The 72,089-nt window shown below is 34.1% G+C and overlaps 1 protein-coding gene, 1 long non-coding RNA gene and 2 pseudogenes across 3 annotated transcripts; all 4 read right to left on the bottom strand.

Moving 5' to 3' along the window:
* Window positions 1-15,736: 15,736 nt before the first annotated feature.
* LOC149204514 (anamorsin homolog 1-like) lies at window positions 15,737-19,056 on the bottom strand. 2 transcript variants are annotated; one of them, XM_089394737.1, is made up of 5 exons: window positions 18,067-19,056; window positions 17,206-17,401; window positions 16,895-17,039; window positions 16,375-16,457; window positions 15,737-16,260 (listed from the first exon to the last, which is right to left on the bottom strand). In XM_089394737.1, exons 1-5 carry the CDS (start codon window positions 18,193-18,195, stop codon window positions 16,229-16,231), a joined length of 585 nt encoding a protein of 194 aa, XP_089250863.1. In that variant the 5' UTR covers window positions 18,196-19,056; the 3' UTR covers window positions 15,737-16,228. The 2 variants fall into 2 exon arrangements, with proteins under 2 accessions (XP_089250863.1, XP_089250865.1); XM_089394739.1 differs by having other exon boundaries at window positions 16,903-17,039; window positions 18,067-19,046.
* A 309-nt stretch (window positions 19,057-19,365) lies between these two features.
* LOC149204513 (uncharacterized) lies at window positions 19,366-21,001 on the bottom strand. The gene is made up of 4 exons (XR_016252374.1): window positions 20,478-21,001; window positions 20,259-20,291; window positions 20,076-20,155; window positions 19,366-19,896 (listed from the first exon to the last, which is right to left on the bottom strand). It is a non-coding gene; the product is annotated as an uncharacterized LOC149204513 (long non-coding RNA).
* Window positions 20,940-31,159, bottom strand: LOC149204512 (putative E3 ubiquitin-protein ligase RHC1A; annotated as a pseudogene).
* Window positions 31,160-32,646: 1,487 nt separating this feature from the next.
* On the bottom strand, window positions 32,647-33,128 carry LOC149204511 (uncharacterized; annotated as a pseudogene).
* Between the last annotated feature and the right edge of the window lie 38,961 nt (window positions 33,129-72,089).

Below are 72,089 nucleotides of genomic sequence, written 5' to 3'. Positions count from 1 at the left end.
ATGAATTTCAACACCTAGATATTTGTATGAAGGAACTTTCTCCAAGTAGTTATTATCATAGTTGATATTTTTGGATTTAATTATCACAACTTTAGTCTTGTCAGTATTAATAGTCATAACCATCTTAGAGGAGTAATATTGGAGAATTCTACGCTACTTGTTGAGATCATCATGGCTCATGGCTAGAAGAATGATATTGTCAGCATAAAGGAGAAGAGTAATGACCTTTCCAGTGAGCCTGTGTCCATCAGATCCTGTAGCTTCCAAACACTCTTCTAGCTTATCAATGCAAATACCAAAAAGGGTAGGGGATAGGGGACACCCTTACTTAACTCTGATATTACATTTAATTTCTTTTGACCAACCTTTGGTGGTCCTAAGCTTGAAAATAACATTCTCATATAGCCTAGTCACAACAACCCTCAACTTGAGAGGAACCATTATCTCTTATAGTCTCTTCCATAGCTTATCTTGAGGAACTATGTCAAAATCTTTTCTAAAGTCAATAAAACAATAAAATATATTAGTTTTATTATTGAAACATTCCTCAACAATGATCCTAAGAGTAACAAGATAGTCTATAGTTGAGTGATGTTTTGTAAATCTATCTTTCCCTTTATCTCTTTTACCATGGATTTCAATCTAAAGGCTAATCTTCATTTCCAAAATGAGCCCATACAATTTAGCTAAAATTTGGCTAATCATAATGGTCTTGTAGTTAGAGGGAGTGTTTTTATCCCCACTTCTAAACATAGACACAACAAGGCTTTGTGTCCAAGGCTAAGGGAAGCCTTGTTTTATTACCAAATTGAGGATTTTGTGTAAATGATGAATGAGGACAAATCTTCCCATTTTGAAAATTTCAACTTGGTAGCCTTCAATATCGCTAGCTTTCTAATTAGCGAGTTACTTAATCCCGAACTCCACCTCCTCCAAATAGAAGATATCCCCTTCTATAGGAGTGTTCAAGATGGTGCTCATGGTGTCAAGGGAATCATAAAGATTCTTAAGATAGATATCTCAGTTCTTTAAGGGGATCAAATTATTTTATTTTGTTATACGGACAAGAATTTTCCTATAAAAATTTTTAGGCTCAAATTTAGAAGGAATAAGATGCGCTTGCCTCCTATTTATATAAGATTTTTCTTCCTTTTGATATCAGATTTATACATATTTATTTTTGCAAGCTTTACAGTTTCGTTAAAATCATTTCTAATCGTTGTCCTAACAATTTTACACTCATTATCATACCAAGGGTTGGAAGTTGTATTATTCTTTTTATAATACACCTCGATAGAGAACTTATGAATGGTAGTGGAAAGGGTTGTAGTAAAACTATGGTAGATGTGATCAATGTTATCATTATACGTTAAGAAATCTAAATCCATTTTAAAATCCTTTAAGAAGAGATTCATTTTACTTCTGTTAAAACAATTGTGCCTCTCTTGCATGTCGTTGTTGTGTATGTCAAGGATTAGAGTTAAGGTTAGAGGTATTTGGTTAGAATCAAGCTCATGGTAATTTAGGAGGTCAAAATTTACAATATAATTGAGAACATGGGTATAGGATATCGCATAGTCCATAACACTACTTCTAAGCTCATGAATACAAGTCACCTAGCCAGAGGTTGTCTTATTAATTCCATTACAAATTATTAAGTCTTGGGAACTACAGATCTTGAGTAGCTCGGTACCAAATAAATTCTCAGTTATGTCTTCAGATTTTCTTTTGAATCTACTAGCTAATTCAAAGTCCTCATCTAGCCAGAGGGGATTAGGGTGAGAGTTATTGTTTAGGAGAGTAGCTTGTTTAGTAGCATTTATAGCATTGAAGTCCCCAAGAAAAAGGATATTACCTTCATTCCTTAGACTGTGAATTTCTTATTCTAAGGTATTGAAGGGATGGTTCTTATCCAAATTATTTTTCTTATATGAGGTAGAGTTGATAGGAGAAAAATAATAAATTGTGAGATAAATCGTATAGCATTAGAGTCAGAGATTTTAATCGAAATGTATTGACTGAGGGGGTCAATCTTATGAAGTCGAAGGTGAGAAAAAATATTTTTTTTATAAAACAAGTTATTCCACCAAAACCTCTACACGGTGATTTCTTATTCCAGGTCAACCAAAGAATGAATCCATCTATTTGGGGGACCTTATATTCATCATGTTCCCAAGTTTCAACAAGGAAAATAATATTAATATCACTCGAGATCTAACTTAACAGAGGAATTTTATGCTAAGGAAAACCACAATAGTTCCAAAAGAGGATCTAGAGTGTTCCAAAAATCCTATTTATCACTCTTGTTTCAGTCTCTATATCTAACAATAGCTTTCCTATGTCTAATGATTTCCCATTTTCCTTCCTCTCTTTCCTCCTTTACGTTTTGAACCTCTTTCCTTAGTTCAACTTGGCCTCCTGGAATAAAATCCTCATTTATAAAGATCCCTGACCCTTTTAGGATGGGAGATTTACTAAGTATATCTAATTTATGATCATTACAACTTACCTTAACACATATCAATCTATGTTTATGCTCAAGTATCTTTCCCACCCTTTTCTCTTTTGTTTGATAAGTTGTTTGAATTTGTGACTTAGTTTTCAGTTGTTCTTTTGCTAATCCTAATGTGTTCTCATCATTATGTTCTTTTATACCAACGATTATAAGGTTAAAGGCTCTTATATGGCACCCATGATCTAGTTCAATTAGTTTGTACATTTCCTCTTTTATGGGTTTGATGTCTAGCTTATTCTCTGTGCCACTTAGCTCTGAATAATTATTTGATTTTTCTTTTAATTCTTTAATCTCATCTCTCAAGGTGCAATTTTATTCAACCATTGATTGTTTTTTTTTATCTATTTCTTGCACATTATCCTTCATTTCTTGGAGTTCAATCTCAAGTGTTATCATTTTTTTCTAATGATTTGTAGTTGTTCTCAAGCCTTATGGATATTTCTAGCTTATGTTCCATAAACATTGTAGATAATTTGAGTGTATGCTCCATAAGCATTGTAGATAATTCTAGTTTATGTTCCCTTTCTCTTTCTTCTCTTCGATTTTCTAAGGAGTCGATATGATCATAAAGAATCTCTAGGGTGATTTTTCTTGACCTCCCTTTACTATATGGAGGGTTAGACACATGAGGAGAAGTACTTAAATTTTAACAAATTGAACTTAACAAGAAAAATAAAGAAAAAGTAAAAAAAACTTATGCAACTAAGATGTTTGTGGAAGAGAGTTCACCCTAAACCCAAATATTTTCTGAGGATCTCTAGATTAAATTCACCAAAAAGTCACAGATATATCAAATTCACCCACGCCACAAAGATATAGAGGAGCTACAGAGCCTTGAAGAGTATTGAACTATAATGGTTATTAGGATTCATACATATACATATCTAAGCAAAATCATATGGTTCACAATAAAGTACTTATGGTTCACAATACTAAACTATCAATTGCCCCAAAAGGTGCAAAAAGATGCCGATAGGAATGCTGAATTGAAAGAATTGTGTTTTGATTTAAAATAATAAATGTTATAATAACTCAATCGTTCAAAATAAACCCAATCAATAAATTGCCCAAAATAAAATAAATATGTAATCAAAATTGTACAAATTATTATTCCTCGTTCCTCTTGATTATTTATAGAATAAAATCCAATCAAACATTCAAAATAAACACAATCAATAAATTTCCCAAATTAAATCCTAACTAATCAAAATAACTTGGAAATATATATATGTATAACCGAATCAAAAATTTATAGTTATATGTTATAAAAAAAAGAAGTAAAAATTGTTATGCATCCAACTCACAAAATAGAAGAAAAGATAGATAAACGACTTCAAAATCAGCCTCTTCGAGGGGGAAACCTCCTTTACATTACACAAATGAATAATTCTTGGATGATACAAATGACAAAACCTCATTTCTATATATAGGAGTCTAAAGGGTCACAATATAATCAAAACCGACATAACAATAATAATATAAGGGTACAACAATAACAATAGTGGGCTTTTATGGGGCACAATAATAACAATATGGGGACAATAGGGGCACAACAATAACAATAAGGGCTACAATAACAATAGTAATGGGGGAATCACTAGTATTATAGGGACCTAACATGCCCCTCTCCTTCAAAAATGTGTTGTCCTCAACGCTTGAGTAGTTCTAGATGTTTCTGTATAAAATTCTCATCCTCCTATGTGAAATCTTCAGCAGGTAAGTTCTTCCACTTGATGAGATACTATGAAATTAATCAATTTCATAGTTGTTGAATTGAGGCTTCTGTGATCCATAACATTTATTAAGTAGAGTTTCGGCGTAAAACTCTACTTATCTAAGTCAACTAGCCGTTTCTTGGTCAATTCTAGCTGTTATGATCCATTTCGTATTTTAATGAGAATATTAACTTATTTAATAAAGTTTTTAACCCTTATCTAAGTCAACTAGCCGTTTCTTGGTCAATTCTAGCCGTTGTCATTATAGCCGTTACCTGGTCTAGAATGCTTTGCTATCTATTTAAGATGAAAAGTGAGATCGGTTCATTCAACTTGTCCTGACGATGAACCACACTAGTTGGTTCAAAACGCGTCGACAAAGGTTTTCTTCATGTGATTTATGCCGAAACTCTACTTAATAGATTTCATAGTTGTCGAGTTCTTATTTCTGTGACTGCTTCATGTTCCAATATGTTTTTTCCTTCCTCGTTAAGTTCTGGCAATATTGTTTGAACTGGGAGCTTGTCACCTATAACCTTCTTTAAGCATTAAACATGGAAAATTGGGTGCATTCGTGAAGTTGTAGGAAGCTCCAATTTGTATGCCATAGTACCAATCTTTTGCAACACCTTGTATGGACCATAATAATTTGGTGATAATTTATTATCCTTCTTAGCTTTCTTGAGGGACATTTGTTTATATGGTTGTAGCCGTAGAAATACCCAGTCACCTACATCAAAAATTATTTCGTTGTGATGCTGATTTGCCTGTTGTTTCATTATATTCTGTGCCAAAGTGAGGTTATCCTTTAAGAGTTGGAGAACTTGTCGTTGATGCTCGATGTGATCTTCCATTGCTTGAACCTTAGAATTTTCTCTTAAATATGATGTAATGGATGGTGGATGATATCCATAAAGTGTGATAAATGGGGTCATTTTTACTACAGTATGGAAGGAAGTGTTATACGACCATTCAGCCAGAGGCAACCATTTGACCCATCGTGTCTGTTTATCAGATACAAAGCAACGAAGATATCCTTTCAAACATTTGTTTGCTATCTCAGTTTGCTTATCAGATTGAGGATGATAAGATTAGCAATGAGCTAACTGAGTACCAAGATAAGAAAATAATTCTGTCCAAAAATTTCCAGTGAAAATGGGATCTTTGTCGCTTACAATAATCTTTGGGTTTCCATGTAGCTTTTGAATTGTTTCCATAAATGCAGTAGAAATTGTACTGGATTTAAATGGATGAGATGATGCATAAAAGTGTGCATACTTTGTAAGTCTGTCAACTACCACCATGATGACACTCTTTCCTTCGGACTTGGGTAAACCTGTGATAAAATCCATTGAAACCTCCTAACAACATTGACTTGGAATGGATAATGGTTGTAATAGACCTCGGGTCTTAATTGCTTCAACTTTATTTTGTTGGCAAACCAAGCATTCCACCACACAATTTTGAATATCATATTTAAGGACGTCCAAAAAAAATTCCTTCTTAACCCTGTGGTAAGTTTTTAAAAATCCTGAGTGCCCCCCTAAGGGAGAGGTGTGCAATTCCATAAAAATATTTTTTTGAGTTGATAGAAATGGCACAAAGCAATGTTTCCACATCCTCATCCTTTCTTAAGAGTGCATCTGCCACAACATTTTGCTTCCCTTTTTTGTAGATGATTTCAAAGTCATAACCCAACATCTTTGTGACCCATTTTGCTGCCCTTCTAAAGATAATCTTTGTTGTAAAAAGTATTTAGACTATCATGAACCATTTTTACCTTAAAGTGTCTTCCCATTAGGTAGGGTCATAATTTCTTAAGTGCATGTAGTATTGCCAACATTTCCTTCTCATAAATAACTTTGTGTAAATACTTTCCTTTGATTGGATGAATTTCGAAAACGATGGGTCTTTCTTCTTGCATAAAAACAACACCAATTCCATTTCCTGAGGCATCACATTCCACAATAAAGGTTTTTGTGAAGTCCGACGTAGCTAAGACCCGTGCTTGGTACATTGCCTCTTTAAGATGTTCAAAGGCCTTTGTTGCTTCTGGAGTCCATGAAAATGCATATTTCCTCAATAATGTTGTTATAGGTGTTGCTATTCTCCCATAATTATTAACAAACTTGTGATAATACCCTGTCAACCCGAGAAATCCTCATAGATGCTTTATGGATGTGAGGATTTTCCATTCCTTAATGGCTTTAATTGTTCTAGGGTCTACCTTACCACCTTCATGAGATACGATATGACCCAGATATTCCACCTCTTGTACTCCAAAGAAACATTTGGATCTTTTTGCATATAATTGCTTCTCCTCCAATAGTTTGAGCACCCTATCAACATGTTGAACATGATGCTTCCAAGACTTGTTGTAGATTAGTATATCATTAAAAAATACTAACACAATTTTTCTAAGGAAGGGTTTCAAAATGGAATTCATTAAACCTTGAAATGTAGAAGGTGCATGGGTAAGGCCAAAAGGAATGACCAAAAATTCATAATGACCCTCATGAGATCTAAATGTTGTTTTCAGAATGTCTTCAATCTTCATTTTGATTTGATGACATCTTGAATGAATATCCAACTTGGTGAAGTAAATTGATCCATGCAATTCATACAATAATTCATTAATGATAAGAATGGGAAATTTATCTTTAATAATAAGCTTGTTGAGCTCCCTATAATCCGGACACATGTGCCATGATCCATCCGTCTTATGCACCAATACTACTGGAGCAGAGAAAGAACTTTGATTAGGTTGAATTATACCAACCTCTAACATTTCTACAACCATATGTTCAATTTCATTCTTTTGGGCGTAGGGATATCTGTAAGGCTTCATGTTTGGAGGAACACTTCTTGGAATCAAATGAATAGCATGATCATGATCATGAATAGGTGGGATGCATTTGGGAGTCTCAAATACCTTGGAATGATCATCCAAGACTTTTTGGAGATCTGGAACCTCTAGCGAACATAATTGTGCAATTACGCCTCATTGTTCTTTCTTTAGAAGCTTTGTCATTCTATTAGAGCTTATTATCTTTCCCGGTTTCCCTGGGATACCCATTAATTCAACTTCCTTTCCTTCTGAAGAAAATTTCAAGAAAATTTCTTGAAAATGAAAAGCTATCGTACCCAAATATTGTAGCCATTAGACTCCTAGTACAACATCAACACCACCCATTGGAATGGAAAACATTGGGCTATTCAATACATATTCTCCCATGGATAGCTTGATATTATGGCACTTTCCAGAGAAATTTATGATTCCTCCACTTGCAACCATCAGTAGAAACTCTGGTTCTAGATATAGGAAGAAATTCAATTCCTTGGCGATCTTACAATGAATAAAATTATGGGTATCGCCTGAATCAATCAATACTATTACATTTTTCTTCTTGATATGTTCTTCTATATTGATAGTTTGAGGAGTGGTTATTCCAACCAATGCATTACAAGATATGGTCATATTCATTTCTTCTTTCTCTAGGCTTTGTTCCTGGTGTGTATGCTCTTCTTTTGATGTTTCTTATTCATTTTCTTTGTCCTCTTCACAATCTATGTAAAATAATTTATTCTTAGCACACTTATGACATTTAGTGTATTTGCTATCACAACTGTAACAAAGCCCTTTTGCTCTTTTTTCTTCCAATTTTTGTGGTGTCAACCTTGTGGGTTGTTGAAGGCTAGGGTAAACAACACTTCCATCTTTATAGTTGTGAGTGGTAGGCTTCCTTGTTTGCCATAATTTTGCTTTCCATTTTTCTTGCCAACTTGAATTCCTTCTCCAATGAATCAGGTTCCCAAAGGCAAACCTCATGTTGAATGTTATCCTTTAAAGTCCCTATGAACACATCAATCCTATGCTCCTCTGGAATATCTTTTACCCTTATATTCAATTTTTGGAAGTCCTCAATGTGCTCCATCATTGAACCCTTTTGTTTGAGATTTATCTATTGGTTAGAAAAAATGTTTCTTTTTGTATCCTCAAAATGTGTTATCATTTCTTCTATAAAAATTGCCCAAGTGACAATTTGTTTACGAGAGAAAAGCCACTGATAACATACAAATTGATTTGGTTACAAATATAGAGTTTCAATGCATACCTTTTGTGCGTTTTGCACATTACGGAGATTGAAATATTGCTCCATTTGAAGTATCCATGTTACAGGATCCTTGTCATCAAACTTCTTCATATCGATATTTGGAACATGGTGGGTCTTCAATCCAATGTTAGAGTCTATGAAATCATGATTAACATTTCTTTTATTCTCATCATGAGTTTCCTTTACTACTCTTTCGCCATTAGTAATCATTTCTTGTAGCAACTTTGTCAAATCTATCTTCAAATCTTCCCTGTTTCCTTTCAGTTTTTCTTCTATACCATCCATCTTAGCATCATTTCCATTCATATTAACTTCCATGCCATCCATCTTAGCTTCATTTCCATTCATATTAACTTCCATGCCATCCATCTTAGCTTCCATGTCATTCATCTTAGCTTCCATGCCTTTCTTTAAACCATCCATCTTAGCTTCTGTTACCTTTTGTGAGAGTGAAATTTGTTGCACTTGGTCTCATAATTTTGATATATCATGTTGCATTTCTTCCTCTTCTTGATGAGTCATGCTAGAGATTTCAGGTTGCTTACTAGGTGTTTCCATTTTTTCTTCTTCAGGGCATCAATTAATAATAATTGTGCTTCACTATGCCCTTTGAATCACTTCAAACTAATTTTTCAACCCAAATTTATGAAAAATTTTAAAAAGACTAAACATCTTTTTTCACTTTGTAGGAGCTTGATATTGAATATGTTGTATCTCTATAATTGAGGATCCCCAATGTCTACAATTTCTTCCTACGATTTCCCTATGAGTCTTCTTTCCAATGCCACCGGTCTTATTGAAATTGGATTCTTCGAGAAAGATTTATTCCCAATCTCCCAAGATGACCTGGTTGTATACTTTCTCAGTAGAGCGAACTTGTAGAAAGTGCCATGTGTCACTATTTCAACCTTCAGATCTGAAAGCGATACATAGAAAACTACAATCTGTACTCTTTCTGTAACTTCTTACAAAATTTCCATCCGATGATCAAAGTGAATGTTATGATTATTTTACCAAGGTCACCTGTTTTGAATGTAATTCGAGACCCTGCAAAAACACTAACATCCTTGGATCATATCTCCAAAAATATAGTGAGAAAATATATGAAATTTGGACCCAAGTTTCATCACGATTTCGGCTCAAATGGGTTTTAATATCAGCTTCCGAAATGTCGTACAAGAAACGTTATAGCAAAAATTCCTCGATGACCTGTTTGGAGTAGCGAAACCCTAAAATCCAAAGCTCTGATACCAAATGTTATGCAACATGCTCACAAAATAGAAGAAAAGATAGATAAACAACTTCAAAATCAGCCTCTTCGAGGGGGAAACCTCCTTTACATTACACAAATGAATAATTCTTGGATGATACAAATGACAAAACCTCATTTCTATATGTAGGAGTCTAAGGGGTCACAATATAATCAAAGCCGGCATAACAATAATGATATAAGGGCACAACAATAACAATAGTGGGCTTTTATGGGGTACAATAATAACAATATGGGGACAATAGGGGCACAACAATAACAATAAGGGCTACAATGACAATAGTAATGGGGGAATCACTAGTATTGTAGGGACCTAACAAAAATTCTAATTGATTTAAAAAATCCAAAACCACTGACATTAAAAATTATCTAGAACCAATTCAAATCCAACTAATCAAACCCAGTCAATCAAAATACAACAAAATAATAAACCAAATTTATTAAAAATAAACTCTGTATTTAGTTTAAAATGTGTATTTCCCTAGCAATATTTTTGTATTCTTTTACGTTTTAAATTCATAATTCGACAATTCAAATGTGTATTTAGTTTAAAATCTGTATTTCCCAACAACATAATTTTTTATTTTTTTTGGTTAAATCGAAATTTTGACAAAATCTTATATATATATATATATATGTGTGTGTGTTAAATCCATAATTCAACAATCCAAAATCAGTTTTTAAATCTATATTTAGTTTAAAATTTGTATTTCCCAGCAACATATGTCCTCATCTGTCCTCAGTAGAGTTGCTCTTGTTTCTCTTTCTAACAATCACTTGTAAAAGAAAAAAATAACTTGTAAAAAAAAAATTACACAAGCATCATTCCATTCCTTTAGAGTATCATAATAATAACAATATAAGTTATTTCCTTAGCTTGATAATACCAATTGGTCTACACAGTAAACAAGCAATTGCTCCCCAACATCCATCGAGAAGAAGATGGGTCATGCATGCTCTGTATCTAAACAAGAAACAACTAAACTTAGTCTGACAATTGTGATTACCAACTTCTACATAACAATACAGATTTACTACATATCGGTACAAAAACTAAGCTATTCTATTATCTATTGGAGTAATTATAGAAATCACTTCCATAAATCTGCAAAAATTCATGAAAGCACATCATAGTCAAAATAATATCGAGTTGTCTTTAGTGTGACTTTTTGGAAGCTTTTCTGGTCTATTTTCTCTAAAATCTGGTAGGAATTTATTGAAATCACAAGTTTGATGGGTAACCCTTGCACAATCGAAGTGCCCTAGGGTTTTTTGAGGTGTTGAATCCATATATACAGTTAAAAAACCAGTTTAAATAACACAAATCAAGATTTCACCTCAAATTTTTCCGCGGGGTTCAGGCACCAGAAAGTCTAAAAAGTCGCACTAAAGACAACTCCAAATAATATAGGCTATATGAATCATTTAGGGAGATTGTGACTTAGATTTATCACCGCTCATCAAGAGCACACCAATGCTACAGAAACCGAAGGAGACTTCGGGAACTATAGAGAATTTGAAAATGCAAAAGGTTATTTAAAAGGCAAAATGGTAAATACTAGAACATGAGAAAATAACTCTTTAAATAAAGCAGGATATTCAACAACTTACAGTAGAAAATGATGCCCATTGAATATTTTAAGTGCAAGTAAACATGTGTAGCTCCATCTTTGACTAAGAACCCAGGTCCATTTCCTCACTTATTGTTGGCATTAAAACATAATAGACCACAGAGGTACACGTTACGTTTATTACAGTTCGCTTTCAGTAGTCAGTGTTAAATTCAATCTCCAAAAAAATAGATCAATTTGATCTCCTTCAAATTACACAACTGCTATTATACAAAAAGGGGACCATGTATGTGAAGCTCTTATGTATTGTCGAGTGGAATGCAATTTGCATTGGCATTGACTTTTACACCTATTATTTGTTAGAAAGTTGAAATATTTCAGAAGCTATTAATCTGAGAAGTTGTTTCCCAGGGGTAGGGAAACGTGTTTTAGGGACACTAAATGTTTCCAGGCACAGGAAGCCCTCTTAGAAAATTCAGAAAGCTATGCACTCTTTACTCCATAATTTGTTATCCATTCCACCCATTAGTTCAAACTCAAAAGCAAGGACATATTTCACCTTACCATTAAAAGAACACAGTAGGATTGAAATTCTTTGCTCAAATTTTGGGCCTTTTTCTCACCTAAAAGAGCACTCAACAATATTAGGGTTTTATCTGGCAGAGTTAACTAGGTGTTAATGATAAATCAAGTTACTTATGAACCCCTTGTGTAGCTAATTTATTATTTTGTTTTCTGGATCATTAAAAAATTTGATATTTTGGTCTCCTGAGTCCTTAAATACGTGTAAGGATCCTTTTCCCCTGTTTCTGATGATTCCACATTATTCATTCATATTTGTTGGAGAATTGTACCTAGAAATGCAAGGTCCTTACATCCTGAGTAAGGGATATCTCCTCACTCTCTGTATTATCTTCCCTCTGTGTATTATGCAACACTTCCAAATGTGTGAGACCTATGTATTATATTACACTTCCAGACAGGGGAGATTTGTGTATCTGTGTATTATGTAACGCTTCAAGGGAGATCTTCATTACTCTGTGTAACACTGAAAATACCAAAACATAGAGTATCTCTTTTGTTTCTTTACTCAGTCATCTGTGATTTGTAACCGGAGGAGGATGTAATGAACAAAGTTCATATCTGCAGTAAAATACCCTTTTGTTTCTTTAATCAATCATGTGATTTACAACGAGGAGAGGATGTAATAAATAAAGTTGGTATATGTAGTAAAATACTTCAAAAAAAAACTAGTATAGTATATATAAATATTCATTGTAGGACAAATATATTATATAAAAATTGTATTGAAAATATCAAAGTAAAAAATAAAAAATAAAAATTCTTCAATCTTTTCTAATAGAAGAAAAAAATCCACCATTTTAAAATGGATCATCTTAAACTCACCTATTAAGGAATGTTATCCAAAACTAAGTAAATCCAAATTTATCTAAATTTTAGATAAATCTATCTTAAATCAAATCTAACTTCAAACCTATCCATAACCAAGTAAATCATGCTAAACCTCAAAATAATTTAAATAAATCTATCTTAAATAAGGTCTATTAAAATTTAAACCTCATTTAAATAAATCCATCTTAATGCCGATCTATTGAAATTTTTTATTAGCACCGATGCGTTTTCTTAAATCGAGAATTTATGCTTTCTTGAATCCAAAATTTATGCCAGATCACATCCATGTTATAAAATTCGATCTACTAAATCCGATTTTTGAAGAAAATCTTCATTAAATAGCATAAAAGGTCATGGAGATTAACTATATACCTAATCTAAATACACATGTTGATTAATCTCAAAGCCCTCGAATATTTTTTGGCCCTGCCATGGTAGAGTTACACCAATTGCTACCAACTTTGAAAAAAGATCGACAGAGTTACACCAAGAGCTACTAACTTTGAAAAAATTAAGTTGTATTATTGAGTACATATACGTGTCAAATAGTAATTCACTATGTTTGTAGAGATGGGAATTATGTCAATAGAGTGATTTAATATCTAAATTATTTTCCATAGATATATAAAAAATCAGTCACTATAAATATGTCATTAATGGTCAGAAGCAATTGTATTTTTCATTTAAATCTTGAATAAATGAAGTCGCATCTCAGAGTGAAGAGTTAGAAGAGTGTAGTTTACTAGAGTTTAGAAGGGGATAAAATGCCCATAAAAACCAGACCAGAAAAAGATCAAAGTCCAAAGTGGATAAAATGCCCATAAAAACTAGACCAAACAGAGATCAAAGTCCAAATATCTGTGTCAGACAAAAATATTAAAATCCCATAAAAATATTTTTAAGTTTAATCTTTGTTTGTTGTGACCTTCGTCAAAATTTCTGTCCACTTCATCAACATTTCTATCCACTTTTAAATGGTCATACAATACTCAACCATTTCCATTTCATTAATGGTTGATCGAAGATACAATTATTTCTATGACAATTCTGACCTACTTAAAATAAATGATTTAAATATTGAATCATATGTCATCTCTCAACACATAGTAACTACTATTTTGAGAGCTATAAACATAACTAGCAATTGTCCCAAAAGGTACAAAGAGAGGCCGATAGGATTATTAAATCGGAATTGTTGAATTTTATAGAAGAGATGTTGGTTCAAGCCTAACGAATGAGCAATTTGAGTTGGCTAAAGGCTTTCTAATTGTTTTTTATTATGTTAAAATTATATTGATAATTCATTGGTTTTACTTTACTTTCAAAAGCTTGAAGGAATTTGAAAAGCAAGTATAGGATTGCTTTGTGGGATTTGATCCCAAAATCATTGCTTTGTAAATACATACTCAATGAAATGTTAATTGGTTGAAACCTGCAAATGTTTGATATAAGAAAATAAGCCGAAAAGGTTGAAAGGGGCCTGGATCATTGTGAAATTACTTTTCTTTAGATGTTTTATTTATATCTATATTACAAAGAACACATTGAATGTCTTATTTCATTTTAGAGTAAATTAATTACCCAAAATCAAAAAAACTCTATAGATGGCCAAGCATATACGAAGCTTGCTAGTGACCAAGGCAATAACCACCATGACTATCCCCTACCAATATATTTCCAAACTGCTTAGGTTTCCAATATCCTAACAATTCTTTTTATGTAATTCTGAATTTTCTAATTGTTCCAAACTGCTTAGGTTTCCAATATCCTAACAAGTCTTTTTATGTAATTCTGAATTTTCTAATTTTTTTAATATAATTATTTGATCATTAACTTGCAATTTCTAAATATGTTCACATAATTTTCAATTACTAAAATGATTAATTTGTCAATCAAGTGAATTACAAAAATCTACTTTTTAATCTAAAAGGGTTTCTTTCCTTTTATTGATATTGAAAAGTTTTAAAACAAAATTAATGCATTGCTTATTATGCCCTTTGGTTATTAACTTATTCTTATAAAACCAAAATGATCATTGATAACCCTACCCCTACTAATAAATTTGAGAAGTACTAATAAATTTGAGAAGATTGGTTATGTTTTGTATGACCAAAATGATAACCCTACTAATAAATTTGAGAAGATAGGTTATGCTTTGTAAGACCAAAATGATAACTCATCATTCCACTAATAAATTTGAGAAGGATGAGCAGCGGAACATTGAAACGAGTCATCCGTAAGTTGTAACAAAAGGATTTAGGATTTCCAACCTGCCTAAAACGCTGGGAAGCCTAAACAAAGTTCAACCAGGTTAAGAGGCTGGAAGCCTAGACAAGTTTAGTCAAACCAGTCTCCAGGTCCTCCCTCATGACACATGATGTAATCTACTTACTTTGCAAAGTAATATAAGATGTATTCTCTTTCTAGAAATGGAAAATAAACAGATCAAAAGAACAAATCCGGTTGAGAAGATTGGTTATGATTTGTATGACCAAAATGATAACCCTACTTATAAATTTGAGAAGATAGGTTATGCTTTGTAAGACCAAAATGATAACTCCACTAATAAATTTGAGAAGGACGAGCAGCAGAACATTTAAACGAGTCATCCATAAGTTGTAACAAAAGGATTTAGGATTTCCAACCTACCTAAAACGTTGGAAAGCCTAAACAAAGTTCAACCCGGTTAAGAGGCTGGAAGCCTAGACAAGTTTAGTCAAACCCATAAGGGTAAAATGACCCTATACACCGAACAAGGGTGTTAACACCCATGCTGGGGAAGAGGCAAAATGAAGCATTCTCCAGGTCCTCCCTCATGACACATGATGTAATCTACTTATTTTGCAAAGTAATATAAGATGTATTCTCTTGCTACAAATGGAAAATAAACCGATCAAAAGAACAAATCCGGTCTAACTTCATTTGTAAAAGCTACAGTCCTTAAAGGTGTCTCTGCAAGAAAGATATCATGGGATACAATTCACATTTAGGGCAGGGAGAGTCAATTTGTGATTCTATTCAACTTCAACCAAATGGAAGGCAAAAGAAAACCGATCTGGAAACCAATTTATCATCCTTTTGAGAGCTTTCCCCAAATGAATGGTCATGAAAGATTTGCCCAAATGAATGGTTGGGAATGTCTTCAATTAGGTCGATTACTTCTTAACAAATCGTGCGTATAGTTAATACAATAGCCCTTACGTGACTGTTGTAATTGAAAAATCAGCATAAGAAAAGAGCTGGCCAAGCAAATCAAACTTATCCTAAATTTGATAAACAAATATTAAGTACTTTACTCATTTCCTTCAAGGAAGCAATGTTGGGATGCTATAAACATTCCTTCCCTGGCCAGATTCATCATTTCATATGTCATATATAACAGATACAAAAGTAGATAGGTAACACTAACAGTCCTAATAACGCCAGCAATAGTTGTGATTCTCATACACTATATTATAATTTATACCTAGAAATAAGGCTGCACCATTGCTTAATTTAAGCACTCAATGGTTGAAGGGAAATTACATTAGAAATGCTTAAAGGTAAGCAACCCATCACTTGGATGGCACGGAATGATTGAGGGTTTATGACTAATTGTTAACTCTTCAAAGCACTACTTTGCTCACATATCAACAGTCAAGAGTGTGCCAGGAAGAGATACCTGCAATTTTTGTAAAAGCATTTTAGTCAAATGGAGGAATTGATATGTCAGAACAAACTTGTTAAAAATAGAAGGCGCAATAGATGGAAAACAATATGTATGTGGTATATATACCTTTTAAGTTTTCCCCAAGTTTGAAAGGAGATAAGTCCTTTGTAGGGGCAACTACTGCACCTGAATGCATCCCCGAGTCCACACTAACAAAATCAAGACATCCATTATATCAGAAAAATGAGCAAATATTATATTACATTTTGATTCCTACAGTATGTGACCTTGTTCACAGTTTGGAATATAAAATAGGGTAACTGTAATATAGTATACGCTGCAGATCCCAGCAGCCAAGATTCTCCTTCAAAAATGGAGATGGAAACTCAAGTTTTCATTAAAAAACACAGCTGTGTATATTAAGAGAGACACCTAAAGGAAGTTTGACAGATATCAACGCAGCATTCTGTTCTTTTATACATAACAATTATACTCGTAAACAGTAACTAAAAGAACAAACTAGAAATACCATAATGGTGAAAAGGTTATATAAATTGGCAACCTTTCTCCACAAAATAGGGATGGCAATTTGCAAATACTTCTTCCCGAGAAAGAAATGAAATAAGAGCAAAAGATTAAAAAGAACCAGCATACATTTCCACACGCAGATTGTGGGTTATTCAACTGTTCTGCAGTCAGGCCCAACTTCGTCTGTTTCTCTTCCAACTCAGCTCGGCCACAGGTACAATTTTTGCAGGCTTTTCTTTTCGTACTAACTTCATAGTCATTGGCTGCACAACAAAACAAATTACAAAATATGGATTGAAAGAATAGATGGGAAAAGTGACCAAGCTGATCAAGTTTGTAACGTTATTAAAGAGGATTCTATCATATATATTCCTTTCCAATGGATAAACTGCAAACCAACATTAACAGCCACCAGCCCCTGTTACTAACCAGAGGGCAATGAAGATCTTTTCGAATCCTCTTCAGAAAGAAGGCTTTCTTCATCTATCAGATCCTCCAAATCATCATTCATGTCTAGCTTTACGCCCAACGGGTCAGATTTAGGCAAACGCTCTTGTTTCTGCACAGCTTTATTTTTTAGGGAAAACGATGATCCAGTTTCCCAAGTGGGCTTTTGTGCTCTCAACTGCAATGAGGAATGCATGAAAGGGAACAACTGTCAAAGATATGGCTATAACTATCACAAATTCCAAATGCACACAAAATCATGCAAGGATATTCTGGATCTAACTGTTCCAATGTTTGTCTTAATAACAGGAAAAACTAAAACTCATAAATGAGATAGACTACCCAGCAGACCGATTTTACTCTACAGAAGAAGTATTTATCAGAAATTGTTAAACTAAAGGAAAAAGTAAACCACCCCTTAGGGATTATCAACTAAAGAACCTTCTAATTGCAGGACTGTTTCAAACCAAGTGTTTAGCCATAAAATACCAAAATGCATACTTGTATCCTACAAGTAACCTGTGCAACCAACAGTACAGGAAAAGGATAACGTCAAACCTATTTACTAATTACATTCTCGGCAATAGAAAACTCAGTGGAGAATATAACCACTGTAAATTATGAAGAGAAATTTTAACACTGTAATTCCATGAATTACATAAATGGATCTTAACAAAAACGAAAACAAAACAACTGACTTTGGTTCCGGCTAGAGCTAAAATGCTCAACATCCATAATAATTTTAAAACCCTCAAGTCGACAGAGAAAAGACGCTCTTCTCGAACAACCATAACATAATTTAATAATAAGTAAGCTTAGAGGAAACATAGCCACAAGAATGACCTGGTTCACTTCCGGGGTAAGGAGAAATTGTTGCCGCCACGGTTGCACTGTGGAAGCCATCGACAGTATAGACCTGTAGCTTTCCCCTGCAAAGAAGGGGAAAAGTAAGTTGTATACGATGATGAGCATGCAAAACAAAAGACCTATGATAACAGAAACATCATATATTCAACAAGGGCCTTACCTGCGAGGGTTACCGTATAGTGGGCGATAATGTTGAAAAACTTTCCAGGAAGACCTTACGGTTCTGTTGACTGAACCTAAGATCCAAGTGAAATTGGGAAAGATTTATCCAATGATTGTCGACAGGTCAGGACAGTCACAAATTGGGGAAAGAGAAACATGAACACTTCAATAGGTGTGGGGGCTTAAACCCATTTTTTTTCTTGTGTTCTATCCTTTTTCCCCATTACCCCATCTCAAAAAAGAAAGTATTGTTAATGTCCACTATTTTGTTAATCTCCTCTGTTTATTAAACAGGTCACTGCACCATTTCTCAAGGAAAAATAGCTATTGTTAATGTCCACTGTTTGTCAATCTCCTCTGTTTATTAACAAGCCACTATGCCATTTCTCAAGAAAAATAATGTCTATTGCTAATGTTAGGTATTTGTTGATCTCCTCCGTTTATTAACAGGTAACTATATCTTTTCTCAAAAAAAAAAAATAATGGCTATTGTTAATGTCCACTGATTATTCACAGGTCACTGTAGCCACAAAATGGGAAAAAAAACCTGAACTAAAACAAATGCAACTATAACCATGAAAATATATATATACATTTCTTTTGTCAATTGACATGAGTGCATCCAAGAAGGTTTAAAAACAAGGGGCAATTTTCAACCTGAAGAAAAGATCAAGATCTACATGCACATCCTTCAATGTTAGTCATTTCTGTCATTTTCTCGTGAATAAAAAAAAAAAAAAATGTTTTAAATCCACAAATTCCAAAAACAATTTCAACATTACACATTCTACTTCTCTTTTTTTCAGAAAAGAAAAAACGTTGATTTCATTATATAATAGTAAAACCAGTATAGAAAAAGACACAGCCCATATAGAGAAACAGTAGCCCAGTGTATCATATCAATACAAAACTGGTCTAGTGATCTGCAAATTGTGCCCATGTCCGCATATATCATCCTGCCAGAAAAATACAACGCTGTAGAAAAAAACATATAACAAAGAAAAAGCCATCCAAAATGCAAGCCAAATGCAGATGTGAGAAAACCTTATACAGAAGTAGAGTTAGCTGGGAGCGTATTCCATATAAGAAGCCAAATGCAGATGTGGGAAAAACTTATACAGAAGTAGAGTTAGATGGGAGCGTATTCCATATAAGAATCAATATGATGTGGACATAGCAAAATACCATTGGCAAAAATAGTGAAACCGAAACTCAGAGGAAGGGCATAAAACAAGCATTTATCGAGTTCCCATCCACATCCAATGTGATATGAAGACAACATTCTACTTCTCCTTACACACATTGCACGGTTAAAAGCAATGCAATGGCTAGAATTTTCATTTTCCACAGATCCAAATTGGATTTACAAAGCTAGGAGAAAGAGAGCCAAAAACACAAAACACAATTACCACAACCAGTAATGTGTTCTCGTCTTCTTGAAACTGTATGCTACAAATTCTCTTCAGAAAGCTTTACCCATTAAGGAGGCCGTGATGCGTCAGATGGGGTGGTTGGATAAGTTGTTGCCTCGTCATAATCAACGCGATAAATCAATTTTCTGCGCTCCATTTCCATGTATTTGCTGCTGTGAGAGCCGGAAGAGTAAACCTTATAGTTGTCTCTAGTACTTTGTTTCACTTCAGTCTGTCCAGAAGTGGCAAGCAACATAAGTTGAGTATAAGACCATGTCAACGACTCTTCCTCAGAAACATTAACCCTAAGCTTCAAGAAAATCAAAACCACTTTCTTCTGTTATCATAAGTACAATCAAATTAAATATACAAAACCATATTAATGAGAATAGCGGGAACAAGTGAAAATACTTTATCTGTTAAGATCGTTCCATCTCTGGCAGCCTCGTTATTCTGTGAACTTAGATGATCAATGGTCTGCGCAAAGATACCTAAAAGGGGAAAAGGTGAGATTGAAGCGTAGGTCGTGATATAACAAAATGCTCCAACTGGGGAACCTGAATGAAAAAATTGAAATCAACGGTAGGAAAAAACCTTTGGTATGAAACTTTGGAGAAGAACGTACAGCTGCACAAGTGTTTTGCTGTAAAACTATTAGACCGCAGAGCACCCAAATATAGATAATAGCAAAAAATGACTTCATCTCTGTTAAAGCCTAATTCCAACGGAAAATCGAAAACGAAAATCGCAATACAAAGTCTCGCAATTCACAGCTTTTAGGGTTCGTATTTAAAGAAGAGTTGCAGTCGTTACCTAATGAAGAAGGGAGTAGTTAGATTAAGAGAAGGCCTGGATCGGCCTCATGCTCGCCGAGTCGCCGTCAATAGCTCGAATAACAAAGCATGGATTTCGGGATACTCGAGAGCAGGGCCTGCCCTTGAGTTTTGTCTGTCACAAGACTGTCTGATTCAAAGTCCCCAGTCACGGACCCTTAAAAACAGAAGCGATCACAATCCAAGATACCTGTGGTGTGCTAGTGTAGGTTTCACCTCGAGCACCAGAAGAGCGAGGTTGCAGAACGCCAACGGCCAAGGAAGAAATGAGAGGCATGTTTCGTAGTTGGGGAGAGGTGCAGGGATCTCTTGAAAGGTGCAGGGATCGACCCTGGCAAGCGTAACAGGAAGAGCGAAATGCCAAAACTGAGAGTTCATATGCGCCATTACTACTGGAGCTTATGAACGCTGAAGCTTCCGAACAAAACGTCTCAAACTCCAACTAAAAATTAGGTAACCGCAGAACCGCCTTCATGAATATCCATGAATACACGACGAGCGACGAGCAAGGAGGGCATATTCCCCGCATAGCCAACATATGACCGCTCGCTTTCAGAATTCTGCGGATAAAGGTTTGGGTGGTTAGAGGGTTTATGCCCGCTCTATGCCAGACGCCAGGTGTCAGCCTGGGAAACAAAGGGACGACGAAAGTCCCTTTCAAAGGAAGGCCTATCGGCCTAATTAAACCATGTGATATGTTATAGACTATAAACATAATTAAACCATGTGATGGGTTCTTTTCACACTATAAACATAATTAAACGAATGATATGTCATAACACAGAAAAACATCAAGAGACACCAGGTTAATTTAATTCTTCATCATATAATTTTTTTGATAAAGTATAATTTTATGAATAAAATAAATATAACGTAAGCTGCACACATTCTAATTATGTGTTAGTCGTTGGTGCTCTTTCAGTCGGTGGTGATCTTTGACTCAAAATGTAAGCCTACCAATCAAAATGTATCAACTGATGACTAGCCTTTGTCTCTGTTGCCAGGTTTGTTGTGGTGGTGAGAGTTATGTGTTTTGACAAATTTTAGTTTTATTATTGAGGTCTAGAAATAGTTAATTAGGAAGAACGTGTGGATCAAAAGACTATTTTTTGTTTTTTGGGTGTTTTTGATTTTCTTTCTGAAAAAAAAAAAGCTTTTAGTGCGTTTTGAGTCTCTTGCACTAAGATACAATTTGAGTGTATAAGTCTTTTGGGTCTGTATACTAAGATACAATTTGATTGTATCAGTGTTTGTGTATGATTGAATGTTATTATTTCGAACTCTGTACTACGAAGATATTTTTGGAATTGAATAGATATTTTAAAAGGGTTGGTTGTGGTCTAACACAAGTTCTATTAACAAAAGCAAGATATTTCAGGACCTAATTTGGTAAAAAATATAGTTACCGATCAAACGAGTAAATAATCAAGTATTCATTTTTTTGAGGTAGCAAAAAATCACTTGATTTTGAAAAATGGTGATTGAGAATACACATTTTTTTTTTAGGAGCATATTTTTGCCACTTTAATTTTTTTTATATATCAAGTATGAACAATTTTTTTAAATGTTAATGATTTTCATGCTGATTTTGAGAAGTGTTGATGTGGCATCAACACATTTTCTTAAAGAGCTTATTTTTGACACTTTAATTTTTTTATGTATAAGTGTCAACATTTTTTTCTTTGTTAGATTCATTTTGATTTTGAAAAAGTGTTGATAAGTATCAACCCTTTTTGTTTAGAAGGCTTAGTTTTTACATTTTAAATTTTCTAATGAATTAAGTGTGGATATTTTGTTTTAAATATTAGTCATTTTCATGTTAATAATAAAACATAAAAATAAAATTAAAAGAACATGACAAAAGAAATCAAATACAAAAAAATATAAAAAAAGGAAAAACAAAAACAAAAAACTAGAAAAATGTTAAAAAAAAATTAACAGGGAAAAAAAAAAACAGAAAAAAAAAATATAAAAAAAAAAAAAGATTTTTTTTCAAAAATATATTTATAATTTAAAGAAAAACAAATTAAACAAAAAAAACTCTAAGAACGTTTTTTAAGTTAAAACACACAAATAAAAAATAAAAGCTTCATTTGACCCAAAAAATACTTGAAATAATTACCAAAAAAAATTTAAGAAAAAAAATATTAAAAAAATAAAATAATTCAAATAAATAAAATAAAAAATTTAAGATTTTTATTTTTATTTTAATTAAAATTATAAAAATAAAGAAATAAGATAAAAAATAATAATAAATAAATAAAATTAAAAACAAAAACAATTAAAAAACAAAATTTCAAAAAAAATCAAAACCATTAAAAAATATTCAAATTTAATATATATATATATATAAAAGATGAAAAAAAAAAAAAAAAAAAAACATAAAAGAAAATAAACCCCCTCCCCCCTCGCTCCTCATCCCTCCGCACCCCCTCTTCCTTGCCCCCTCCTCCACTCCTCACTTGACGCCCTCCCTCCCCCCAGTCGTCCCTGTCCCTCCCCGCACCTTGCCTCCCGCCCCCCCCCCCCACCCCCCAAACTTGTCCCCTCCTAACCTGGCCCTCCCTGCCCGCCCTGGCCCCCAGCTAGCGGCCAAGAGGCCACAGGCTGATTCCGAGAATTGGCTTACAGCCTCTTGGCTGTTGCTTGGAGACCCGAGCGGGTAGGGTGGTGCCGATCGTAGCCTTCCCCCAACCCACCTAGGCACAAGAGCCGCAGGCTGGGGTCCCAGGCGGGGGTGGAGAGCGGATGGGGGATGAGGGAGGTGGGTAGGTGAGGGTCAGGGAGAGGGGAAGGCTGGGGGTCGCGAGAGCGGAGGGACAGGGGGGAGGGTGGTATTTGGAGTGGAGGATGGGGAGGGGAGAGGGGAGATGGAGGGTTACGGTGGGGGAGTGAGGGGGTGGGAAAGGAGGAGGAGCGAGGGGGTTATGTTAATAAATAAAACAATTTAATTGCTTTTTTTAATATATATATATATATATATATATATATATATATATATATATATATATATATCAATTTTAATTTTAATTTTATTTATTTATTTTAATTTTTTTAATATTGTATATTTTATTTTTTAATTTTTAAAATTATATATATCTATATATATATATATAGTAATTATTTAACCCTATTTTTAAATGATGTTTTTATTTTTTATTTTTAACTTAAAAAGATGGTTTTTATTTTTATTATTTTTTCTTAAATTAATTTATATATATATATATATATATATATATATATATATTTTGTTTTATTTATTTAAATTTTTCATTTTCTTATATTTTTTTTAAATATGATATTTAATTTATTTTTTGTCATTAATCCCCTTGCCACCCCTGGCCGGGTGTGCCTAGAGTGGCCAGGGAACCTTTTTTTTTTAAGTTGTATTTTATTTTTGTAATTTTTGTTTATTTTTATTTTTTAATTTTTTATTTGATTTTACTATTTATTTATTTATTTTAGTTGTACATGGCATGATTAATTTTTTTTACATTTTATAATTTTTTTATGTTATTGCTATATATTTTTTATATTTGATTTTGTTGTGATGTTATTTTATGTTTTATTACTTGTTATTAATTTTTTTCAATATTTGAATTTTTGTACTTCTATATATTTTTTATATTTGATTTTTTTGGTCATGTTTTTTTTTTTTTTTTTTTTTAATATTTGAACTTTGTATTTTCTTTTGTATTTTTGTGTTTTTTTAATTTTTTTTTTTTTTTAATATCAGAAATTTTTGTTTTCTTATGTATATTTCATATATATATATATATATATATATATAGAGGGTCTGTGTCAATGCCTGTCTAGCAACTTGATCCCATTATGTGCAATTTGATAGTTGATTTTTAATTTTTTTTTTTTTGCAATGTATCAAGTTGTTTTAGGTTAAGATTTTAAAATTGTTATACATTTAACATTTAGAAAAAATTACTCTTAGTATAATAACTCGTTCATTCAAGGGTTCATTTTTAAAGTTTTTTTAGTCATAATTTTTTTATTTTTTTTTATTTTTATTTTTTTTTCCATAATGTCATGCTTGAAATATTTTGAAAACTTAAGATTGTTTTGCAGTGATAGTTTTTTATTTTAATTCCATGGTTGAAAAATTGTCAAAATTTTAATGTTTTTCTAAGTCGTGATATTTTGTCGTTAATGTCATGCTTGAAAATCGTTGGAAATTTAAAGTTTTTCAGAGTCATAATATTTTATTTTTAACGTCACTATTAAAAAATGTTGAAAATGTACCCTAATATATATATATATATATATATCTGACATTAACACTTTTCGATTTCAAGGTGTTTTTTGCACCAAACAAAATGGCTTTTATTGTTTTTTACTGTTATTTTTAAAAAAATGGAGAATTTACTCTGGAAAAATGGTAATGCAAAATCAACACCTTTTAATTTTGGATTGTGTTTTCATGTGTTTTTGAGATTTTTAGGCTCGATACCTGTTTTGAGGTAATAGTTGCCGTTTGATCGATAACTATGTTAAGACCTTTTGCAGTACATTAACACACCATCTTCGAAGCTCACTGGAATACAACGCCCCAACTAGCCAACAGAGAGAGTCGTTATTTTACCTGATATGAAACATTTAATCAAAAATAAATGCATAACTCTTGGTGCTCTAAATAGATGGAAAGTTCATAAGAAAAAACATCAACACTTGGAAGTAGGGTGCGACACTCTTGGTGCTCTAAACCACTGGAAAGTTCATTGGCCTTGAGGTTGGGAGGCACCGCTGCCCTCTCGCGATCGGGTGAAGCTATGTAACTAGTGCAGGTCGGCTTCTGTCCTTCTCGACAGTTTTGTTTCTAGGCGGCTCTGCTTCTTGGCTCTAATGCAAATCGAATAGAACTTACAACATTTTGTTGAAAAGAAATTTTACTAAAAAGATAACTGAATTAAACGGTGACTACATTCAATATGACACTGCAACATTTTTGCTGAAAATAAATCTTACTGAAAAAATAACTGAATTAAGCAGTGACTGCATTCATTATGAAAGTGCAACATTTTGCTGAAAAGATAACTGAATTAAGCAGCGGCTGCATTCATTAGGAAATTGCATCGAGAGCCACATAGGAAGTTGTCTGTAATCCGCTAGTCCGAAGCCACATGCACATTCCCACGAGACATTACATGCAACAAACATTTGATATTAACTAAATACATAATTCTAACTCTATTTCATTAAGCAAATTTTTGTTCAGAATATGCATTTTAACCGTAAGCTTTCTTGCCCCGGGCCTCAGGAAGAGGCCAAATAAGACCTCAAATTTTTTCATTTGCTAACAGAAAACGTTGTCAATTTTTAATAAGCTGCAAAAAGGTGAACTGAAATATGTGAAACCAAAACTTTGGATTTGGTCATTTGATTTATAAATATTGATGCGCATATCGATGCAAATCGATTCTTATATTCCCTACTGCCCCCTTTAGGCAGGGACTAATAACCGTGTCGAATCCTCTGTGTAGATACAGAAGAGCTTATGGGCTTCAAACATGGGTTGATTTTATTTGATAAATGTCATCTTAGTGCAATACTATATAACATTAATAACACTCACGAATCTTAGATATGGAAGAGCTCATGGGCTTTAAATGTGGGTTGATTTCATCTCATAAATTCCATGTTAGTGTCACATTGTTTTAATTGAATAGGTACCAGCCAATCTCATGGACCATGGTTCTATGGCTCCCAGAGAAACTTTAGCAAACTTATATAGGCCAACACAAAACTACGCTAATCTAATCTAATTTTACTCATGCAAGCACACATCTATGCTAATCTAATCTACTCTCGCTAATGAAGATGAATGTCATAGGTTTGACATATTTATGGGCATGGCTCCTCCCTTGAGGGAGTTACACTTGGAACTTTCAAAATGGAAAAATAATGAAACATAAGTTCTAATTCCGAAATTTAAAAATTAAATAAATAAAATGAAATACAACACATTTAAGTAGTGTGAGATTCAACTTATTGCCACGGGCCTTTCCCGAGGGATTTACATTTAGAACTTTCAAAATGAAAAATACAATATTTTGAGCCCCAACCAAACATAAATTCCAAATTTCTAAATTAAATACATTAAATACAATATAATTCCAAATTTCTAAATTAAATACATTAAATACAATACAATTAGGTATTGTATTGTGAGATACATAGCAACTCTATTTCGTAAACTACAAAACACTAAAAATATAGTTACTAATCAAACTGTAACTATTACCTCAAAACAGGTATTGTAATCGAAAAAACATGAAAACACTGACTGAAAACAAAATGTGTTGATGCTAGAATAACATTTTTTTTCAGGGCACAATTTCAACATTCTAAAAAAAATGGCCATAAAAACCAATTTTTTTTGTGCAAAAGACACCTTGAAAACGAAGAGTGTTGATACTAGAATAACGTCTTTTTTCAGGGTAAATTTTCAACATTTTTTTAATAATGACGTTAAAAATAAAATATCATAACTTCTAAAAACTTTAAATTTCCAACAATTTTCAAGCATGAGATTAAAAATAAAATATCATGTCTTTGAAAAGCCTTGAAATTCCAAGATTTTTAAGCATGACATTAAATTTAAAATATCACATCTTTGAAAAACCTTAAAATTTCAACAATTTTCAGGCATGGTGTTAGAGAAAAAATACTTATAATTGTTTTCAATCACAACATTAGAGATAAAATATCATGACTTAGAGAAACATTAAAATCTTGAGCATTTTTCAACTATGGTATTAAAACCAAAGATTATGACTACGGAAAAATCTTAAGTTTCCAAAATATTTCAAGCATGACATTATGGAAAAAAATTATAACTAAAAATCTTTAAAATGAACACCTGAATGGACGAGTTATTATACCAAGAATAATTTATTTTTTAAATGTTAAATGTAGATGAATTTTAAAATGTTAGCCTAAGACAACTTAATATATTGTAACAAAAATTTAAAAATCAACCATCAAATTGACACGCAGTATAGGGGAACTCAACCCATTGTAATGAAAACTTAAAGACTAACTATGAAATTGACACATTGCGGAGGCAGACTCAATTCATTATGACAAAAAATTTAAAATCAACTATCAAATTACACATAATGAAATCGGGTAGCTAGACGAGCATTGACACAAACTCTACATAAAATAATAATAATAATAATAATAAATATATAAACAAATAAAAATACAAAATACAAAAAAAAAAACAAAAGTTCAAATATTGGAAAAAAAAATAAATCAATAAATAAAAAATAAAAATAAAAAATGTAAAAAAATCAAAATTAACTTGTAAAATTTAAAAATTAAAAAAAATAAAATAAAAAATTGGGAAAATATTTCAAAATACATATAATTTAAGAAAAAAATTAAAAATTAACAAAAAAAAATCAAAAACATTTTTTTTAAAGTTAAAAAAAATAAAATAAAACATTAAAAACAAATTAAACATTAAAATTAAAATTAAAAATTAAAAATATTAAAAAAATAAAATAAAAACAATTTAAAAAAAAAATAAAATTAAAAAATCCGAAAACGACAGGCCTAAGTTGGTAGGGGTTGATTCCCGGAATTGACACTTGCCACCCCGGCGCTGTTAAGACGTGGGGTTGGTGAAAAGGGAGCCGCACGCAACTGCCTCCACCACTCACCCCCAGGCCGGGAATTGGCCCCTACCACCCCTGGGCTGGTTGGCGGGGTATTTTTTTTGTAATTATATTTTTTTTATTATTATTATTACTAGCAATTGTCCCAAAAGGTACAAAGAGAGGCCGATAGGATTATTAAATTGGAATTGTTGAATTTTTCTAGAAGAATTAATTGATTCGTGGAAAACGTTGTTTTCTCGGACTAGATCATTGTGCAATTACTTTTCTTTAGATGTTTTGTTTATATCTATATTATAAAGAACACATTGAATGTCTTATTTCATTTTTGCTATCCTTACTAATATCTTTTCGGTGCTTTTTCTTGATCAATTTGATGAAATATTCCATTATCCTTTGGTCAAAGTCCTCACCTGCATATTAGTGTACATCTCGGTAAGTTCAAAGCACGAAAGTCAACCAAAAAAGTCAATGGCAAGAAAATACTCATTTGAAAGATAGATAACGAAAGGGAATTGATAGTTTTCCAGGTGGTCCAAACTATATATATTTTTAATTTTATTTTATATTGAATAATTATCTTATGGTTTTATGTTGTTACTTTTTGAGTTCACTCATTAAATTTAATTTGTGATTTCAATGCATTCTCGTTAAGTTTTAGATAAATTAGATTGGAAAATAAATCAGAATTTTTTTAAAAAATCAACCTTAAAAACAAATATATATATATAATTTTAAAATACATAATAAATTAATTTAATTTCTTTATTCATAAATTTTAAAATATTTAATTATTTAAGTTAATTTAATATATTATTATGTATGTATTATAATAATATATATATATATATAATTCTAAAATACATAATAAATTAATTTAATTTCTTTATTTATAAATTTTAAAATATTTAATTATTTAAGTTAATTTAATATATTATTATGTATGTATTATAATAATAATTAATATTAATATAATTAATTTTTGTTGTGATGATAAATCATATTAGTTTGGAAGAAATTAATAACTTGAAATGTGATTTATCAAAAATACATTATAAAAATTAATATAATTATCATTATTATTATTAAATATTTTACTAAATAACCTAATTATTTAATAAATAATATTATTATTATTAATATTAACATTAATATACTTATCATTATTATTATTAAATATTTAACTACCTAACTTAATTATTTAAGGCCAGGTCTAATGAGTAATTGTGTGAATGGTCAAAAGTGATTGCCCAAAAGAAAATTCAAAAAAGTGTAGTGTTTGAATCATATTTTTGATGGTGAAAATAAATTCAACCCCATCAAAAACTTCCAAAGCATCTAAAATCTTGAAATTTGACACATGTAATCTAAATTTACGAAAATCCTAAAAAACTTTACAAATTTTTATCAAAATCCAGACAAATTTACAAACTATATGCAGTAAGTGAATATCAATAGATATATGTCGCTCTGTGCTTGAACGGTTCAATTCGAGCAAGATGTGTGACGTTTAGTCCGAAAAATATTATGCTTTATCTGCTATTATCTTGCACAGGGAAAAATGATTCCTCCAATTTGCTTGTCGAGATGAGTTCATCTAGGCTCCCAGTGTCAACTCAGCTTTCAATGAGGGGGTGTTAATCTTAAATTAGATATCTTAATAATCAGAAAAATCCATTAAGCTGTCATGCGTGATAGAAGATTAAAAAAGAAAATAATGATGGAATATATTTTTATCATAGTTAATTAGGGTTATTTTGAGGTTTTTTTTAAAGATAGATATAAATTAAAATCTAAAATAATTTATTTAATAAGTAATTAATTAATTTATATATATATATAAGAGGAACAAAAAAAATTGAAATTGAAATGGTTTATGTATAGTACTTTATTAAAATATAGTACTCCATGTAACCAGTATTTACAGTCTACATTCACCATACTGGAGTACTGAGTGACTCAGCTTGATCCTCCAAGGAGAACCATTGCCTTCCTCAAAGGGCCACCACGGCTGCCTCCGGATAACGTTATCATTTGTATTTGAAGCATATTGACCACGATGAGAACAATGATTTGCAGTGGAAGAATGTACAGACGACATTAAATTCCGTTGGTCGAACCTCGTCCATGGTCTCTGCTTCTTGAATTATTATTAGTATTAACGTTGGTATTCTTTCCACTTGAAACATAATTCCTAGAATTACTGTTTTGCGCAGCATAAAACAAGGGGCATCCTGAGATCCCCGGACATTACCTTGGCAGCCGGGGGTTATGACGCGGCACTTCTGGGCCTGGATGAAGATCTAGCCTGTGATGTAGCTGGAAAGTCGCCCGGCAATCCAAGGCGACAGATGGGACACGAATTGTGCTGAGCCAGCCAGGGAAGTATACAATCTGAATGATAAATGTGCTTGCAGGGCATCTCCCTGGCTTCGCCTCCGACTTCGAACCGGTCATTGCAGACAGGGCAGTGCGAATTGTTAATCAGATGTCGGGAATTGATCCTAATCGTGGGCATTGCATCCACGGCGGCCCTCGGGGCAGGAGGAGAGCCCAACCTATCGTTCTGAGACAGCTGTTCTATTAGCTGTTCTAACCCAGGACCCATGAAATAATCCCCAATATTTGCAGGCAAGGTCCTGGGTTCGATTCCTGTATCACTGCCCAAAATTAACACCATGGGGCCATTACCCCCAATCGCGCCCCGTCTGAGACTCCTGTCAGGGACATGACCGCGGCCTTCTCTATTTTCTTGGTTACTCATCAAGTTGAGCAGGTCAGCCATGAGGTCAGCCACAGAAAGCCTTTCTCCGCCCTCCATTAAGAAGCCCTCGAAGGGGTTTGTTCGGGAGCTCGAAATGCCATCGCTTGCTTCCTCTACAAACCCTCCGCCACAAGTGGGACAAACAGTGGGCTCTCCTGTCAATAATCTTAACATACGATTGCAAGCATGACACCAGTAGGGAGAACTACTTCTAGAACCCATCTCGATAAACCCTGAAAATTCAGGAAGACGACCTTCGAAACCCTTACGACGACCGCTATTCAAATCCAAATGTTAAAAAGCCCGATGAAGCTCAAATATATTGATCGCGCTGCGCTACGAGCAGAATTCAGCCCAAAATCCTCGAAGTTATCGCCCAGGAATGGCAGTTACAGCTCCAAACTCAAGGCATGCAAGGAATCATGCAATTATTTATGGGAATGTTGCCCGTGGGAGACTTTTGGGAGATCAAAGCTGAGAATTTACAAGTTACACGGTTGGGATTTCGTGGACTGTATCGAGATGAGTTCATCTAGGCTCCCAGTGTCAACTCAGCTTTCAATGAGGGGGTGTTAATCTTAAATTAGATATCTTAATAATCAGAAATCCATTAAGCTGTCATGCGTGATAGAAGATTAGAAAAGAAAATAATGATGGAATATATTTTTTCTAACTTAAAATAAAATTGCTTTAGAATTTTTTTTTGGTTAATTTTTTTTTTTTTTTTTTTAAATTATGTGTTTTTTAGAAATATTTTATTTATTGTTATTTTTTATTTCTTTTTTGTTTTTTTTTTTTTTTACAGGTTAATTTTATTTATTTATTTATTTTACATTTTTATGGTGGTTTTTTAATATATATATTTGATTTATTTTTTGTCTTTTTATTTTTTATGCTTTATTATCAACATGAAAATCACCAACATTTAAAAAATATATATCCACACTTAATAAATTAGAAAATTTAAAGTGTAAAAAATAAGCCCTCTAAACAAAAAGGGTTGATATTGCATCAATACTTTTCAAAATCAAGATGAAAATCACTAACAAAAAAAATGATTATAGTTGATACATAAAAAAATTTAAAGTGTTAAAAATAAACCCTCTAAAAAAATGTGTTGTTGTTGCATGACACTTTTCAAAATCAACATGAAGATCATTAACATTTAAAAAAATGTTCATACTTGATACATAAAAAAAAATTAAAGTGCCAAAAATATACTAAAAAAATGTATTCTAAATCACCACTTTTCAAAATTTGGTGATTTTTTTCCACCTCAAAAAAATGAGCACTATGTAATTTCTTGTTTGATCACTAACTATATTTAGACCTCAGGTAGAAAACAGGCTTGTTTTGCCATCCATAAAACTTCCCCAAACCTTATTTCGTGATGCACGGTTGTTATATGTTGTTGCCAATAGCTTGATATCGCTTAATATTTGCAGTGACTTCTCATTAACATGCCATCGAACTTGAGAGATTCAATAATAGTCACGTAGAAATAGAGTGCTCATGGCAGATCCGAACGCTGGCCATTCTTTCGAAACCATCCCTACCACCCCCTGGAAAAGCTGCTGGTAGGGCCCTTCTTAGCCCCCGCGAGATTCGTCGAATGGAAATGGGGAACAAGCGGTCATTTCATTTGTTTACTAATAAGTTAGCTCATCAAATACTTATTATCCACAAAAAAATGGGACAATTATTACAATATGTTATTTCTATTCTAAAGTCTTAGAATAGCACGACAGTCCTCATTTGTTCTGTTCACCTGCATTTCCACCAAAGGGGCTCTTTACAATGTCCATGAAGCTATGTGTAGTGCCCTTCGCCTTGTCCCATGCATGCATTAACATCATCCAAATTCAGTTAAATCCAATACATTTTCAGATTAATAATTAATTGTTTGGTCATAAAATCAACTAACAACTTGTTGGAAGGAAGAGCCAGTTTGTTCTTTGCCCTCCTGGGCTTTTCCCATGGTAGACTGATCCATCCCTTGCTCGCGTCAGCGGCCCGAGAAGCCTTCTCCTCAGTCATATTCTTCACCCCCTTCATGATGCAAAATATAAAATACCATCACCAACAACAATAACATCAATAACAATGAAATTACTAATTGATACGTTGCAGTCTAAAAAATATAAGAGAATGAAACAAGACCAGTAAACACATAAAGTATTACTTGAGTTGTTTGTTGAGCTTGTGCAGCCTTCTCCTAGCACTGCTCCGCCATCGCTGAGAATAAGAGAGTAGAGATTAGAGATTGATCGACCTCTTTAATGCTAATTCATTATGCTGATTGATGCAAAGTCCCTAATGATTATATATCATATACCAACCACAAAGATTATTTAAAAAAACATTTATTCAATATTTAATATGTATTATTTTATTATATTTTTATTATCAAAATTTAGTTTATTTATTAAAAATTTTGAAAATAGAAATTCACTTTTTATAAAATGTAATTAGTTCAGAGAAAGTAAATTAATGCAAATTCATGATTCTAAATTCGTTTGAATATTTCGATTCAATTCTAGTTTATTTGTAAGAGATAAAAGTATTTTTAAATTTGAAATTTAAGTTTTATGTAAGATATTTGAAAATGACAATGTAAAGCTTTTAAATAGATTTTGAAAAGAACCCACTTTAAAAATCAGAACCAACTTCAAAAATCAATTATGGAAGACAAGAGTGCTCTTGTTTGAACATAATTTCATCAATTTTGAGTAAAAGTCTTATCTAACTCGCAGTTATTAATTTATTATATTGACATTCTTTTTCAAATCAAATTCATTAATCCACAAGTTTTTTAGCTCCAAATTTCATGTAACCTCATACATCAATCTCCACAATCTCTCAATCATCTCTTTAGAATTGAGATATGAATTACCCCTATAAAATCCTTGTCCCTATCATTATACCAATATAGATCCATCTTAACCACATATCTAGCAAGAGTCAAGAGCGATCAAATCTCTTGAGGTGCAAATCCTTTTTACAATGCAAAACTTAGAAAAATTGCACCCCAAATATTGCATCCCTCTAGGGACTTGACAGATGATGGTTAAGATGAAAATCTTTCTCTTTCTCTCTCTCTCTCTCTCGATATATATATATATATATATATATATATATATTCATTTTTAAATTGTATTTTTGAATGCATAAATGGATTCAACCCCTTGAAAATCTCTTGAATACATGGAATAAAAAACCTTAAATGTACAATTCCAACAAATATTTACTCCATTCAAAATTAACCCTTAATAAAAGGGTCAAAATGCAAAATAATGATACTTGAAATGCTATAACAATAAAAATTTAATTTTTCAATTACTTTATATAATATATAGATATTTTATTATTATTATTTGAAACCATATATAACATGTAAATCGTTAACATTAAAATAATTTAGTTAACATGAACATTGAGATTTTTTTTTTGTAGATTACATTATTGTAGAGCTTTGAAATTACACATCTCCTACACACTTTCCTAGAACTTTTCCCACTCACCTGGACTTCCTAAGCTATCAAAATCATTGCATATTGATTCTAAAAGAGCATTTAACGTGGTTTTTTAACTATGTTTTGTGTTCGCTGTTTGAACTAGATTTTGCTCATTAGCTGCGGAATCAAGTCACTTTTTGCAGCTGATTCAACTTTCTACAGTTGTTTTTGTTAAATTCTATGTTGCAGGTGTCACCAGGCAAAACAAGCCACATGGGCAAGTTAGAAATGACCTGGACATGGATCAGGTCCTATTGGTTCAGCCGAATTCATCAAGGGAAACTGTGGTCAACGGTGGTCAAATGGTGGTCATACATAAGAGTCCTACGACACCCAGACTCTGTTTTCCAACACGTGAAGGATTCTGAAGGATGCGTGGTTGTTCCTAACTCTTTGGGGTCTGTTGCCACCTGTAGACTGACCCATGACGAGAATCTAACAGCCACAATTGATAGATTTAATATTTTCGACAACCAGTATGCTAAATCCATGGACATTGTCTTTTACGTGTCCCCTGTTCATGCAGTTCTACAAGAAAACAGTTATGTAAACATTGTTATAAATAACACGTTTCTATAACGCATAGTCTTAGTCTTTATGAATGTAATTTTTGTTGTTCAAGCCCACTGTGCCGTGACACTAGTTTTATTGTTGTAACTGTGTTATGAAATATATGAGAAGACTCTGTTTCTACATGATTGCATGAACATAATCTTGGATTGATAGCCTGTTGACCGAGGCTGTGCAGAGGGCCCCTGTACGCTGAGGTTTTGTTTCTCTTGTTGCTGTAAAGTTTCCTGCATTGTTTTTTATTTCCATTGCATATATTTCGCTTGTGTATATTTCAATTGTCTTGGTATTAACATTCCACTTCTGTTCATGATTTTACAGCTTTGTATAACACTGATCAGTGCATGTATGTTTCAGGATAGAGTAGGTAGCCCGAGCATCTGCATATAATTTTCACAATGACTAATGACATGGGATTAATTCTCTGTTGACTTTGATTTTCGTAATTTTTAATTCCAGTTCTATTTTGTTGATTTCAGTTTTGTTTCCTTGCTTTATTAGTTAGCTTAGATATTAAATTTCTCATATCATTGACGGTTACCTCCAAAAGCCATAGCTAGACTACTAGCGAGGGATCGAATTATGAATGTGTAATTTGATTTTAGTTTTACTTTTCTGCAATTAGATATTAAATTGCTCATATCATTGACGGTTACCTCCAAAAGCCATAGCTAGACTATTGGCAAAGGATCGAATTATGAATGTGTAATTTGAATTTAGTTTCGCTTTTCTGCAATTAGATATTAAATTGCTCATATCATTGACGGTTACTTCCGAAAGCCATAGCTAGACTACTGGCGAGGGATCGAATTATGAATTTGTAATTTGATTTTAGTTTTACTTTTCTGCAATTAGATATTAAATTGCTCATATCATTGTCGGTTACCTCCGAAAGCCATAACTGGACTACTGGCGAGGGATCGAATTATGAATGTGTAATTTGATTTTAGTTTTACTTTCCTTGCAATTTTTAATTTCTTTGAGTGTAGTAGCTTAAATCATTTTTCTGTATTTTGATGGCAGCAGAGATGATAGTTTCATGATCAGTAGTTCATTATTTACTTGTTTTAAATAACAACACATTATTTACTTATTTTAAATAACAACACATTTTCATTCTTGTTCAAGTACTACTTTCATCACTAGTATGTTCTAAGACCTTCTGAAGTGTTAAGTTTTGGGAACCATTATAGAAGACACAATCGCTTTAAAATCCATAACCATACTTGCCTTCTAGAGACTCAGGAATAGGAATTCCATTCACATTAGGAGATAAACGAAAATAAAAACCTGCAAAACAAAATAAAAACTGAAAAATGACAAAAACATAAGAAAGAGGCTATCTTGCACATATAGTGCGCCACTCTTCATCAGTTTATGACTCCCGGATTGATAATTAATGTAGCAATTTAGGACACACTAAATTGACCAAACATTTTGGCGCCGTTGGCGGGGAAGTGTAACTAGGTAGCTAATCTCTTAAAAGAAATAAGGGAAAAATTGATAACTTCTTGAAGTGTGCTCTTGTCTTGCACCTAGTGTGATCTGGAGGAACATAAAAGAGAGTTGTTAGTTTAATAATTTCTTGATTATGCTCTTTTCTTGCACCTAGTGTGACCTGGAAGATCAGAAAGAGAATTATTAGCCCAACTTGAAAAATAAAAAAATAAAAATAAAATAAAAATAAAAAAAATGACATGCATAGAGCAAGAGATTCTAGGGGAAGGTTTATAGCTAGGGCCAAAAGTTCGATTTTTACAACTCCAGCTACTTCAAGGCATAGACAAGATACACCTCCATCATCTCCAACTCACACTCCTAGCCTTAGGATTCCTGGAATTCAAGGGGCAACAGCTGAATTAGGAGACTCTCCCACACTATCCATCAAATCTGACCTAGGAAAAGAACCTTTCTTCACTTCTATAGGGGAACATATTGTAATAAAAAAAGTAGAATCACCCGAAGAAGAAGAGGGAGAAATTCCTCCTCGTTCGCCATTAATAGAAGAACTAGAGGACTCTGAAAACTCTGAGGAAACTATCATGACAGAGAAAGTAGTAAACGGATTTGGAGGAGGGGTTAGAGGTAGAGGTAGAGAAGGAGGAAACAATGGAGGAGGTAGAGGTAACAATGGGGGAAATAGGGATGGAGATAACTCATTTGGATTTCCTATAGCCGATGAGGAGACCCATACAACAATGAAAAATATTTCACCATCTGTCCTCCCAAACTTTTATGGGTTGCGAAGTGAGGATCCTGAAACATTTCTATTTGAGTTTGAAGTCTTGTGCCGAACCTATGATTATATGGAAGACTCTCAAAAACTCAAACTGTTTCCTTCAACATTGAAAGGAGTGGCTTTGAAATGGTTCATGGGATTAGTCACTCAATTTATTAGAACTTGGAATGATATGAAACAAACATTTTTGAATAGATACTTGGATTATTGTACGCCCACCAATCATAAGGATGAGGTATTCAAGATGATGCAAAAAGAAGATGAAAACTTGGAGGATCTACTTGAAAGAGAGCAAAAATGAGTAATTTAGATGAGGAAACCTTGAAAGCCCTTCTATTAAAAGCCATTAGAGATGAATGGATAAATATTTTAAACATGATGGGGAAGGGAGATATTTCTCAACTTCCATTCCATGACATAGCGGAACTATGTGTCCATCTCTCAAGGGAAAAATCTAAAACTGGAAAAGGGCCTAGAGATCATTCTCTTATTAGAGCAAACAAATCTGCAACCAGATTAGTAAGTAGGGCAAAGATTGGCAATATGCTTGATGAGTTCAAAACTGATATTCTAGGGAGCCTTAGTGAACAACTAGGCACCCTTAAAATACAAAACAAGCAGAAAGCAGAAGCCGAAACTTTAGCCATCTTTTGTCCAAAATGTAGAAAGAAACATGCTTTAAGGGAATGTCCCTTGGATGCAAAAGTTGTAGAGACGTGTGATTTGCTCAGAAAGCCATGAGACCAAGGATTGTCCTTCAATTCTTGGGCTCAAAGCTGTCTTTCAGGAAGATCCAAATTCAGTAGAATCCCTTTGTTTTGTTTCAAGAAGACCATGGCAGGGGCCACAAAATCAAGGATTTAACAATCCTATGAACTTTCAGCTTCCACCAAATTGTAATTCTTAGCAACAACCTTGGCCCCAATCTCAAAATCCATACCAATCATGGGCATAAGGGATGCAAAATCCTTATGGGAGATTTGCTCAATTTTATCAATATCCTCCATCTTTTCAAAATCAACAAAATCCACAAATTCCAAATTAAAACTCACAACTTTCATTACCATTTCCACAACAACAACATTCTCAACAAAATCCAAATTCTCAACTCTTACTTCCATTTCAACAAAAGACAAATCAACTACCAGCCTAGCCATTGCCAAATCCCAATAACAAAAATCCTCAGAATGCTTACATGGTAGAAGGACAACAATTTCCTACTTATATGATTTTTCCTCTCAATGATGTACAACTCAGGGCTGGTAGAGTTTTAGAAAAACCTTCTATAGATGTTCAAGAGCAAGATACCTCTGAGGAGGATTCTCTTAAAGCCAATAAAGGTTCTGAAGAAGCATCTCTTCAAAACCAAACCATTCAAAAAGAAAAATAAAAAGAGTCAACCCCCACAACTCCTATAGTTGAGCAACCTGCATCTTCGTCCACACCTCCTTTCCCTGAAAGATTACAAATTGACAAAGGGGTGGAAAAACAAATCTTGTTGCCTGACTATGATTTCCTAGATGAATTAAAGGATGTCTGTATCAAGATTCCCTTGCTACAAGCCATTAGAGAGATTCATATTCTAGCAAAAACAATAAAGGAGTTGAGTCTTAAAAGACCAAGAAGGAAACCAAGAGATACAAGAAGAATTCACTTCGTAGGAAAAATTGCAGATATCATGATGGGAAAAATTACCATGCAGAAATATGTAGATCCAGGAAGTCCAATTGTCAAGACACATATAAATGGGATAGAAATTCCAAATACTTTGATTGACTTAGGGGCTGTTATCAACATTATGAGTAGACAGACTATGGAATAGCTAAAACTTCCTAATCTTCTTTTTACACCTACCTTACTGCAACTTGCAGATAGATTAATCATCAAACCAGATGGTGTATTAGAAGATATTTCAGTCTCCTTAGATTCTTGGGAATATCCAGTATATTTCATGATTTTGACTCCCAAGAGTAATTTAGGAGGGCACCCACTCATCTTAGGAAGACCTTGGCTAGCCACAACTGATGCTTTCATTAGTTGTAGATCTGGGGATATGTACATTTCTGATGGTAGTTCGACAAAGAAATTCAATTTGTATCCTCCAGCAAAAGCAATTACAGAAGTAGGAGAAAATGAATGGGTCGATGATGAGGACATTATACAACCCGTCTTTACCATTTCTGAAATCAATGAAGATAGTCAAATTCTGAACACATTAGAAAATTTTGAAACATCTTCAGAATATGACCACACACAATTTCAGTTAGATTTTTACATTGAGTATTTATCATCAAGACAAATGTCTCTTTACTCTATGGAAGAGTTTGGTAGTTCTACCATTGAGATTTTTCTAGGTAAAACATTGAATATCAACAAAAACTTGGAAAAATCACAACAAGGAGAGCTAACCAAAATCTTGCAAAAACATTCTATTGCATTTGCATGGGAGTATACTGATATGGAAGGTATTGACCCTAAGACTTGCATCCATCATATCTATATTGAGGAAAACAGTAAACCAATCAGACAACCTCAGAGAAGGATGAATCCAAATCTTAGGGAGATAGTGAAAGAAGAGCTCCAAAAACTACTCAATGTAAACTTCATTTATCCAATTTCAGATAGCCGATGGGTTTATCCTTTGGTTATAGTACCCAAAAAGAATGGTAAATGGAGGGTATGCATTGATTACAAGGAATTGAACAAAGCAACCTTGAAGGATCACTTTCCTTTGCCCTTTGTCGATCAAGTATTAGATACATTAGCAGGCAAAAAGTATTTCTCATTTCTGGATGGTTTTAGTGGTTATAATCAAATTTAGGTAGCACCTGAGGATCAGGACAAGACCACATTTACCTGTCCATGGGGAACTTTTTCTTATCGAGTGCTTCCTTTTGGATTATGTAATGCACCCGCAACATTCCAAAGAGAAATACTAGGAATCTTTTCTGATCTAATCCATGATTGTGTAGAGGTTTATATGGATGATTTTACAATTTATGGTAATTCGTTTGAAGAAGCATTAGAAAATTTGGAAAAAGTCCTTATAAGATGTAAAGAGACAAACCTTTCATTAAGCCATGAAAAATGCTTTATGATGTTTACTGAAGGTATTGTTTTAGGACATCATATTTCAGGGGATGGGATTAAAGTTGATAGATCAAAAGTTGAAGTCATCTCCAAATTGCCTATTCCAAATTGTCAAAAAGATGTTAGAAGTTTTCTAGGATTTACTAGATACTATAGAAGATTTATAGAAAACTTCACTAAAATAGCATCTCCACTCTTCAAACTGCTTACAAAAGACTATGAATTCAAATGGGATCCTGATTGTCAATCAACATTTGAAACTTTGAAAACAAGAATATCTGAAGCGCCTATCTTGAGAGGACCAAATTGGAAACTCCCTTTCCATATTTCTACAGATGCTTCAGATACAGCTCTAGGAGCTGTGTTGGGTCAAAAAGATTTAGTTCCTTATGCCATTTACTATACCAGTAAAAATTTGACTCCCACTGAGTTGAACTATATTGTAACTGAAAAAGAGTTCTTAGTTGTTGTTCATGCAATCAATAAGTTTAGACACTATATAACAGGCTATGAAACTTTTATTCATACTGATCATTCTGCGATTAGATATCTAATGAACAAACCTGTTACTAATGGCAGAGTTACAAGATGGCTCCTACTTTTATAGGAATTCAATATTACTGTGTTGGATAGACCAGGGAAACAAAATACAATAGTTGATTTCTTGTCTAGGATTCAGAATACTAAAGAGGATTATCCTGTAGAGAATAAGTTTCCTGATGAATATTTATTTGCAGTAACTACTTAGACTCCTTGGTATGCAGATATAGCTAACTATTTGGTTACAGTGAAACTACCTCCACATTTATTTCCTAGTGAAAGAAGAAAAATTATTCAGGAGAGTTCAAAATATTCATGGATTTCTAACGAATTGTTTAAAACAGGGCCAGATCTTGTGATCAGAAGATGTGTTAGGGAAGGTGAAATGCTTGATATCCTCAAAGCATGTCATGAAGAACCATGCGGCAGACACTTTGCTGACAAAAGGACAGCCTATAAAATCCTCTCTTTAGGATATTTTTCGCCATCCCTCTTCAAAGATGCAAAACAATATGTCAAAAGGTGTGACAACTGCCAAAGAGTAGGGAAACCTACCCTTTCAAACGAAATGCCATTGCAACCACAGATACTCATCAAACCCTTTGAAATAGGGCTTTAGATTTCATTGGACCTATTAATCCACCATCTAAACAAAGAAAGTATATATTGGTATGTACTTATTATGTCACTAAATGGGTAGAAGCCAAAGCATTATTTTCTACTACTGAAAATTCAGTTGTTAGTTTTCTTTATGAGGATATTTTTACTCGCTTTGGTGTTCCAAGAGAAATTGTGACAGATCAAGGAAGTCAATTCACATCCAACCTGGTGGAGAAGCTGATGGAAGAATACAAAATCAGGCACAGAAAATCTACTCCTTACTATCCGCAAGCAAATGACCAAGTGGAGTCTACAAACAAATTTATTGAAGGCATCATCACCAAAATTGTTCATCTACACAGAATAGATTGGGTAGAAAGGCTTCCTGAAGCCTTGTGGGCCTACCGAACTACATGGAGAAATACAACAGGACATTCTCTCTATGAACTTGTTTATGGGAAAGAAATCCTGCGACCCATTGAGTTCCAAGTCAAAAATTTCAAGATGGCAGTTCAGTTGGGAATGGATCTATCAGAAGCCCAAAAGCATAGAATGGAGCAGTTGAATGAGCTAGATGAGATTAGACAAGAAGCAATCCTAAGAACTGATCTAGCTCAATATCAAAGAGCTAAGTGGCATGACAAATACATCAAGGAGAAAAAGTTTCAAGAAGGAGATTGGGCATTGCTATTTGATTCCAAGTTTAAAGATTTTAAAGGAAAATTTCAGACTCATTGGCTTTGGCCATATGAGATTGACAAAATCTTTAGCAATGGAGCAGTAAGAATCAAAACCATTGATGAACATCAAACTCCTCTTATTGTGAATGGCCACAGATTAAAGATCTATCATAAGCCACTCTCAAAAGAGGAATTTGTCAAAATCATCCAAGATAGTTCTGCAATAAGGCTGGTGAAGAAGAATCCTTCTTCTCCACCAGCCTAGCCATTGTTCTTTTTTGTTTCTAAAAAAAAATAAAAAAAATGTATAAGCCTGAAAACCAATCACTGATTGGCAGTCTTATACAGAAAATACAAGGCGAAAATCAGGAACTCCTGACGCCCTATATTTTCCAAAAAAAAAAAATTCTCTCTCATTTCACAGTTTTGTGACACTCCACTTCATTCCACTCCACTTCATTTCATTCCACTCCATTTCATCCATTTCATTTTATTCCACCAATAAAAGTTTTTTCATGACCATTTTCATTCAGTCAATCATCATTCATCCATCTCCATTCAGTCATATGATTGTTGTGTCAGTTTCCGCAGCTGAACCCAGTTTCCGTAGCCAGAAGCAGTTTCCGCAGCCATCACTCTGTTTTTCAAAACTGACAGTCAGATGTTAGTTAAATGATCATGAAATCAAATGCAGGTATGACCAAGGACCTATTTTGAAGATATGAGGCACCTAAGAGCATCAACAAGGAGCAGCTGATCAAAGGTTAATGGACGAAAAGTGGCAAAAATTCCAAGGTATGGGTAAGATTTATTTCAAATAGAATTTAGAGCACATTTTATATAGTTTTGAAACCACAACTCCATTATATGCAATGATTGGCGTTGATAGCCCCATAACCGTTCCATGACCTTTATATGGTTCCTCCACAAACCTTGCATTTATTTTCAAACGGCCTCATGATCAAGCCTCCGGATTTAACTCATGTTCGGCTGTACTTTGACACTCCACCTGTAATTATGGGACGTGGTTGATTTGATCACGGCTTTTCTCCGCCGCACAAATTCCGCAGCCATTTCTTGAGCATGTTTACGTCTACTTCGTAGACATTCAGTTTAAAACTCTGCCGGGCTCACTTTACTCCCCTACTATTCTATTGAAGTCGTGTTTGCATTCCTACCCTGTTCATATAAGCCTCCACTCCGCTCCATAAACTCACTCCCGCTACCTGTCCACTGTTTTCCATCTACAGTCACTGGTTTTTCTCCATAAATCCTGTCCATTTCACGCTAACCCAGCCGTCTCACTTCCGTTCATCCAATACCCACGCAGACGTGTTTAAGACAGGAGGAAAGAATGGGTCCTCTGTTGAGAGCAGAACCGGAAGGGCCCAAATTTATGGAAGGGTATCCGCAAGTGAAAGGCATGCTAAGAAAGGCCCGGTGGTTACAATTTATTCAAAAATTCAGAGGCTACAACAAGGAAGTTACGAAGACTTTTGCGAGGTCCTTTGACGGTGTAGAAGCGGAGATTGGAGACCTTAAATTCACAGTCACGGAGGCATCCATAGCAGTTGCAATCGAAGTTCCACAGAAGGGAGAACGATGGTTCAAAAATAAGAGCTTTGACGAGAGAGGATGGAGGGTTATCCTACGAAATCCAGATATGGATGTAAGCATCGTTAATAAAGGAATCCATGTCTCTGCTTTACAAAAAAAATGGGCTAGTTTACTATTAATAATCCAGAAATTCCTTACCTGTGAGGGACGATTCGGGTCAATGTACATGTATCACACCTGGTTGCTGATGAATTTTCTAGAGAACCAAACTCTTAATTTGCCCTATTTCTTGATAATATCCTGAAGAAAATGTCCACCACAGTCCAAAAGAATCTGGGGGACGTAGAACCCCACTTGTATCACCACAGCCTTGTGAAAATCTTGATAGAAAAACAATTAAAAGAAAAAGGAGGACACATGGGAGCAGTTTTTGGTCAGAAATTTCTTTAAAGATCCACAAGAAACCTCTAAAAGTAGCACATCAAGGAGAAGCAGAAGAAAGAGAACAAGTGATAAAATTCAAGGTACTCCTACTAACATAGTTGAAGAAACTAGTAGGGAAGAAAGACTATCTGAAAGTAGGAAGGAAAAGACTGAGGGTAAGAAGCCAAGAAAATCAAAAGGGAAAAGAAGTATTGAGGCTGTCCATCAAACCCCAGAACCTTCCTTAGAAGAGGACCACCAAATACTATCTGAAAGACTAGTTTACCTTCAGGAACAGTCAGCTGTAGCAAAGAAGAAAGGGAAAGAAAAACAGAGTGGGAAGAAAAAGGACACCGACCCACAAAATTTGAAAGAAGTTCTAGACTAAAAGGGAAGTTGAGAAAAATACAAACTAAAGGGCCCCATTTTATTGATTAAGGAGGGGAAACACCGGAACAACCTTCAAAAATCCCTCCTGGTCGTGGTCCCCACCATACTCCTATCTCTCAGCCAGATTTTGACATGAGTCCTTCTTGGCCAGATTTTGAAATCAACCCTTCTCAACAGGATTTTGGGGTCAGCCCAAGAAAGACCACACCTGAGATAGACCCGAACCAGCAAGAAATGTATGATTATATAGAGTCCTTGGAGAAAACAGCTGGAGACCCAGGCACTTCATCTGCCCAGCCTAATACAGCTCAAGAAGCTCAAATCCAATCACTGAAACAAGAAGTTTTTGAGCTGGAGGTCTTAAATAGACACATTAAAAATGAAAATGAAACATTGAAGGAACAAAGCAGGTTAGATAAGATCATTCATGACAACACCATGTTGCATCTTGGGCTATGGCAGAAGAAAAATAGAAAATTAAAGAGAAAGAACAGAAGGTTGAACAGGGCTCTCATCAACCTCAAGTTCAGGTGTCTAATGAGGAAGCCAAGGATGGTAGTGGTCCCAAGGAAGAAGAAAAGAAGACTGGATGTATTGGCAGAGGTCTCAGAACACATGAACTGAAGGAGGATGATCAAAGTTTTGGTTGCATGGGGACATGCAACACCTTCACAGTGGGGGTATGTAGAGCTTTGAAATTACACCTCTCCTACACACTTTCCTAGAACTTTTTCCACTCACCTGGACCTCCTAAGCTATCAAAATCATTGCATATTGATTCTAAAAGAGAATTTAACATGGTTTTCTAACTATGTTTTGTGTTTGTTGTTTGAATTATATTTTGCTCATTAGCTGCGGAATCTAGTCACTTTCCGCAGCTGATTCAACTTTCGGCAACTGTTTTTGTTAAACTCTATGTTGCAAGTGTCACCATGCAAAACAAGCCACATGGGCAAGTTAGAAATGACTTGGACATGGATAAGGTCCTATTGGTTCAGCCGAATTCATCAAGGGAAGTTGTGTTCAACGGTGGTCAAACGGTGGTCCTACGTAAGAGTCCTATGGCAACCAGACTCTGTTTTCCAGCACGTGAAGGATTCTGAAGGATGCGTGGCAGTTCCTAACTCTCTGGGGTCTGTTGCCACCTGTAGACTGACCCATGACAAGAATCTAACAGCCACAATTGATAGATTTAATATTTTCGACAACCAGTACGCTAAATCCATAGACACTGTCTTTTACGTGTCCCTGTTCACGCAGTTCTACAAGAAAACAGTTATGTAAACTTTGTTATAAATAACGTGTTTTTATAACGCATAGTCTTAGTCTTTATGAATGTAATTTTTGCTGTTCAAGCCCACTGTGCCGTGACACTAGTTTTATTGTTGTAACTGTGTTATGAAATATATGAGAAGACTCTGTTTCTACATGATTGCGTGAACATAATCTTGGATTGATAGCCTGTTGATCGAGGCTGTGCAGAGGGCCCCTGTACGCTGAGGTTTTGTTTCTCTTGTTGCTGTAAAGTTTCCTGCATTGTTTTCTTATTTCCATTGCATATATTTCACCTGTGTATATTTCAATTGTCATGGTATTAACATTCCACTTCTGTTCATGATTTTACAGCTTTGTATAACACTGATCAGTGCATGTATGTTTCAGGATAGAGTAGGCAGCCCGGGCATCTGCATATAATTTTCACAATGACTAATGACATGGGATTAATTCTCTACTGACTTTGTTTTTCCTAGTTTTTAATTCCAGTTCTGTTTTGTTGATTTTAGTTTTGTTTCCTTGCTTTATTAGTTAGCTTAGATATTAAATTGCTCATATCGTTGATGGTTACCTCCGAAAGCCATAGCTAGACTACTAGTGAGGGATCAAATTATGAATGTGTAATTTGATTTTAGTTTTACTTTTCTGCAATTAGATATTAAATTGCTCATATCATTGACAGTTACCTCCGAAAGCCATAGCTAGACTACTGGCGATGGATCGAATTATGAATGTGTAATTTTATTTTAGTTTCATTTTTCTGCAATTAGATATTAAATTGCTCATATCATTGACGGTTACCTCCGAAAGCCATAGCTAGACTACTGCGAGGGATCGAATTATGAATTTTTAATTTGATTTTAGTTTTACTTTTCTGCAATTAGATATTAAATTGCTCATATCATTGTTGGTTACCTCCGAAAGCCATAGCTGGACTACTGGCGAGGGATCGAATTATGAATGTGTAATTTGATTTTAGTTTTACTTTCCTTGCCATTTTTAATTTCTTTAAGTGTAGTAGCTTAAATCATTTTTTGTATTTAGACAGCAACAGAGATGATAGTTTCATGATCAGTAGTTCATTATTTACTTGTTTTAAATAACAACACATTATTTACTTGTTTTAAATAACAACACATTTTCATTCTTGTTCAAGTACTACTTTCATCACTAGTATGTTCTAAGACCTTCTGAAGTGTTAAGTTTTGGGAACCATTATAGAAGACACAATCGCCTTAAAATCCATAACCATACTTGCCTTCTAGAGACTCAGGAATAGGAATTCCATTCACATTAGGAGATAAACGAAAATAAAAGCCCCCAAAACAAAATAAAAACTGAAAAACGACAAAAACATAAGAAAGAGACTATTTTGCACATATAGTGCGCCACACTTCATCAATTTATGACTCCCAGGTTGATAATTAATGTAGCAATCTAGGACACACTAAATTGACCAAACAATTATCCACATTAAAGTGTTTTTTTTCTTAAATACATTTCAATATTACATTCAATCTTTTTACTTTCAATTACTTCTCTTTGCACTTTGAAATATTTTATTGAGGTTCATATATATACAAATATTTTTATGTTTTTTTTTTTAAAGTTGATATTAAAATAAATTAGCTAATTTGGATATTAAATGGTTTATTTACTTATCAAATTGAAACATGAAAATATAAATAATATCAGTTTTTTTTAAATTACTTTAAAATAATTTTAAAAATTGATATAAAATTATCTTATTTCATATGGACATGGAAATATTTTATTTATAACTGAGAGTGAGAGTGAAATATTTTTACCATATCTCCTTTGTATTGGGTTGTAATATCAACAACCAATAAAACAAACATAGTTAGAATGAAACTACATTTTATAATACTTTTAAGTAAAACTAACCCCATATATATACACACACACACACACTTGACATTATTTTTTAATTTAAATAATATTTTATTTTTATTTTAAAAAGGACACATGTCAACTCCACATTGGACAAAGACGAAATTACACATCCCCTCATACTGGGCTATAAAATGAGTCTCGGCTCAATAACTTACACTCATGGATGCCATCTAAATTTATAAATCATATAAATAAACTTATAATAATAATACTATTTCCAGACGAGACTATGTAAATAAAATTGCAAATGTTTTAATTTTTAAGTGCACATATTTATCTAAATATTTATTTAGTAAGTATTAAATTCTTATAAGTTCACAATTAATTCATCGCAACAATAACATTTTTATATAATACTAACAAACTACAATACATAGAATGTGCATGTGTAGTCACCACATGAAAAAAACTTGTAGATACACTAATGTTCAACAATAAATACTTGTCCCTATTACTACATGATTTTCATATTCAAATATGTGATAGAAAGTTAACATACCCCTATGATGTTATAAGCTCTTTTATCATGGATAAAATTATTTATACTCCAATTCAATACAATCAACACAATGCATAAATTTATTTAGAGCCATAGAAAGTCAACATACCCCTAAAATGTTATTTTTTCTTTTATCACAAACACAATTATTTACACTCCAATTCAATACAATTAACACAATGCAAAATTTTATTTATAGCCTACGACCACTTCATACATGCTTTAGAATCTGCAACTGACAATTATGCCACACTTAGTGCTTGAAAATGGTCTTGTTTACCATGGCATGAGACCTTCTTCTAGGACTATTATTTTATATATCAATCTCCATTGTAAGATGTTAATCATAAAATGTGTTGATTACTATATGTTTCAAGAGTCATAACATAGCTCAAAGGGTTTACCCCTAAATTTCGTCATGTCACAAGACCCTACAACCCTAGACATATGAAAATATCTTCGGCTTCTAGCGTCTAATAAGGCTTTATGGTCCCATGGATAACATGACCCTATGGCATGAATGCTTCATATCCCATACCTATCAATATAATGATACTTTTATTAAGATTCATTAGTGCTATCAACTCCCATGAAATCCATCATTAAAGCATCCTTATGGGCCCATAGGGTGATTATCATGTCAAGATATTTCTCACAAGACATAAATACATCGAGTCATAACATGTATTTATTTATAAATCCCTAATTTGGATTACATCATTATATTATTTTTCATCTATCTCAATGCTTTCTGAGTGGAAGAAATTGGAGGAATCAACTTACAAGGTTATTATAATATTGATCCCTAGATGGGAGAATTGGGGTGCTCTAGCTGTATTCTACTCTTAGAGACCTTTCCAATGATGTAAGAATTATGTTAATCAAATTTCATATGAAAAAGTTGTTCTTCCCACAAGTTGGCCTACAATAACCATGATATGAGAGAATGTTTTGTCATTAGTTGTTACTCATACATATGGGGCTAACCCTATGTTCTTCTTTTCCCAAGGTTAAGATTTTATTTTATTTATTATATTTTTTTTGGTAAGCTAATATTGTACTTTCTCACAAAATCATGTATCTAGTACATTTGTCTTCCAACCATCTTAAGAATGTTTTTCGGTAAGCGGTCTCAATCTACCTAGTAGGAAACCAAATATTTTTGACCACTTGCCTATAAAATAATTTGTCCAAAACTCCAAGATTATTAACAACTATAACATAATTAAAGTATCTATTACCTAAACAAAAAAAAAAAAAAAAAAAAATGCCAGCAAACATTTCAAAATATAGGAATAAGAAAGAGGTAGCAGGTGTTAGATCCTTTGCAATGGATCTTGGAGGAGTTGACGTAGCAGTAATGCACAAAATAGGATGCTCAATATGAGCTAGTTGAGTGTCCATTCTCTATATACATACCCATTTGTTTCTCTGAACACATTTCACATCCTCAAGACTTGCAAATACACTATATATTTCAATCTACTTCTCAGTAAGGACCCTGCCTAACAAGTTTTTCATTTGCTGATATAGAGATAAGGCATGAAAATACTACTTTATCCCTCCCCTGGTATGACCAGGGTAAGGAACACATTTCCTAGAAGGGTTTTCATTTTCTAGTATAGATATAAGGCATGAAAACACTACTTGTTTCCTTCCCATGGTATGACCAAGGTCAAGAACCCATTGCCCAATTTCATCCCTTATCTCTAAGTGTAATAATGTCTGCCTATCTCTAGCCATCAGGATTTCCAGGTGCCAAATTTCATTATGGGTTTCTGAGGGGACAACCGAATGAATGATTTCAACAACCTCTTGGGCCTCCTAATGCGCTTGGTTTCAACCCTATGGGTTGTGACCTTCCCCCTTGCTCCCCCCCTCCCATGCCTACTTCTCATATGTTGGTGCTGCATATAGTCAAACTAGTGTCGCCTCTTAATTTTAACACAAAGCTGTCTAGGAAAATATAATTGAGTGCATAATAAAGGAAAACTCATAATCATTGATTAAGCCAGGAGGATTAAACACAGAGGAAGCTTGACTGAACTCCAAAGAGGGAAAAGCCTGCAACAAAACATAAAACTACAATAGTAGATGCAAGGTCTAGCAAGAGTGGAAGGAAGGCTACCCTAGCATAGTTATATAGTCCTATTACCACAACTACATAAATGAACCAACAACTAGGCCCATGCGAGAAACCAACACCAGATGCTAACACTAGAAGTTGACCTTGACAACAAATACCTATAGCCAAAAAAATACCAACAACTAAATTATAAATATAATAAGGCTTCAGATTTAACAGAGATGCAGTGTCCTTCGTGCAACGAGAGTAAGTGACTAGAAAGAGTCTCTACGTACGAATAATAATGAAAGCAACCAAACCACAGTGAGTTGCAACTTGTAGATGGTTTAAACTCCCAACAAGCCTCATTAGCCTTGAGCCGTAGAGAACCAACACCTAATTTTCCTTTACACAAATGATATACAACTTCACTATGACTTCCTTTCCCTCCAAATCCAATCCTAGAGGTTCCAAGAAGTTATATTCCCATATTAAGTTTAACCATTTTCCTCCTACTAGCCTAGATATTACCCAAAAAGCAGGCCATACCTCATTTTTAGGGGCTTCAAGCTTTTTCATTGTAGGTGTAATGCCCTACTTAATCTTATCATGCAAATTTGATTAGTGTTTAAATTACCTAAAAATATTGACTAATAATTATCAAGAAATATTGGTACATACCTGTTTAGTCAATTTAACGTCTTTAAATTGCTCTACATAAATTATCAATCCGGGTATCGTAAACTGATGAAGTGTGGTGCACTATATGTGCTTAGTTAACCTTTCTCTTACTTCGTTGTTTTATAGTTTATGTTCAACTCTTCCTAAAACTCTGCTTCAAACACATGTGCTGTGTAAAGCACGATTAAGAAGTAGTCAGAAATAAGTCCAAAAAGTAGTCAAGCTCTAAGGTGACAAGTAAGAAAAACCACTTTAAAGACCAGTTATAATGTTCAACTCTTCCTAAAACTCTGCTTCAAACACATGTGCTGTGTAAAACACGATTAGGAAGTAGTTAGAAATAAGTCTAGAAAGTAATCAAACTTTTAAACTTGCAAAGAAAGAGCTTGAAAGAAATAACTTGAAATGAAACTGAAAGCAAAGAACTTGAAATGACTTGAAAGTAAATGACCACTTCCAATGGCACTAGACACCATTCATGCTGCTGCAAATAAAAGAAAAGAAAGTCACTTTTAAAACCAAAGATAATGATTATCTCTTCCTAATTCTCTACTTCTGCCATATGTACTATGCAAAGTATGATTAGGAAGTAGCTCAAGTTGAATTAGAAAAGTGATTAAAAATGAGAAAAATCTACTTTAAAGACTAGTGATAACGTTTTGCTCTTTCTAACTCTCTACTTCAGCCATATGTACTATGCAAAGTATGATTAGAAAGTAGTGAAATATTAGTCTAAAAAGCACTCAAAGCCAACTGCAAGTTAGTGGTATTCTGATCCTTAAAAGATAACAGTTTATGATAAAAAATCATTCATGTGTTAGCAGAACTTTGAGAAATAAGACTAAAAATCAGCTATAAAAACAAAGGCAGCAGCTTGAACCTGTCAACTTCAAATACCATTAGTTTGTAAAGCAAATACATAAACATAAAAACAAATCCCGGGAGAAAATAAAATGCAATAATTCAAACTGTACAAGGCAGGGGCCCCCTTCTACCTATGAAATCAAAGCATACTTAAAATTGCATGAATGAAAATCTAATCTACTTTACATTCTACAAAGCAATATTTACAAAATGAAATCTAATCTACTTACATCCTAATATGCTCCATGACATCTACTTCACATCTCCTTCCATGTTGAGAACATCAAAGCTTTATTCAATTTCTTCAAAAGTGCAAAGTACAAAAGCTTTCAAAAGCCATGAGACTAACAAGCTAAAAGGACTAAGAAAAGACTAAAGGAAAGACTAAAGAGAGACTAACTAATGAAGGAGAGAGATCTCCTATTTATACAAAAAGATGAGAGCCATCTCATTAATGATAATCCATGAATATCTCCCTCTACCTCTAGAGTCCTAATCAAAATAGGAACTGATAAGACACATGTCTTTTAGAGTTACAATACAATTAGGAGATGTGACACATATCCTCATGATCCCATGATTCTTTTCAACCAAATTCGAATTTGGCCTTAGAGTGCCACATAAGGGTCTTCTAGAAGCCTCCTTTCAACCTACACATGTCAACAAACTCAACCCATTTGTTAGGTATAAGCATATGCACATTATTTTCTAATGTTTAACCACAAATTCACTTAAAAGGCTTAGAAATAATAAATATTGGAAAAACATAAAGGTAGCCCAATGATAATAAAAGTGGGATGAATGTGGTGACATAGTAGTGAAATGGAGGTGAAATGGAGGTGATATAATGGACATAATAGCGAAAGTGTAATGCAAATGAATGACATTTTCAAGACTCAACATACCCCCCAACTGAAGCTATTGCATGTCCTCATGCAACATATATTACATTGACTCTTTTGATCCTTGAGCTTTGGCTTAACTTTGCATGATATCATTTGATAACTTCATATTTCTGCAAAGTGTTTTACTTGAATTGCAACATGGTTGGTTCTTGTGTTACAACCATTTTTTTTATTTTTTTTTGTTGCCTTCTATTTTGATCTTTGAACTTTGCATAATGATATTTTGATTATTGTTGCAAAGTATATCTTTATTGGATTGCATGATGGTTGGTTCTTGTGTGACAACCATGATTTTGTTTGTATCCAATTTATCATTTAAGCACTTTTTCAAAAGCCATTGTATGCTCATAATAGCAATGTAATAATTAATATATGTTGGAAGTATGTGAGCTCTTGAATATGTTATGGACATGGAAAGATAGGAATATGAATGTATTCCCCCCCCAACTGATAGTATTGGCAATTTTATGAAATGAGGAAGAGAAATGTTTTTCCAACAAGTATCATTCTAGCTTTTTATGGAATTCTATGGTTAAAAGTTAGAAAATGTCGTACCTTCACTTACCCTTTTGAATGGATGAGTTGTATGTGTGTGGTGGCTGAAAACTTCTGATCACATTCTTCTTCAAGTGGCTGAACAAGAGGAGTCATGGATAGAGAGATAAGATGGCTTTTTATTGCTTCTACTAAAACTTGCTGAATCTGCTCCAAAATGCTGAAAATAATAGTCTTCATGTCTTCAAAACTCATTGGCACAATTCCTACTATGTGAAAAGATGTTCTGATGTCGAACATAGTAGGAAATTGTTGGCTTAGTGGCCATTAATGGATGCCACTAGTCAACACGAGAACTCTCACCATTGATGACAATGAGAGTCAAGATGCCCAAACACATCTTGCTAGGTACGAATGAATTTGCTGATGTCGAGTCACCTAGAAGATCTAACGAACAAGGGACATTAATGTATTCCCATTGTTTGTCAGCATGAGGACTTGCCATTAAGGCATGCAAGTCTCAAGGTGTTGTTACAAAGAACTTAGACTCAAAGGACTATGGACTCAATAATTTGCATTGAAGCAGGGCTTATTTGCGGAATGAAAATGACAAGGAATGGAAAGTGAACATGGAAAATGGCAATGGAGAACAGAAATGACAATGGCAATAAGCATGTGAATGAGCCTTTTGCTTTTATTGGTGGGTTATGAATGGACAAAAAGAAATGGAAAGTGTATGTGAATGAAAATGGAAAATATGGAGTGGAATGAGGTGAATGGTTTATTATGAAGTATGGATGTGATGGAGACAATAGTATCTGAAAGTTTTTCAAGTGTTTGGATCTGATTTTGCATCAGCATATTTCCTCTTTGTTGCTGATCATCCTCTTATGAAACAAATTGGTCTCTTAGAGAGACATCATTCCCTTGTAGTCATTTGTCCTTCCTCCTGGAACCTGCAAAAAAAACTAATACTTCTTCTGCAATGGAATGTAAGATTATCAAAGGAGAGAGGTGGCCAATCTCTCTAGTTATGATATTTACACACAAAACTAGGAATTTGTATTAATGAAACAAGTCCTCAAAGGAAAAATCAAAAGAATCTATACCTGCTTTGGAATTAGTGCCTCAAGTTGATGTTGCTTCTTTTCAGCAATTTATTTCATTATTTGCCATTTCAAACTCTAATGATATATTTCTCATTGTATAGATCTTGTTGAGATCTTTCCAATGGTACTTAAATCATCAAAATCTGATTTTGTATGAGAAAGATAGGGTGATTTGAACAATGAGGTTTTTCTGGCTGCGGAATTGAGGAACAGCTCTGTAGCTAAAAATCTTGAATAAAAAGTTAGCCATTCAATTTTCATTATCAGTCCAAAATTAATCAATACCTTCAGAAAAGAGAGAAAATAACTTTTTCATTTCATTGATTCAAAATTATTATTTTTTCTTGACATGCAGCGACTTAGTGTGGCGACTCAGTGTGGCGACTTTGTTATAACACCCAATTTGACTTCCCTTTGACCGGGGTCTTTTTCAGCAAATTTGACCGAATGAATAGGACACCATCCATGTACTGACATTTCCCTAGCTACCCATGTGACCTGTTTTGCCTGATGACACCTACAACCTAGAGTTTAACAAAACAGCTGCGGGATCACTAAATGGCTGCGGGATCGCTAAATGGCTGCGGGATTGCAGAGTGTAAAAAAATACTGTGAAATGGAGTGGCTGTGTGCGTGGAAGAGAAAAAATGTGCCCCTTCAAGACAACTAACACGGTTCAGCTTTGCCAAGCTTTGTTTGAGCTGCAATTAACTGATTTGACTTTTGCTTCAAATAAATCACTTGAGTTTGACGATTTTTCAACAAAGCATGTGAGGTGTATGGTATGTAGCTCATTCATACTGATATTCTCCATATTTTTCAGTTTACTAGACTTATGTAGCACACAAAATCACTGCCTAGTGAGTAACACAGATAGCCTATTATCTATGAGTGAATTCCTGATCATCAGTTTAAATGAATGCTATCAGTCAACGTATGGTGCTGTAGTAATGACTGAACCAAATATTGATGGGAGCTTAGGCTACGCTGTGCTGCATAATAGTTTTTTTTTGTTTTTCAACATGCTGCACCAACATATATCAACAGTCAATTCACGGCTTTGGTTTCAGAACACGGCTTTAACAAGGGTTTTTCACAACTCTGTTCTGGAACACAGCTTTAAAATGGCCTTACACAGTGAATTTACGACCTTAAGCACCGAGGATTATGGGTTCAACTTTGAATGTAGCCATAACAGACCTCTACTGGTGTTTCGAATTAGCGGAGAGGGAAAAACAGAGTATGGTGAATGGCAGCGTAGTGAGCACGGCATAACAGAGTGTGGTAACAGCGTATATGGAATGAAACATGCGAGTAGAAATGGGAGTGAAATGATATGAGCGTAAGAGGGTAGAAGGGTTAATGAACAAACAACGGCTATGTCCTTAGATCTCGGCTTCAAAATTACACTTGGCTGCGTGAGTGGAGACGTAGTACATTAGGTTACGTCACCTAAGTACGAAGAACAGCCGCAATTGAATTCCAAAATCGTGATGCCTAAGGACTGATAGGTTTGGAAGATACGTGGATGTATGGTCGTATGATAGATGAATCCTAATTTGATTTGTCTGCTGCATTAAATTACTGCTGTTTATTGAATTAAAACTCTGTTTTTTTTTTCTCACGCGGCACTCAAAAACACACTCCGAAGAACCGTAGATTTCTCCCAGACCGCCACGAATCTTCTCAAACTTTTTCTGGGTTTTCTAATTAACCCACCTAGGGAAAAAACCCATGTTTTAATTTTTTGAAATTCGTCTCTGTTTGGAAGAATCGAAGGTGTGAAGTTTGACGTTTTTTTCTGTTGTTACGTTTTTTTCTAAGTTAACAATTTTTACTGCTCTGCCTTTCATGAATTTGCATTCGTTCTGTATGGAGTCACAGAAGGCTTCCCTGAATACCCACAGCTCAAAAGATAGGATTACGCTCAAGTATTACATCAACAGCTTCTCTTCTCACAGTTTCATCCATCACAGTATTTCCCAGATGCGAAGTATTCACAATACAATTTCAGGGAGCGGGAATTTTTGCAATTGCACTGTCTTGATTTCTTTGGAGTTCCTTCCTTTCCTATGCAACAGCCAACATTACTCTCTTATGCACAAGACACCTTGTCTGCAGATTTGATTATGGATTAGAAAGACAGGGGATGGAATTTAGCTTTAGAGACTTGGAGTGTTATCTCCAAAAATGCATGATTTGATCTTAAAACAAGGAGCTCAACACCTGAAATAAATTTCAGCCTCTATAAAGAAATGTCGAGGCCCCATGGATTCTACAAGTTTGCATTCACTTCCTCATTGTTACCTAATCATTTTAACATTCGATTCCCCTTTTTTTTCTCACATATACAGTGCATTTTTTTTTTATGTTGCAGGCTTATTTCAGGTTAAAGCTTGATCAAGGAGGCAGATTTTTTTTTATTGAAGCCATAATGAAAACTAGGAATGGAGATAGCCATAGATTGCTTTTCTCTTTTTTTTCTTCTCTGAAATTGTAAAATTTTATAAAAATGATTAACGATTTTCAATTTCAGGCAGCAAATACTTCAAGAAAAACATGCTAAAAACATGACTTTGACTGAGGTCCTAGGCTGGTTTTTCATCGATCTGAGCTGGGTGACTAGGATAGGATCCATGTCGGGACAATTCTGGAGATGCCCACGTGGTCGGTTTTTTCATTAGATGCCTATAACCTGCTAAACCTTGAAACAGCTGCGGGATTGTTAAACAGCTGCGGGATCAGGGCAGTTGCTGCAACTAAGTTGCAAAACCTTATTTGAACAAGATACAGTGTTTTGAAGACCACTACAAAGCATAACCAGACAATTTTGGACAATTTGAACCTATCAAAGCACTTGAGTTTCATTTTTTTCATTTTTTTTTTTATTGAATCAATTGAAGTGATGAAGTTTATTTTGTCTCCTATTTTTTTTTTTAACAATTCTTTTTCTGATCCTCCAGATCACACAGAGTGCAGGAGGAGAGCATACTCAAGAATTATTGTTTTGTATTTTTTTTACTTAACAATCCTTTTTCTGATCCTCCAGATCACACAAAGTGCAAGAGGAGAGCATACTCAAGGATTATTAATTTTTTTCCAGATGTAAGAAATAAGGTCTCCTAATTACACTTCCCCGGCAACGGCGCCAAAATGTTTAGTCAATTTAACGTCTTTAAATTGCTCTACATAAATTATCAATCCGGGTATCGTAAACTGATGAAGTGTGGTGCACTATATGTGCTTAGTTAACCTTTCTCTTACTTCGTTGTTTTATAGTTTATGTTCAACTCTTCCTAAAACTCTGCTTCAAACACATGTGCTGTGTAAAGCACGATTAAGAAGTAGTCAGAAATAAGTCCAAAAAGTAGTCAATCTCTAAGGTGACAAGTAAGAAAAACCACTTTAAAGACCAGTTATAATGTTCAACTCTTCCTAAAACTCTGCTTCAAACACATGTGCTGTGTAAAGCACGATTAGGAAGTAGTTAGAAATAAGTCTAGAAAGTAATCAAACTTTTAAACTTGCAAAGAAAGAGCTTGAAAGAAATAACTTGAAATGAAACTGAAAGCAAAGAACTTGAAATGACTTGAAAGTAAATGACCACTTCCAATGGCACTAGACACCATTCATGCTGCTGCAAATAAAAGAAAAGAAAGTCACTTTTAAAACCAAAGATAATGATTATCTCTTCCTAATTCTCTACTTCTGCCATATGTACTATGCAAAGTATGATTAGGAAGTAGCTCAAGTTGAATTAGAAAAGTGATTAAAAATGAGAAAAATCTACTTTAAAGACTAGTGATAACGTTTTGCTCTTTCTAACTCTCTACTTCAGCCATATGTACTATGCAAAGTATGATTAGAAAGTAGTGAAATATTAGTCTAAAAAGCACTCAAAGCCAACTGCAAGTTAGTGGTATTCTGATCCTTAAAAGATAACAGTTTATGATAAAAGATCATTCATGTGTTAGCAGAACTTTGAGAAATAAGACTAAAAATCAGCTATAAAAACAAAGGCAGCAGCTTGAACCTGTCAACTTCAAATACCATTAGTTTGTAAAGCAAATACATAAACATAAAAACAAATCCCGGGAGAAAATAAAATGCAATAATTCAAACTGTACAAGGCAGGGGCCCCCTTCTACCTATGAAATCAAAGCATACTTAAAATTGCATGAATGAAAATCTAATCTACTTTACATTCTACAAAGCAATATTTACAAAATGAAATCTAATCTACTTACATCATAATATGCTCCATGACATCTACTTCACATCTCCTTCCATGTTGAGAACATCAAAGCTTTATTCAATTTCTTCAAAAGTGCAAAGTACAAAAGCTTTCAAAAGCCATGAGACTAACAAGCTAAAAGGACTAAGAAAAGACTAAAGGAAAGACTAAAGAGAGACTAACTAATGAAGGAGAGAGATCTCCTATTTATACAAAAAGATGAGAGCCATCTCATTAATGATAATCCATGAATATCTCCCTCTACCTCTAGAGTCCTAATCAAAATAGGAACTGATAAGACACATGTCTTTTAGAGTTACAATACAATTAGGAGATGTGACACATATCCTCATGATCCCATGATTCTTTTCAACCAAATTCGAATTTGGCCTTAGAGTGCCACATAAGGGTCTTCTAGAAGCCTCCTTTCAACCTACACATGTCAACAAACTCAACCCATTTGTTAGGTATAAGCATATGCACATTATTTTCTAATGTTTAACCACAAATTCACTTAAAAGGCTTAGAAATAATAAATATTGGAAAAACATAAAGGTAGCCCAATGATAATGAAAGTGGGATGAATGTGGTGACATAGTAGTGAAATGGAGGTGATATAATGGACATAATAGCAAAAGTGTAATGCAAATGAATGACATTTTCAAGACTCAACAATACCTACATTTGTGAAACTGTAAATTTATTTACTAATATAAATTTTATTATTGTTATTATTCAATTCCCAACTTGTCTTATCAAATTTAATTTTGGATAGGATATGGTCTCCTTCCATTATTCCAATTTAAATATCCATATCTCCAAAATGTCCTCTCAAATCTACTTGGGAGAAGATATGGTCTTCTCCAATTAATTTTCAAATTAAATATCCATATATTATCCCTAAAATGTCCTCTCAAATATACTTGGGAGAAGATATGGTTTTCCCCAATTAATTTCCAAATTAAATATCCATATCTTATCCCCAAAATGTCCTCTCAAATCTACTTGGGAGAAGATATGGTATTCCCCAAATAATTTCTAAATTAAATATTCATATCTTATCCCCAAAATGTCCTCTCAAATCTACTTGGGAGAAGATATGGTCTTTCCCCAATTAATTTCCAAATTAAATATCTATATCTTATCCCCAAAATGTCCTCTCAAATCTACTTGGGAGGAGATATGGTAAGAAAATTCAAGGATACTAAATGAAAGGATGAGGGGGTAGTCATTACATTAATGATATGTGGTTGAGGTGGATGGGAGGAAGAGGCATAAAAGGGGAAGGATGATGAGAGGAGAGGGGGGATCCATGGTCTTGATTTTGTTTGTGAGGATTGTGTTTGGGGGAGGAATGTGGAGAAAGAGAAGGGAGAGAATGGAGAGATAAATGAGGGAATACAAACTTGGATCTAGAGAGTGTTTGTTAAAATTGGACACACTACATCTGGTTGGACTTGGGCTCGGAGGGCTAGGGAACCTGTGGAGGTTTTCTGGGCTAGGAAATACTTCCTAGTTGGCTGGGAGGCAAATCTAGTCAGGTAGTCAAGAGGAGCATCCCAACAGATTCAGGAGCTTAGGAGCATCTCAACTAAGCTATTGGAACATGTATTCCTCTATTTATTGATTACTTATGTAAATAGTTGCAATGAAATTCTTGCTTATTTAATTTATGGTAAATAAATTTTAATGGTATATTATCATCAAATAAATGTTTAGATATAAATAAATTATTTCCCATCTTATTATGTTTAAAATTAGATAAATTTAGTTTTTAGTTAGAGGACCCTAGGAGGGAGCCTCACACGTGGTATCAGACCCAAAACCCACTAAACCCAAATTTCTGCTATAAGAGCTTGTAACCCTCATAATTACTTGTAATCCTAATATATATATATATATATATATATATATATATATTAGAATTTGTTTTTAGATTGAAAATGATACGTCTCTTTATTGCCTTGGAAAGCAATAAAATTTGAGTAAAGACATGTTAGAGTTGCGTTTTACAGGCATCATTATAACTATAATACATATTAATTGAGATGCCTACTGGGGTTCCATTCTCACAGTGGTTTGACAGACCTGAATGGCATGTTAAAAAGGGACAAGGCTGATCCAAGTTCGAGGTATATTGGTGGAATAGATACCATTGAGACCTGGCATTTAAGTTACAGAAGTCTGTGTTTGGAAATAAACTCTGTGTTAAGACCAGTAATTTTAATTGAAAATCTATTCCATTTACATGGAGAGAACTGTCTATGGCCCCACTTTCGCAGCATGACCTGGTCCATGAAGGGAAAATTGTAACTCGGATTAGTTTTTCAGGCAAGCCGGTACATGCAAAGTGAGGATATTCAAATGCCCAGTGGTATTGTAACCCTGGTGGTTGTCTTGAAGTGCCACTGCTCTCACCATTGAACTACATAGTACAAACCCCTCGGTGACAATAACGGATTTAATACCCGTCTATCTCATTTGCGGCCCTAGTCCCACAATTTTAACAACCTAAAATTTTCAGTTGAGCAGTAAATACAAGGATATACATGTCTTCATTTTTAATTCTGCGCATGCAGGTGTTTCAGATGATGGATGTAGAAAAACAAATTTGAAAAACTGCGATGTTTTTCTCTATGCCAATTAAGTCTAGTTTATTTTTATGGTCAGTTACAGATGGAGTTCTGGAGCAAGCCACTGATCTATCCTTAACAGCAAACATTCTTATGTTTTAATAGCAGTCCCTTTTTACTGGTAACTAGCTACAAATATGTCCCGAAATTCATTAAGAAAGATTCTCTATAGAGTTTGAGATAACTGACCAAATCCAAGAGGTTTTTTCTTCTAGTAGTATAAGGGATGGAAGAACACATCTGTTGCAACCAGGCTCTCAAATTTTTACTTTTATTTTTTATTTTAATTTTAATTTTTAATTTATTTATGTATTTATTGGGTTCTCCACAGCAATCAATGTAAAACTGCAAATGGTATATATGTGTATAACCCCCTTCCGAGTTGAAACCCATTTGCATATATTTTTACCATAGAAAACTATGTGGGATTCTAAGATATACAGATGAAAGGGGTCTCAACTGCCATCCACAGTAACAGCTGATAACCCAGCGGGACTCAATTCGACTCGAACCTCAGCTGGATTACAAGAAAATATCCCCTTGCTCACTATGAGATGTAAAATCTAGATTCCACTTAGACACACGCTGCATCGCTGCATAACCTCCAGTTGCAAAGGTCGTTCAACAATGCGAAGGAACATTGGAAGCCTATCAGTTAAGCTCATAGCACCACGCAAACCTCCCCAAAGCAAAGCAGCTTTACCAACTAGCCGTAATACACTGCCTTTTGCCCCAAATCTACCAATACGGCAACCAACCTTTCATGGTCCAATTCACCATCCTTTTTGGTAGGAACTACAGGGGCAACAATAGACATTGCTTTCTCTGCAAGATTGCTTACTATATTTGACTTCATCTTTTCATTTCCAGTTTCATCAGTGTCAATAGTAGTGTCAACACTCCTATTAGTGTCATCTAGTTGGCCTCCATTTCTGCAGTCAAGACCAGAGTCAATAGTAGCTTTAACATGCTCAATCCCTTTAAGCAAGCCATTTTGCTTCATCTTGTGGCTTGCAAGTGTTGTTGTTTCACCAAACGCAGATGTCCATCTAACTATAGTGTCCACACACAGAGACACTTGGGCTGTGGTTTAGTGCTTGGGAATTAGGATGGAGATGCTCTCATGCAAACAGTATAGGTTCAAACCTCAGTGGGTGTAGAGTTGTTGTGCGTGTGTGAGGAGGATGTTTGGCTTTGCGGAGTTGGTTTCCCTTTGTCATCAAAGGGGTTGTTAACACTAGATTTTCCCTGGAAATCAGAGTGTCAATCTATAGTACATATTCATGGATATCATTTGAGGTAATCTCATTGTTACAGAGTTCACTCTTTAGCATCGGTGGTTCTTGACTACATTATAGGGTGGATTGTTTAGTAATTTAAAAATGGCAATTAAGAAATTGTTCATTCATTGGAGTCCAAAAGTGAAATTATGGAAAACTTCGAAACATTTGGTGAAGAGAATGAAATGTAAAATGATCTTATTTCATGGAAACAATTTTATTTTTAATTTTTTTCATATGGGTGAATTCCCCTAAATGTAATTCCCAATGTCTTAAAAGTTGCACCATGAAAACCGTCTTTCATGGCAAGTGATGAAAAATTTAATGATTGTCTCTAAGCTCTTTGCAATGGTGGGAAACATGTTACATAGCCCACCATACGCTACCTACTTGGCAGGACGTGCAGCAGCTTGAGGACTTTAAGAATATGTGCTAGAATCTTTATTTACAACATTATTCAATTCTATGACAAAACCTCGTGAGTGTTCCCTAAGATGTGTGTCGAAATCATCCTTCTCCAGCCATTATTCATTACTGCCAATTTTTGGCATCTAGTTCAAATTTCAATAGGAGTTCAGCATTAATACTTTTAGTGCAAACACCTGTTATAAATGTAAGATGTTCACTTTTGCATTGAACAAATTGGCAGGTTTTTGCAGCATTTTAACTCTTCCGTGGATAAGGCTGTAGTCAGTAAGAATATGTCTTAGATGTCAAGAACAACCACTGTGGTCGACCTAGAACAAACTACCATAATAGGAAAGCCATGGTTCTTGATGAACTGCGTTCCTGTGGTGCTACCCTTGACACTAGCTACATTTGCGTCAGATTTCTGACCCTAATAATTCCTGTGGAAAAACACATAATTGAAAAATTCCACTTAAATATCCTTGACACAGAATCCATATGTATGTACCTCAGATGGCAAAAAAGGCAAGCATAGCCATCATAAAGTAGATGTATATAATATACTTGTCAAATAATTGAAACCAGTAATTCCTCAACCAAGGACCATCTTAGGCAAATGAGCACTTAGACACTTTGATAAAGGTTGGAAGTCAGAAAGTGTACCAAAGGCCCTCATAAACTAGATTAACATTCTAAGAAGAGTACGAGTCTGAAGTGGAACTTGCCCATACAAGATTGTCCAGAGGACCTTTTTAGTGACAGCTTGTTCTATTCTACCATCTAACTTATGATATCCCAGCATGCCTTTTATAGAAACTTGATAGTTCATCATACTACTGACACCTTGTGATTTCAAAATCCATGAAATGTTGGCAAATACTCTTGGCAAGCCCAACACGACCAAAAGTTATTAATATCTTGATCTGACTCAAGACCATTGAATGTGCATACTCTAAGCTCCTGAATAAGGCATTTTGCGATCTCAAAGCCTTGTATATCTTTTGTTTTCTACACAGAATCCAACCAATTGATATACTCAATTGCAAGGCATCCAACACTGGATATATTGGAAAACTTCTAAAAATCAAAAACATGATCGAAGTACAAACCAAAACTTTTCGAAATATAATATAATAACATTCTTCCAATGGAGAGGCAACGAAGTGTTTATAATTTAATACACTTGCTAGAGTTCCACTCTCATCGTAGTTTGTCCCAACCGTTGTACAACATGACTTGTGAGTTTCAAAGGAGTACAACCCGGTGCAAGTCCAGGGCAATTTGGGCAGGGTGGATACCCTTGGACTTTCTACCTAAGCCAAGGGAGGTCCACTTTTTGTGGTGCAGGCCCTTGGGGTATGTTTCTTGAATCAATTTCAAAATAATATCATATTATTCCTCTGACCATAGAATGGGGACAAGCCATGAAAGGAGCGTGTTCTTGAATCACTTCCAAGATATATAGAATATCATTACTCTAGGATCCAAATGAAATGGGACAGAAACATGAAGATTGCCTAGAACGAATTGCATGAAGTTCTAAACGAAAATGTCAGTGGAATCACAGTTTAGTGACAAAACATTTGGCATGCCAAAAGCCACCTACCAAGGTTTCGAAGACATGAATAAATGAGTGGTGCTAGGTGCAAGTCCAGGGTGGGTTCCAAGTGCAAGTCCTGGGTGACTTTGATAGGAGAGTAACCCCAATCATAACAGCTTAGACAACAAAGAAAAAAAAACTTGTGGTTAGCAGTTTTCCCTTGGAGGAATGTCTAACCCATGAAAGCAGGTTGCCTGTGGTACCTATACTAAACAAAGGTAATGCTTTTGGAGTTTAAATTGAAGCACTTTCAAAAGAGAGAGGAAATAATTGAGCAGACAACGTACTGAAATGTATCAAACTATATTCCAATGAGCTATAACTTCCAACCAACTTAAATGAACTGATTTTTGGCATGGAAATAACTCCAATTTCATGTTTTTTTTGCATCATAGTTTCTCTCTTATACTCCCCGAGACATTTTGTATTCAATGGATCATTATGGAAAATCCATAATTCAGGAAGCCTAGCTAAGGGATATGATTTACATCCCAAGACACAGTCATTTTCAAAGTGAATAATTCGTCCAACGAGTAAGCTTTCAAGTTCCATACTCACTAGATTCAACAACTTTGCAGTAGCCGATATGCTTGCCAGTGATTGTTTAGATCTAATGCCTAGACGGATAGACAGTGACCTATCAGTCCACTATCATAGATTTAGCTACTGTACTAGTCATACCTACTGGATACTATTTTTGTTGGACCTAGTGGTGCCAAGTGATAAATAAATATTAACTTTGATAGATAAATGTTAACTTCCCAACAGATGCAGTCACTATCGAAAATGAAATCCAAAATCAGAACATAACAATCACATATAAAACGAATTCCAATCTCCAAAACATATTCATCGCAAGTTTTCACATCATATTAAGTTAAATCAAATTATCAGAGTCATTAGCCCACTAACCTACAACTCGATGTTTTAAGTGGGCATAGCGACGTTGAATAGTAAAGTATCAAAACAGATGTTTTAAGGGTAGTGCCAGATCTTAGCCATTAGGAGGAAATGCTTGATGGGTATTGAGCTAAGAAACGTCCATAGAATCCATATACAAATAATAAGATGCAGCAAGCTGGTACCAGAGGTGAATAGAGGCCCATGGCAATGTATTGGAACATCTTCTTCCCAACAAAGGGCACGAAGAAAACGTAGAAAGAAAATGTCAGTGCAAGGAACACTGCTACAGCCACCACCTGCAGAGGATGATAAGGAATCTCCCAGCCATGCTTCCTCATTATGGAGGATTTCGTAGTAGCACTGATTGCCTAGTCTTATGACTTGAACTAAAACAATGAAAGAGATCAGCTCGGTCTTTTACAGAGCCTAAAAGATACCGAGGTATACAAGGCCTCGCTGAAAAATCTCAGCGTTGTGGGGGAATACAGGTCTTATTACTGTTCATAACGAGATCAAATATTGCATCCACCTCACACATGAAAAACTTGACGTAGTTCCCAATGAAATCATGTATCTTTATTATCAAAAGTTGTAGAAAAAAAAACAAACTTCTAACAAGTTCGCACATCAATACTCCAAGGCACAAATCAACTCTACTAAATGGGGCAATGCTAGTCACAACCCAACAAAACTAAGGAGGGCTAGGGAGAGTAGTAATTGTAAATTTCTCAGTTGGGCCATTATCCCAAGATAGGAGCCCAAGTAGGTTCAGAATAATATTTAATGAAGAACTAATTTGATTGGGGAGAATTTATATGTGTCACATATGATTGAGATTGGTTGTAATTTTGCTCTTGTTGAATAATTGTGGTAAGAACATAGTTGTGCTTTTATTCAGTAGATCTGTAATCTTCTAGTTTAATAAATCATTGGGTGATAGGTTCAAAATTTAACAATGTAAGATTGATGGTTCATTGAGTGTCTTTGAAACTTGGCATATGGTTGTGTGTCTTTATTATTTAGGGATACATGGATGGATAGAGTTTATAGTATATACATGTTACTTTCATGTAAGTACATGCATAGTTTATATCAGGGGTACATATTAATAGGTGAATAACTCAATTACTTACAAAACATTAACTACAAAGACATTGACCGAATTGAATTATGCTTTAGTGTGGTCTTAGGATCGTGATAACGCTAAAGCAAAGTCATCAAAACGCAGCTAATTTATCAAAAATCCACAAATAAAATCAAGTACACACCCAATAGCTATATGGAGCTCGCATTACTTATTAGCATCTGCAATGGAGCTTTGCAAAACTAAACCTACAAACATAGCTCTAACATGTAATTGTTCTTTCCATTATCTTTGAAGAACCTATAAACAGTCTTACCTACATCTTGTGATTCAACATATCTATTGATTGAGTTAAGTTGATATGTGGCATCCATAATTACAAGTCAAATGCATAAACACCACAATCCTTTGTAGCCCTTTTTCTGTGCATGTATGCATTTGAATGTATTAATCATTTGCTTACAACACCTATAGTTATGCCATTTCGGGTATTCAAGTTCATATTCATCTCTAGATTATATGACATTTAATTTGGTACATTTGGGTAGAAAGGATTGATGACTCGCTTACGAGTCATGATACTCTGTCTATGGACGTGTTGAGATTTTCAGATCAATTTAATAATTTTAGAGCCTGCACTAGCACATTTGCTCGATCAGTTGTTGGACTTTTACATGGATGTTCTGAATGTTTATGATTATGAGTTTACATCAATGTTCTTTGAGATATCTGTCCGAATTTCTGAACTTTGCTTGCATATTCATGTGTCCACATTATCCCTGTCTTATGCCTTTTTAGGTTTACAACCAATCTTTAGTTTTTAGCAAGGGTAGAGTGAGAGATCAACAACCTTATGTTCTTAATAATGTAGCGGTTTAGAGAAGGATGGGTGCCCACAGGCTCGACGTTTATCAAGTGCAGACTATAGGCCCAGTAGCCACAAAAAAGAAACAATAATTCAGGTGACAAACACAAAAAAAGGAAGATTTGACGTTCTTTAAAACCATTCATTTAGTCATTTCCCACAATACCTACATATAATAGAATCCAACCATTTCACCTTTATTGTAAGTGGCTTATTTCTATGGAAACACAAGAAGGGCCCAATAATCATACTGTGCACCTTTCTATTAAAATGCCATTATTTTAGTCTTTTAAGTACAACAATTTGCACCAGTTCTGGTGTGTGTGACATATGAATTAAAGCATCTGTAAAAATTTCCTAATGCACTGGTATTCGCATTCCTTAATGTTGTTTCTACATTCTGAAATCATCTTCTAGAGTCATTTTCCTAACGAAATGAACAATTTAGTTTATTTCCTAAGCTTTTAAGAATCCAACGTAAGTGACTTCAACTTGTTCCCAATCCAAGATTCTTTAGCCCAAAAGTTAAACCTTTTAGAGTTCAATGTTAGAAATGTTGAAATCCTTCTCTTGAATCACTCTCATAACAAAATGAACAACTTAGTACTCTGTTTTGAAGAATAGTGCCACAATAAAGAATAGGTACCCAATACCTAGAATAAATGACCTATTTGATCAAACGAAGGGAGCAACATTTTTCTCAAAGATCGATGTACGATTCGGATACCATCAATTGAGGATTAAGGAAGGTGACATCTCAAAAAATGCTTTTTGAACTCGGTTTGGGCACTACAAGTTCATAGTTGTTCCATTTGGTTTGACCAATGCGCCAACGTTATTCATTAGCCTCATGAATGGTGTGGTCAGGAAGTATTTAGACAAATTTGTGCCAATCTTTCGGGATGGCATTCTTGTGTACTCCAAGAATGAAAAGGAGCATGAAAAGCACCTAAGGGTTGTATTGACTTGCTTAAGGGAAAATCAATTGTATGGAAAATTGTCAAAATGTTCCTTCTTTTAGAAGAAAGTTCATTACCTTGGGCACATCATTTTAGGAGAAGGGATTTTAGTTGACCCGGAAAAGGTAAAGGCCATAATGGATTGGCGAGTATCGAAAAATGCTCATGAGGTGTGTAGTTTTATGGGGCTAGCGGGTTATTATCACAAGTTTGTGGAAGGGTTTTCAAGGATTGCAAAACCCATCACCACATTACAACGAAAAGGGGTCAGGTATGAATGGACATATGAATGTGACATTACATTCACTAAACTAAAGAGGTTATTAACTAGTGCACCGATATATATATATATATATATATATATATATATATATATATATATATATATATATATATATATGCATGAATGAGAACTAACCTACAGATTGGAAAGAACTATATGATAGCCAAGATCTACTCTTCCATTGGGGAAGATCGAGACATCTAACGAGGAAAGGTATGATGTACATTGTTCTATTACATTTTGTATCTACTTGATATGCACTCTTATGATATGGGTAAAATGTAAATGGTAGGTGACAAGACTACTTGATTGGATTATTCGATGACAAGTATCCAACCAGCGTTGTAGTGTGGTCCATATTAGAGTGTTGACCCTATTTTAAGGATGAGTGGAGGTATTTCCCACCGTGTAACCTCCAAACCTAGAATCATGGGAGGGCAGGGATGGACACGCTCCCCTAGACGTGTGATGACGATTGTTAGTTGGTGTTGACCCTAGTGTCAGAAAGGGTGGAGGCATTTCACACCGTGTAACCTCTAAACCTGGAATCATGAGAGGGCAATGATGGACACGCTCCCCTAGATGTGTGATGATGATTGCCAGTTGCCTACTGGGGAAGTTAGGTCGATATAGTCGATGCTTCCGCCATATTGGTTTTATCAGTGGTTAGATTGGTATAGTTGATGCCATAGTATATAACATCAGAGGATGGATATGGTGGGAACGAAAGTATATTAGGAAGGATAGGAGGATATAGATTAGCTGGAGACTCTTGATGGAAAGTGGTATCATTTCCTGACTTATTAAATTTTACTACTATAACTCTCTCTCTCTATTTTGTTATGCCTTATTCTCAAACCGCTTTCGAACTCCTTGTATCTTTTTCACTCTAACTTCGGGACAAATTTTTCTAAAGGAGGGGTCCCTACTTAATCTTATTATGCAAATTTGATTAGTGTTTAAATTACCTGAAAATATTGACTAATAATTATCAAGAAATATTGGTACATACCTACATTTGTGAAACTATAAATTTATTTACTGATATAAATTTTATTATTGTTATTATTCAATTCCCAACTTGTCTTCTCAAATTTAATTTTGGATAGGATATGGTCTACTTCCATTATTCCAATTTAAATATTCATATCCCCAAAATGTCCTCTCAAATCTACTTGGGAGAAGATATGGTCTTTCCCCAATTAATTTCCAAATTTAATATCCATATCTTATCCCCAAAATTTCCTTTCAAATCTACTTGGGAGAAGATATGGTATTCCCCAATTATTTCCAATTAAATATCCATATCTTATCCCCAAAATGTCCTCTCAAATCTACTTGGGAGAAGATATGGTCTTCCCCAATTAATTTTCAAATTAAATATCCATATTTTATCCCTAAAATGTCCTCTCAAATCTACTTGGGAGAAGATATGGTCTTTTCCCAATTAATTTCCAAATTTAATATTCATATCTTATCCCCAAAATTTCCTTTCAAATCTACTTGGGAGAAGATATGGTATTCCCCAATTATTTCCAATTAAATATCCATATCTTATCCCTCAAAATGTCCTCTCAAATCTACTTGGGAGAAGATATGATCTTCCCCAATTAATTTTCAAATTAAATATCCATATCTTATCCCCAAAATGTCCTCTCAAATCTACTTGGGAGAAGATATGGTCTTTCCCCAATTAATTTCAAAATTAAATATTCATATCTTATCCCAAAAATGTCCTCTCAAATCTACTTGGGAGGAGATATGGTAAGAAAAGTCAAGGATACTAAATGAAAGGATGAGGGAGTAGTCATGACATTAATGATAGGTGGTTGAGGTGGATGGGAGGAAGAGGCATAAAAGGGGAAGGATGATGAGAGGAGAGGGGGGATCCTTGGTCTTGATTTTGTTTTGGAGGATTGTGTTTGGGGGAGGAATGTGGAGAAAGAGAAGGGAGAGAATGGAGAGATAAATGAGGGAATACAAACTTGGATCTAGAGAGTGTTTGTTAAACTTGGACACACTACATCTGGTTGGACTTGGGCTCGGAGGGCTAGGGAACTTGTGGAGGTTCCTTGGGCTAGGAAATACTTCCTAGTTGGCTGGGAGGCAAATCTAGTCGGGTAGTCAAGAGGAGCATCCCAACAGAGTCAGAAGCTCAGGAGCATCTCAACTAAACTATTGGAACAGGTATTCATTTGTTTATTGATTACTTATGTAAATGGTTGCAATGAAATTCTTGCTTATTTAATTTGTGGTAAATAAATTTCAATGGTATATTATCATTAAATAAATGTCTATATATAAATAAGTTATTTCCCATCTTATTGTGTTTAAAATTAGAGAAATTTAGTTTTTAGTTAGAGGACCCTAGGAGGGAGCCTCATAGTAGGAATGATTCACAAGCGGACCTGCCACCCCCCTTTCCTCTTTCATATGCCGCTCAACATGATTGGTAGAAGGATGTATACTTGCATGCTTCTACATGTATGGGGATGGCCACATCACCCCTTCCATTTAATGATATCCCCTTAGCAAGGTGGCAGACACAACACCCTAGGCCACCAATCTCCTCGAAACACACCGCCATCAAGGAATTTATTATAGGTATTTTGAATTATATTTATTATAAATTTATAAAAGTTAGTGTGTTAACTCTTCAAAATACTTTTTATTCACATTAAAATATATAAATTTAATAAAATAAATGGTAAGTTTAATAAAAAAATAAAACAAACTATATCATCAATTTAATTTTCTCTGTCTATAAGATTAATTAAAAAAATCATTGTTTAAGAATTTCATAAATACATACGATTACACATTAAAGGCAGGTATAAACAACTTTTCTGCTAATTTCACTTGTTTAAAAAATAAATAAATTATTAATTCAATGTTTCAAATTGTCAAATTTGGTTTATAATGTTTTTAATATAGTAAAAGGTCATTCTAAATGTATTAATTTAAAGTGTAGTAAGTTAGTGCAACCACATAAATTAAATGTTTGGTAAATGAATCCATGATCAAAATCATAACATTTACCTTATGATACATCTCACATTGCCAAGATATAAATAAATAAATAATTTAACTAGATTATAATTTTATTTTAAATTATTATTGAGTCGAGCGCTCTCTACCTTTGTATGGAAGAGATGTTGTAATGTTATGTTATGTAAATATTTTGACTCGGACAAATAATGGTTCATGGTATTTTTCCACGATATTTTTTATGATGAAGCACATTTGAAAGCTTGAAGAAATCCATTATGGAATGCAAGAGTACCAACTTCGATACATCTTAACTCTAGACTTTATCCCTCTCAGTGCTTGGTAGATCCAGATTTAAGATGGATCTAGGCTGCTTATTATTAAATATAAAGAGAAGTAATATATGAGTTAAACATACATACATTTTAAAAAGCATGTAACAAGATCATTAACCATATAGATTCTTAACCTATAAATAGGCTTTTTTACAGTACCATGGGCCAATATGATGGTTTATCAATACATGCCCAAAAAACCATTTAACTC

Source organism: Pinus tabuliformis, chromosome 1_2 (assembly GCF_031772625.1).
Source record: "Pinus tabuliformis cultivar Carrire ecotype Pingquan chromosome 1_2, CPIR1, whole genome shotgun sequence".
NCBI lineage: Eukaryota > Viridiplantae > Streptophyta > Pinopsida > Pinales > Pinaceae > Pinus > Pinus tabuliformis.
The sequence above is the reverse complement of the archived record's forward strand: the minus strand, read 5'-3'. Positions and strand labels throughout refer to the sequence as shown.

Coding starts and splice junctions, on each gene's coding strand:
- LOC149204514 (XM_089394737.1), bottom strand. CDS start 18,195: ATGCTCATCATCGTATACAACTTACTTTTCCCCTTCTTTGCAGGGGAA. Junction 17,402..18,066: donor TTACCCCGGAAGTGAACCAG/GTCATTCTTGTG, acceptor TCCTCATTGCAG/TTGAGAGCACAAAAGCCCAC. Junction 17,040..17,205: donor AAGATCTTCATTGCCCTCTG/GTTAGTAACAGG, acceptor TTTGTTGTGCAG/CCAATGACTATGAAGTTAGT.